Source organism: Myotis daubentonii, chromosome 4, assembly GCF_963259705.1.
Source record: "Myotis daubentonii chromosome 4, mMyoDau2.1, whole genome shotgun sequence".
NCBI lineage: Eukaryota > Metazoa > Chordata > Mammalia > Chiroptera > Vespertilionidae > Myotis > Myotis daubentonii.
Genome location: NC_081843.1, coordinates 41,423,979 through 41,496,067, shown reverse-complemented (window position 1 = coordinate 41,496,067; position 72,089 = coordinate 41,423,979). Strand labels below are relative to the sequence as shown.

Sequence of the window (72,089 nt, the reverse complement as noted above, 5' to 3'; positions counted from 1 at the left end):
TGTTTTCCGATGGTCTTAGGCGACCCCTGTGAAAGGGTTGTTTGACCCCCAAAGGGGTCGCGACCCACAGGTTGAGAACCGCTGAACTATCAATCCCTGTAAGTAATGAATGAATGGCCACACCACAGTCTGCTCATTCCTTACTGTAGCCAACTGTCCAGGAAACTCATGGAACAGATTCCCTCCAGAAATGTCCTAGCTTTCTAATTACAGATGCTTCTCTGAATTTATCAATGTTTATTTTGCCAGCAAGGAAGTGGTGTGAATGAAACCACACTTTATCACAGATTGCTAACTGATAAGCAGAGGAAAGGAAGTGGTCATAGAGGGAAATCCTATCATAATTGCAGACTGCTTTCTCCCTGCATTTTTACTATTGTTTTTAAACTTACTTGTTTAACAGACATACTGTGGTTTTTTATTTGATCTACTTCCATCATTCACTGCAATTTAATTGGACTGCTTTCTCACCTTACACATCCTATTCACCCACTCCACATGCTCCTACCTTCCCTCCTGCAGAAATGAAGGAAGATAGGTAAAGATTTCTTTGAAGTCGTTTCAGCTCCCTTGAGAGACCACACACTATCTTATTATAAAATTTTACATATATATATATATATATATATATATATATATATATATATATATATATATATATATATATATATTTTCACTGTAGTATAACTGCAGACAGAGCCAAGCATGTTATCAGCAATTCTGAGGGCTTTTGGCCTTATTTATGTTCTTTAAAGTCATCTTTGATTTAATTAATAAATGACACTGGCAGGGTAGAAGCCAATAATCCTGATATTTTACATTAATTATATTCTTAAATTGCTAAAGCGCTCACCTAAGAATCATTTGTATGTTGTTGTTTTTTTTTCTTTACACTTTGCAGAGGTATGGAACCATGCTGGCTTGCCTGTCCTCAGACCCCCAGATTCATGTATGCTATAGAGTTTACAAAAGTCTATTTCAATATGAAAAAATGCATCTCCAAAAGACTTATATGCATAACCCATGGACAATAATTCAGTGAAGGCCTGGGGGTGGGTGGGGATGGCGTAGAGGGGATCAATGGTGGGGAGGGGCGACACAGGGGACATCTGTAACACCTTCAATAATAAAGATAAATTTTTAAAAATTAGTCTCAAATCTCAGCATATTTGAGAATGAATCATAATATCCTTACTACAGTGTGTCCTCATTCAGTGGCCCTTACCCAACAAATGAAACTTTCCTCCATCCAACTGCACAAACCCCTAGCCCAGAAATTATGTTTAAGAATACCTTAACCCTCACTCCAAGTCAAATCCATCACAAGGTTCTCTTTACTATACCTCCTAGGTAGCTCTAAGATATATCTTTTTCTTTTTAATTCCACAGCATCCTTTAATGTGATACCATAATTTCTAACATTTGTTCTGGTGCACGCCAATCTGTTTTCTACAAAGTAGCTGGATTATCATTATAACTGCAACTCTGATCAGAGGGCTTAGCACCCACACTCCATGCACACACAATACTTAACATCCAGTCGTGGTTTTTCTTTGCTCTTATAAGCAAGACCCAAATCCTCCACACATTATTCATGGCTCCTACATGGGTCAGCTCTTCCTACATCTCAATCCTCATTCCATTCTTCCATCTCTCTCATGATCCAGCCACACTTCTCTTTTCAAAGACTCGAAGTTCTTCCAACACTCCATTATCACTTCTGCCATAGGACCTTTGCACATGCTGTGACTCTACCTGGAATGTCCCCTCCATTCCAAGCTTTTCCGAATTAACTAGAATCTTACCCATCAGGTCTTAGCTAAGTGTCCCTTTCTCAAGGAAGCCTTCTCCAAGCCCTCATATTACTTTCTTATACTCCTATATTTTTTTTCTTTCAGATCACTGATCTGAGTTTGCATCAATGATATGATTTCTAAGTTACTACTTGTTTCTCCCATGAGACTTAAAACTCCATGAGAGCAGGAGGTAGTGTGTGTGTGTTGGGGGTAGGGGGGGAGATGGAGGATAGTGGGGAATCACCACTTTAAAAGGTTTAGATTTAATTTGGGAAGAGTGCTCAATGTTAGAAAATTTTATTAAATGGATCCAACACCATAAATCTCATTTTGCTGGTCCCAGATTTACCTGGCATTGTAAAGAAGAGATCTAACCTGCCTTCTATAGGTCAGTCCTTCAAATATTGGAAACATTTGCATTATATTACACAATTTTTTTTAACTACACCAAATATGTCCAGAGCTTTTAATAGTTCCTTAAATGACATGGTTTCCAAATGCCAATCTTTTTCAGCTGAACTTCAGTTTTCCAGCCTGCCCCTAAAATCATCATTCAGAACAGTTAATAATTCAGACAGGTTCTGATCTATTTAGACTTAAGGCTACTCCTTTCATAGTTCTAAACTATGAAGTCATCTTGTTCCTTAAGATGACTTAAACTTTGGAGATACTATGTCACAAAACTGGATCATATAGAGTTTATAGATAATAAACCTTGCCTTTTTTATATGACTATAATTTGCTTTTACTTTTTCTAAGTATAACTGTACATCATATATATGTATTTTTATTCTTATTCGTTCATCTAAGAACAAACAGCTACTAGCAACTTTGAGTCATCTATTTACTTCATGAACATGCTTCTAGTTTTCAATCATAGTTTTTATTATTATTTACAAAAGTTAGTCTGAGAGAGCACTTAGGGTCCTATCACCAAGTTGACTTTGGTGAATATTCTGTGAATATTTGTCCAAAAAGAGCCCACTATAGAGGTAGTTACCTTTAATCCAATTCATCTGTTAGAATTGAAAAATGTTATAATGTTGACTTGGGCCTTGGGGTCCAAGAAAATCAAGTTACTTACTCAAGGGAATGCATTTATTATTGGAGCTGGGAACAGGACTTAGGTACCCCAATTCCATAATTTTATTGTTTTTATTTTTTCCTCTTCTTCTAAAAGTATTCACATTCGCATCAATTACCTCTAGTAAATGTCAACACAATTTCCTTCATTAAACATAAATTTTGGGAGTCAAAATATGTTTCAACTTCTCTCTGTCATAGTCTTTGAGTGCTTCTACACAAAACCAATCAGGTGATTCCTGGTGATAAGCTATGGTGTATCCCATCATCACTACAATTATCTGCTCTAATGTCATTAATTTAAGTGGGATTAAAAGTGATCACTGAAGTGCGATTGCATTGACCTCTCAATATTGCCTTTCACAGTTTAATCACATTGCATTGTTCAATTGCATTGAATTGTTACTGCAATTCTTGGCTATGGTGTTTTCCACACCACATGTATTAAAACAAAGTAATAGTTTACTATTGCCAATACCTGAATTGAGAGTTATTACCTTATTTTAGAGGATATTTGGGGAGTGGTTTAGAAAATATTTCTTTTACTTGAACTCTTTCCAGCAGGAGCTTCCATAAATTATCACACCATGAAAATGGTAGAACGGGGCGTGGAAAGAAAACCAAAGTCAGGAAACCTGAATTTCGAATTGGATTCTTCCACTACATGTGGGTGTGTGACACTGAAGCATCCGCTTAACTTTTCTGAGTGTCAGTTGTGCTTCCTTCAAAGCATCATTGAACAAAGGAAGGACTCTATCTATATAAACGTGCTGTGAGAAAAACATGCCATATGAATGTAAGGCATTTATATTATTAAGAAAAATGCTAAGATGTAAACTTTAGAAATATGTAAGAAACTTCTGAGCTTACATAAGAAAATGGTGGTAACTTATACCCACAGCTCTCTACCTACCTATGAAAAATCACTCAGACCAACATCATGCAAACAAAGCTGTTCAGAACTTCCACTTAGAGCCTAAGTAGGGCCTGGAGACTACGCAGACTTCCCGCCATGTGTAAGTAGGAAAATGAACACCTGGGTGCGGTGGAGCAAGCTCCAGAGCTCACCCCAGAGAGGACAGGTGGCAAAACCTGTATGGAAAGGGCGGGGAGGAAAACAGAAGGGATCTGGGGCCTAATGACAAACAACAGATAAAATCTGCCCTCGTCAAGAAAAGAGACTCACTCTAAATGCCACCTTTAGAACAGTTCTGAGACCTGGTGGCTCAGAGCACTGGCTGCTCAAAAATCCATAGGAAGAGACTTGAGAATGTGCCAGAGCAAATACTAAAACCTGGAAAAGGCCCCACTCAGGGGTACAGTGAACTAGTTGGAAGGGAAGGGGCTCCATCTGGGATTGGGGGTGAAAGGAAAGAAAATAGCAAGTCTTCAAAATTAAGTGGTCTACAGCAAAAAAACAAAACCAAAAAAGCCCCCCACAAATCAGGACAAAGGCCATATGATCTTACAAATATATAAAATCTAAAATAAACCCCAAAACTCAAAAAACCCCCACAAACCCACACTCATAGATACAGAGAACAGATGGGTGACTGCTGGGGTGGGTGTGGGGGCAAAATGGGCAAATGGATGAAGGGGCACAAAGCTATAGACTTCCAGTTATAAAATGAATAAGCCCTGGGGACATAATGAATAGCATGTTGACTACAGTTATTAATACTGTATTGTATTCTCAAAGTTGCTAGGAGTAAATCTAAAAAGTTCTCATCACGAGAAAATAATTTTTCTGTAACAAAGATTGATGATAGATACTAACTGGCCTTATTGTGTAAACTTTATTGTGGTGATCATTTCAATGCATTCAAATATTGAATCATTATGTTGTACACCTGAAATAATATGTTATATGTTCATTAAGCCTCAATTATGTTTTAAATCAGAAGACATACCTTTTCCTCTACAACACCAATCACTATTAATTTTAAAAACTGCAGCACAATATTCAAAGAGAAGAGGGCTTTTACAAAATAAGAAGCCCTGTCAGCCAACCATACCGCTCTCCCCTGACTACATAGCCCATTATTGATAAGACAGAAAGTGATAAGTAATTTCAAAATTAGCATAAATCGGTCTACCACAGGAGGAAAGTAAACTTGCATGCTCTCAAAGTTCTATAGCTCTGATCACTCATTGATTATATATAAAGGAATGAAAGGCACCTTCACAAGAGAGAACCAGCTTAATTAAGGGTCCAACAATGAGGCAAAGGACGATTATGAGAAATGAGTGTAGTTTCTCTGATGGCATCTCATATACAGGTTTGATGACTTGTTTGTAAACGGTGTACCGTAAGAGATGAGACCCTTTCTTTTTTTTAAGTTGAAGGATGCTTTTATTGATTTTTAGAGAGAGAGGAAGGGAAAGAGAGAGAGAGAGAGAGAAATATTGGCTGGTTGCTTCCCATATGCACCCCGATCAGGGATTGAACCCTCAACCTAGGTATGTTTCCTGACCAGGAATTGAACCCACAACCTTTATTGGTTTACAGGACAATGCTCCAAACAACTGAGCCAGTGGGCTTAACTATATTGCAGACATTTCACATATGGTAGCTAAACATAAAGGATATTTTTTAAGTCACATTTTACACATTCTTTAGAATGAAATCCTTTCAAACCAACTCTTTATCCTTTTTTTGAGGGCATAACATTGATTTTGAAACAGCATAAGTGAGAATAAACAGAAGAGACAAAATATAGGAGCTTGCACCCTTACAAATCCAGTATAAATGTTTGAAAAGCTATTCTCTACCATTCATGGCTGATTTTTTTTTCTTACAGTCATTTCCTTATAATTCTAGTATTCTATCACCTGATGAGCTACACAGTGCCTTACTATTCCAGATGATACGCAACTGGATTTTGGAGAACTCTTTATTAAAATGCCCTTAAGTCATAAAAACGTACTTTGAAGTAGAACAGTAGGCAGCTGCTTCAGTGAGTTGAAGATCAAAGATGCTGCTATCCCCATGGCCAATGAGAATGAAACCTTGATTTTAGTGCAGAAGTGTTTGGGGAAGAAATGACTTCTTGCTGATAAAAGAAAGCTAGAAATGGAGCAAGGCGACTGTGGACCTATCTCCTTTACTACATACACACACAGTTCATGTATTTCTCCAACAGACCTGCTTTGAATCAATCTTTTAAAATTTAAAACCCTTTCTTCAATTCACCGTTGTTTTTTTTCTCTTCTCCACAGCTGGCCCCTTATCTTCGAAAGAGAACATGCTGACCTGCCCCCCTGCAGACGAGCCCTCTGAGACCAGTGTGTGCCAGTTCTTGTTCTTGCCGCCCTTGTTCTGATACAGCCCACCCCACCTTAGACTATTTTTCTTCCTCATTATTTTCCCATGCATGCTTTGTGGAATCCAGGCAGGGCTTCAGAATAAAAATGTGCACAGCAGCCACCGCAAGGAGCTGTGTGGTATCAACTTTGGAGACAGGCTGTTGACTAGCCATTTGCTTTGTACTTTAGAGGTTACTGGCTAGGGAGTGAAATTGAGCCAGTTCGACATCTCTTGATCATACAGTTCCTGGGGTTTTCCTGAATTCTGAAGCAAAATGGTCAGTTAATCTCACTCAGCACATAGCATTAAGGAAGGCAGGAGGCCAGACTGGCCATAATACAGTCTGGTACCAATGGATCAGCATCTCTATCCCAGTGAGCCTCTGGGCAGGCCTGAGAAAGAAAATCTGCCAAGAGCAGTGGTCGGCAAACTGTGGCTCCTTGAGTGTGGCTCTTCCACAAAATACCACGTGTGGGCGTGCACGTACAGTGCGATTGAAACTTCGTGGCCACACTCAAGGGGCCAAAGAGCTGCATGTGGCTCGTGAGCCGCAGTTTGCCGACCACTGGCTTAGAGCAAAGGCTCAGTGCTGAGGTTTCTAGCAAAGGTCCAGTTTGTGTTTAACAACGTACCCATAACACTAGTTGGTATTCAATTCAAGTATGGTTACCAAGCCATGAAAGATAGTTTAGATCTGAGGATAACCCACTTTGTATCCCCTCTCAGAACGAATGGAGAGTGTAGCCTAAGGAGCCATTTCTTTTGAAATTTTTAAGAATTCCCACAGTTACTCAAAGATCACTTGGAGATGCCTAAACAGCTCAGCAAAGCCCAAAGCCAGTATCATGTACTCCATGCCAAATAGATGGATGGATGTATATGTGTATATCAGAACAGAAGAGTCAGTGAGCCCAGGGCAGGACTGAACACAGGTCCACCCTCAAATCTCCCTATAAAATTTTGCTATCCAGATGAGAGCAGTCTGAGAATTTGAGATTACTTCCTAGAATAGGAATTAAATAGACATGCAAGCACTCCTACTAATCAGATTTCAACATATAGCATGAATCTCTACAATAAGTAGACTTTTCCCTATTTATGTAATTTTTCTCAAATGCTTTAAAATTTTTAAAAAGAAATAGCATAGAGACAATGAGGCCATAAAGATACATCTGGTCATACAAATATTTCCAACCACACATTAACTATGCATAGGGGTATATTTTTATATTATCCTAATATATAAAAACCCAGGGTCCATAACGACTGAAGCCTCGACCAACCAGAAGTCAGTCCTGCAGTGCACGGTGACCCAGCACTGACTGCAGAGGGGGCTGGGATCAGGCTGAGAGAGGCCCGAAGAGAGAGGCAGGGTCTGATCCTCAGCTTCCATGGCAGCTGTTGATCAGCTGTTGCCTCTCTCTTTGTCTCCTGGCTTTGCCAGCAGCCACACCTCTGTTTCTCTCTGGGCCTCTGCGGGGGCTGCTAATCAGCCCCACCTCTCTGATCAGGCCCAGAGATAGTCCTGGAGACACTGATTGGCATAGAAACCAACCAATCAGAACCAAATCTGAGTGAAGTGCAAGGATCCAATGGCTGCTTAGGAGGCAGAGATTTTGACGCTGACTGGCATAGAAACTGACCAATCAGAACCAAATCTGGGTGAACTCCGAAAACAGAACCTAAGGTGGGGGCTGAGGAGGGGTTTTAAGGGTAACAGCTGTTTGATGTAAGGTGTAAGGCTCAATTATTTAATGACCGGTTTGGCAGTATAATGCATATGGCTGGCTATCAGCCCAGATATAGGGATTATGTATTTTTGTCTCCTAAGAGCATCTCCTCCTGCTGAAAAAAGCTTCCCCCCACCCCATTTAAGCAATCCTATCCTATATAATCCATCTATACTAATAAAAGGGTAATATGTTAATTAGACCGGGTCAACCAGCCATCTTCCAGATGTCTGACTTCCTTCCAGACAAAGTCATGGTGGTGGGGGCCAAAGCAGAGAGGGCAGTTGGGGGTGAGATCAGGGCAACAGGGGAGGGCCATTGGGGGCGAGATCAGGTCGGTTGGTGAGGGTAGTTAGGGGCGATCAGGCAGTCAGACAGAGGCAGGTAGGGGTGATCAGGCAGGCAGGCAGGCGAGTGGTTAGGAGCCAGCGGTCCCAGATTGCGAGGGGGATGTCCAACTCCCGGTTTAGGCCCGATCCCCAAGGGGCTCCTGATTGGAGAGGATATAGGCTGGGCTGAGGGAACCCCCCCATGTACAAATTTCGTGAACTGGGCCACTAGTATGTGTATATATAATGTTCCATACTTAAAAGCTCATTTCCTCCTAGAATTCTCTCCCACCTCTACCCCAAGTAAACAAATGAGTTTGAGGACAAAGAACTATAGTTAGACTATTCTATATAGTAAAAGGGTAATATGCAAATTGACCCTAATGGTGGAACGATTGGGAATGACCGGTTGCTATGACATGCACTGACCACCAGGGCAGATGCTCAATGCAGAAGCTGCCCCCTAGTGGTCAGTGCACTCCCACAGGGGGAGCTCTGCTTAGCCACAAGCCAGGCTGATGGCTGTGAGCACAGTGGTGATGGCAGGAGCCTCTCCCGCCTCCTCTGCAGTGCTAAGAATATCTGACTGCAGTTTAGGCCTGCTCCCCATGCTGTCAGTCAGACATCCCCCAAGGGCTCCCAGGCTTCCAGAGGGATGTCTGACTGCCAGCTTAGGCCCAGTCCCCTGGGGAGTGGGCCTAAGCCGGCAGGTGAACATCCCCCAAGGGGTCCAGGACTGCGAGAGGGTGCAGGCTGATCTGAGGGACCCCTCAAGTGCATGAATTTTTGTGCACTGGGCCTCTAGTCTTCTATATATATAAAAGTCTAATATGCAAAGTGTCACTTCAGGAGTTCGACCAACCGGGAGTTCGACCGCTCACTATGATGTGTGCTGACTACCAGGGGGCAGCATGGAACAAAGGAAGACCCCAGCCAGCAGCCAGCAGCTGGGGAAGGGAGGCCCCAGCTGGCAATCAGCAGCCACTAAGGACCCTACCCGTGCATGAATTTCGTGCACTGGGCCTCTAGTTGCTTTGTAAACAGGCTCAAAATGGTACCATCATCACGGCAGGCTTTGTAGTTCTTAGCTCATTCTGAAGTCAATGGTGTGGATCAAATTGGCAATCTTTTGGCAACCCCACTAATTCATGGGTCTAACTTTACTCTCCCATGCCTCACTCCAGCATGACTTCAGCTAATATAACAGCAGCTAGAAAATAAGGTCTATATGAAAGGAATTTTGCAGGGAGAATGCTTTGAATATCTAATTTAAATAAAGGGGGATGTGGACCTTTTGGGAAAATTGCAGACATTTAAGTTTAGAATGCAATTTTTGAGAAAAGGAAATGAAAATACCTGTGTTCACAAAACCATGCTTTCTTCTTTCATTTTTTAAAAAATATATTTTATTGATTTTTCACAGAGAGGAAGGGAGAGGAATAGAGAGCTAGAAACATCGATGAGAGAGAAACATCGATCAGCTGCCTCCTGCACACCCCCTACTGGGGATGTGCCCGCAACCAAGGTACATGCCCTTGAATCGAACCTGGGACCCTTCAGTCCACAGGCTGACGCTCTATCCAATGAGCCAAACCGGTCAGGGCCATTGTGTGTGTGTGTGTGTGTGACTGATAATAATATTACACATCTTGCTTCCAAGAATTTAGCCATAGGAATGAACAAGGTAATTCAGAATGGTGTCAGGATTTCTCCTCCTTCTTCTTTTTAATATATAGACTACTAAAGCAGTTTTAGGTTCACAGAAAAATTGAGTAGAAAGGACATCACTTACCCAGCCTCCCACATGCACAGCCACCCCTACAAAATACATTAATCAGAGTGAAAAATTTGTTTGCTGATTAACCTACATTGACACAAGAATATCATCCAAAGTCCATTGTTTACATTAGGGTTCACTCTTGTGCATTTTATGGGTTTTGACAAATGTATAATGACATGTATCCACTAGTATAATATCATACAGAGTAGTTTCACTGCCCTAAACCCTTATGCTCTACCTCTTCATCTCTCTCTCTCTTGGGTCCTAGAAACCACTGATCTTATTGTTTCCATAGTTTTGCCTCTTCCAGAGTGTCATATAGTTGGAAGCATACAGTTTGAAGCTTTTGCATATTAATTCTTTTTGCTTAGCAATATACATTTGTGTTTTTTCCATGTATTTTCATGGCTTGATAGATCAGTTCTTTAGAGCTGAATAATATTCCATGGTATGGGTGTACCAACAGTTTGTTTAACTACTGACATATATTGAAGGGCATCTCAGTTGCTTCTGAGTTTAGACAATTTTGGATAAAGTGGCTGTAAATACTTGAGTACAGGTTTTTATGTGGATGTAAGTTTTCAACTCATTTGTGTAAATATCACAGAACAAGACTGCTGGATTGTGTGGCATGTTTAGTTATGTAAAGAAACTGTCAAACTGCCTTCCAGAGTAGCTGTACTATTTTGCATTCCTACCAATGTAAATGAGAGTTTCTGTTATTCTACATTCTCTTCAGCATCTGGTGTTGTCAGCATTTTGGATTTTAACCATTTTAATAAATTTCTACTGGTATCTCATTGTTTTATTTCTCAAATTACCAAATAACAAGATTTTGGGCATCTTTTCATACACTTATTGGCATTTGCATATCATTGATGAGGTGTCTGTTCAGATCTTTTGCCCATTTTTAAATGGAGTTGTTCATTTTCTTACTGTTAAGCTTTAAGAGTTCTTTGTATATTTTGGGTATATATCAGGTGTTTTTCACCTAGTCATTGGCTTATATTTTCATTCTCTTAGCTATTGCTTAAAGTTTTATTTTTCTTCATTATTTGAGCATGGGTACTAAAAAAAATGTTTAAATACTAATAACTCCAATTCACTGCAGGGATTCTGTATGAACAACATATGAAGTATGAACTGTCTATTGTTTGGTTGTTGAGTAACACTAAATCACTTTGCTCCCATACTCTATTGGGATAGCGTGCTAAAAAGTTCTTTTTGCAATTTACTAAACTCTTCCTGGAGAAATACAGGGAGTAGATAGCATTTCCCCATTTGAGAGATGGGAGCTTAGACATCCAGTTACTAAATACATCTTCTGACCTTTACTGATAGGTGAACAACCAAACTAATTATCAACTACTTTCCTTCTTCCAGGAAAGTAGTGTGTGTGTGTGGCGGGGGGTGGGGGTGGGGGTGGGGGGTGGGTATTGTATACGAATTTTATAATTCTTTTTTCTATTTCTGGGGGAAATGCCATGAAATTTTGATAGGGATTGCATTGAATCTGAAGATCAATTTGAGCAGTATGGACATTTTAACAATATTAATTCTTTCAATCCAGGATCATGGGATATCTTTCCATTTACTTGTGTCTTCTTTGATTTCTTTCATCAGTGTTTTATAGTTTTCAGGGTACAGGTCTTTCATCTCCTCAGTTAAATATATTTCTTATTATTTTATTACAATCTTTTGTGTCAAGAATTATTATTCCAAGCAAACAAGACAGAAGCACTATTGTGTTTTATGACCTAACCTCAGAAATCATCCATTGTCACTTCCGTCCATTTCACTGGTTATGAATAAGTCACAACCTGATGAGTTTGAGGGAGAAGATAGCTGAAATCCACCTCTTTATAGGAAGTGGTAACACTTTAAAAGAGGGTATGGGGTGGGGTCTCTTTATGTAGCCATCTTTTGAAAATATAATCTGCCATAGACATATTTGGGTCAAGGGCCATGATTTTCCCATAAAAGTGTTATGTGCTAAAACAGAAACCCTCCTCATCATTGAGGGATTGAAAGGTGGAGTTTAGAAATAAGAAAAGAGTCATTATGAGTTGTTTAAGATGAGCTGAGTACTGCCTCACTCCACTTTGTTAAGAGATCCGAGCTCACAGAAGGCATGTCCAAACAGGTGCCTTTAAACAAACTCTCTTAGCTAAGTTCTCTAGAGAGGACTTGGGGTCTATACAGTCAAGTGAAAGAATGACTCATCTCATAAAGCCAGAGAACTAAAGAGCCCTGAGCTTGGACACTAGTATGAGGGGATCTCACCAAGGACTGATCAATGAGCAACTTTGGTCAACCTCAGATTACCTCCGAGAGCAGAGGCAGGACCAGTGGTGAGGAGGTAGGAGTAGATGAAGGAATGATGGTGGTGTGAGAGGGAGGTGGGTAGCAGGATGTCCATAGACTTGACAGCAATGTCATAGCTGGGAACAGCTGGATGGAAGTATCCTGCAAAGACAGTGAGAAACCAAATCCTCCAGCAGCACCACCCAGGAAGGCAGCCAGTAGAGAATTTTGCTTAATTACAAAAGAGCCTTTGATGTCTACAATGAAAGTGAAATCACAAAACCACTATCTGATAGGAGATTATCTCCTAGAATAGAGTCTCTAAGTACACAAATTTTCTTATTCCTGGATGAGGCTCTCTGGAAAACAGACAGATCCTGTATGCTTTGCATTCACACCTTGCCCCAGCTTTGATAGTATCAAAAAGTGAGAAGAATGAAAAATTGCTCTCAATAAATTTGGGCTTAGTTCACAAAGAAAGATCAATTACTGCTGAGGCTGCTCATAACAATGTTAATCAAGAACCCAGTATGCTTATGGAGATCTTGGTGCTACCTCTGTCAATTTCTTCCCCAAATACAGGTCACAGGGTAAGAGTACCAAGGCTAACTAATGACTCAAGTACAGCAAGGCAATATTAATTTATATTTTTTGAAAGGCAGAGAGGTATGTTTTTTTTTTTTAAAGAAACTGAGTCTGAAAGGACTGTGGAAAATAAACACTATTATGACCTACTAGAATAAAATGGGATGATTAAGTTGACTTTCCAGTGTCCCTTTCCTCTTTCACATAGTGGTAATACATTGTTTTTCCATTTTTTAAAAAATTAATCTCCCTGAACAACAATGTACTACTATATAGTAGCTCAGAGAAGTAGGGAACATGTTTCTAGTGTTGTCATTTCCTTTCCATGTTTCTTCCCAATTTCAAGAAGACATTCTATGGTTGGCAACTGATTAGAGTAAAATCTTTGAACCTAAATCTTCCCCAAGCATAAACTAGTAACTGAAACTAAGGGGCAAATTAATTCAGAAAAATAGACTATAGAGACTCAAGCCTTGAAGGAATAAATTCAAATTTTTAATAAATATTTGGAAGAGCATAAGAGAAAAAATGTATCTACTGATATATTTCCTTCCAAGCTTAGCATATTTTGTCATAATATTTTATCATGGATAGTCATGCCACATCTCTTATTCTTGCTCCCTAACCACCTCCATCATTCAAAAGGTTCTGAAAAAACATTGTCAACCTAGGTGCATGTGGTCTGAGGAATGAGCAATATTTTCCCTTCACTTGGGAAAATTATCCTACTCAGCTATGGGAATGCTTTAAGGAGAAAAAAAAAAGAGGACTCCACAAAGTCAGTGGATTCAATCTCAGTGCTCAATGGAAGGGCAGCCGATCAAGCCTAATTACTGTGGTTACCATAAAAGTGACTGCTTCTCCATTGCCTTCCTGCCAATTATCCTGCAGCACTTTTTGATAATCCAATGGCAGACATTGCCTATGAAGTATTGTCTTCAGAACTGCTTTCCCTAGAAGAGTCACATCCCTGGAATAAATTTTTCATCCTGTTTCAACAACCCACAGATTTTGGAGTAGAATTCAGAGTCAAATTAATGGGAAGGCAAGCTGGGTATCCACCTAGGATGCAGATCTAAAAGAGGAAGTAAAACATCACTGGAATAAATTGGCAAAATGTAAATTGGTTTCACTCCTCACTGGTGTCAACCTGTCTATGTTGGGTACTTTTTGTGACTCGCACATGAGCTTACTGTCAGCTGAGTTCAAGAATCAATAATGCATGCTGTTTTGCTTACCAGGAATGAGTGGCTTAATTTAATTTTCTAAATGTTAAACCCCTTAATTTGCCTCCCAAGTTATTGCCTCATATAGAAAATTGCAAAAGAAGGGAGGTGAAGAGATTAGCCAAAGAACATATACATAACCCATAGACACAGACAACAGTGAGGTGATGGGCAGAGGCAAGCGGGGAGAGGTGAGGGCTTGGATAGAAGTGGACAAAGGGGGGTAGGATGGGTATATCTGTAATAGTGTCAAAAATAAAAATAAAGTTAAAGAATAAAAACATACCCTCAGCTCAAAAAAAAAAAGAAAATTGAGAAAACAAGAAATATTTTAGATTTTTTAAGTCCCCCTTTTCTGTACCTTGTGAAGTTAATAATTGTTTTATATATAGTTTGTGGTTGATTAGGAAAAAAAATAAGTTTCTTGTAAGTTTCCATAAAAAAAAGATGTCTAAGTATTTAAAGAAAATGTGGTGTGAGATGCCAATTTATTGTCTTCCCAGAGCAACTGCATGTCTCTAGTCAATCCAAGTGACACAAGATCCATTTGATCATCATTTCAGCATCTTTGTTGCAGGAGGCAATCCATAAATAAAAGGTATTTAGAAGTAATGTTGACCTTCAAAGGCCCACTTACTAGCTATGTTATTATTAAATAATCAACTCCTTTAACGTTAGTGAACCATGCTTTTGACTGTTTTTTTTCTTTTTCTTTCTCAACTCTCCACTATTAACTTCCTCAAGCTTAGGAATCATTTTCTCACTTTTACTAAGGAACATTTTTGTTGTTTAGCTAACCTCCAATTCATCATTAGTTATGAATTCTCTCTATGTCCCTTATAATTCATTAAGAAACATCTGAAAATTCCATATCAAGTAAATTGGGTTTCACTCAGTCTTGAAGATTAAAGGATAAGTCCTTTAAAACTGGGCTAAGGGCTATATATAATTATACAATATTTATTTTATCTTCAAAATAATCTTCTAAAGTAGATACTATATCCACTGAAAATAAGAAAACTAAAACTAAAATATTGTTTGTGTGTGTATGGCATGTGTGTGTTTTACCTAATTTCACAGACAGTAAGTAGCAAAACTAGAATTTGGATCCTGGGTATGCCAGCTCATCTGACATCTAAGTCCATGCTCTAAAACCCTGTACTAATTGTCATTCTTATCTACCGCTCATTGATTAAGCCAGATGTACCATGCTTTGCATTGTGCACTTTGCACTCATTCCAGATGGACTCACGAAAATTCATAGAAGCTAAATAACTCTCTAAGTGGTCTCGCAGCCTGTGAATGATGAAGCTAAAGGTCAAATTCAGACCTGTTTTCTCCAGGTGTACACTGGCCACAACTTGTCTCTATCTTTAGAAAGAATGTGTGTGTGTGTGGGTGGGGAGTGGGGGGTTGGAATGACTGAGAAACTGACAATTCCTTCAGTGCCCAGCATCCCAAATGACTGTGCATAAATAGAGGGTTTCAACACTACTGAATTTTCAATATTTGGGAGCTTGTGTTTTATGTGTAACTGTGAAAACCCTTGTCAGTATCTTGGTTACTACATCTTTAATTTTTCATAGAACTTCTGAATGCCATCTGATCAAAACTTCTCACATATAAAAATTACCTTTACTTCTCTGAGGCTCTAATATGGGCTAGGATAGCCCTCTACAATTTTATCCCTATTTTTTTTTTATTAGGTAAGTGAACAGTTTATAAACACTTATCCGAAGTCATGTTTCATTTTATTTTGGCAAAAGCAGAGAGATAAAAGTCTATATTAACCTAAATACTTAGGTTGTTCCCATTGCAGTATTTAAAAAACAATTCCTCTATCATATCAGTTTAGGCAGCTGCTGAGGTTGCCCACTAATTGGGGCTTTTGAGATAGGTAGCTTAAGACATGGCTCCCAGTGACACACATCCCTCTCCCGTATACACACCTCTTGGTATTCATGCCCTCATACAGTATCCTCCCCTTGAGTGTAATCTGGGTCTAGTGACTTTTCTCTGATGAGTAAAATATAGCTAAAATGATGGGTGCAATTTCCATGATTACATTCTAAAACAATATGGACTTTCATCTTGCTAAAACTCTCTTTTTTGCTGATATTCTCTTGCCCTCTCACTTTCTCACTCTGATGAAACAGGCTGCCAAATTGTGAGATGCTCAATGAAGATGCTCATATGGCAAGAAACCAAGGGAAATCTCTGGCTAACAGCTTGTGAGGGACTGAGTTTTAGTCCAGTAACTCACAATGAAATGCATCATGCCAATAACTGTGAGAGTGAGCTAGAAGCATATCCTTTTGAATCAAGCCTCGAAATGACTAGAGCCTTGTTAGAGAACCCAGCTAAGCATAACCAAATTCCTGACCCAGAGACTCTACTAGATAACAAATGTGTATTGTTCTAGTCTTCTAAATTGGGGCAATTTGCTACATAGCAATGATAACACATACAGCTCCCAGCCTTCCTCAAGAGTATCCTGAATGAGACCTGCTATACTCAACTTGAGCTACCCAGGGAACCTGAATTTGCATCTTCAATGGACAATATCTCCTCCATATTTTGAGTTCATATTTATGAACTCGGCGCTCATTTGCTTTCATTGTTTGCTCCTTAGAGAGAAGGCAAAACTCATTTTCTTCAGAAATATAATCTCCCTATTATTGGGATGTCACTGTGCAGTTGTCTACATGCCTTGCCCTCACAGGGCTTAATTTAGGCCCCAAATAATGGTTGAAAAATGGAATTTCTCCACTGAATTTCAACCCTCACATTTTTATTATCAATCTTATTTAATTTTTATAATAACAACAAAAAATTATTATTTGTCCAGCCAAGAGCATGTTGGAAGAGCAACGACACCCAGGAGGAGTGCAGAGTATGAAAAAATTATTCAAATGTTCATTCATTTATTAATTTGTTGATGTTGATACCAAATTTTTGGACTGGAACCTGGATTCTTGGTCTGCCGGAATCAAAGAATGAATCCATGGACAGAAAGTGGCATAGCAAAGGTGGGAATTTATTGAAGAACAAGTACAGACTCCCACATGGGGACAGGGAAAGAGTCCCACAGAACTGACTCCCATGTAGGGAAGGGGAAGAGTCCCACTGAGTTCTTTTTCCCTGTGGCTTATAAAGGCTGCAGATCCTGGTACCTTGATAGCTCTTCTGATTGGTCACTATTCCCTTAGACTGGTTACTATAGTAACTCCTGTGCTCAAAGAGACCATGTGAGGTTTTCCCCTCTCCTTCCTTATTGTTTTCCTATTCCCTTTGGGCTTTCTTCTTCTCCATCTGAATGAAGGGCTTCCTTCTCTTTATTTTGTAAATATAGACCTTTCTTAGCTACTTCCAGTTCCCTTGTCTTATGGAAATGTACTTTATCCCAGTCTGCAGCCCCGTGCTTTTCCATGGACCCCAATTCTAAAAAATCCCTAAGCCTGCCTATGTTCCCCCCAAATTTCTGCTTCAATGTGTTTACTGGGAGAGGAAAAAAAGAGAAGGGAAAAGTGATGGTGGTATATGGAGCAGAGGAAATAGGCTGAACAGAAGTACAGAGATATGAAATGGTAAGGCTTGAAGGCAAATGGGAACCATTATACAACTTTAAGTATGGAATTACAGGATAAAAATTACATTTTAATAATGTTATTCTGGCAAGAAGATATAGAATAAATTTGCAAGTTGGAAATAAAGTGAATGGATAACATCAAGGTAGAACAGTCAGTTAAAAGCTAGCTCAGTAATGAAATGGATAGAAGAAAATAGGAGTTGAGGCAAGTCAAAACTAAAGTAGTAGCTATGGAAATGGACATAAAGATAAAAATTCAAGGGACATTTCATATAGAATAAACAGGGCTTGGAGATTTCTTAGTTGTGGGGGAAAAGGAGAAATCTAAGGTGACTGTCAGATGTCTGGTTGGTAAAACTTGGGTGGTAGAATCTGAGTAGGTTAAGGATTAGAGGAACTTTGGGACAACCACATGAAGACACCCAGAGGCCAGTCATTTGTCTAGAATAGTCACTTAGAAGAACAATGGGGGTTGGAGACAAAGTTTAGAAAGTGCTAGGTAGTACTTGAGTTTACATCTCTGAGCCTCTGTTTTATCCTTTATAATTTGAAAAATAATGCTGCATTTATGGAATTGTTCAAAGGAACAAATGAAATAATGTTTGTAAGTGTTTAAGCTGAGTGCCTAGAGCATAGTAAATGCTAAATAATTAGAGTTAAGTTATTGTCATGCAAAAGAAGGCTAAAATTCAAGAGGACGCGAAGACTCCCCAAACTCATTTTAATTCCAAAACGAGAAAAGGCACTATAAAGGGAGAAAAGTATACGCCAGTATCCCTGATGAACAGAGATGCTAAAATCCTCAATAGAATATTAACAAACTGGATCCAACAGTACATTAAACAGATCATCGTGATCAAGGGGGATTTATTCTGGGGAAGCAAAGTTGGCACAATATTCCAAATGATTAATGTGATACATCACCAAAAACAATGAAAGATAAAATCCTATGATCCTATCACTAAATGCAGAAAAAGTATTTAACAAAATCTAGCACCTATTTATGATAAAAACTCTCAGCAAAGTGGAAACAGAAGGAACATACCTCAACATATAAAGGCCATATATGACAAACCCACAGCTAACATCATATTCAATGGAGAAAAACTGAAAGTATTTCCTTAAGATCAGAAGCAAGAAAAGGATGTCCACTTTCTCCACTCTTATTCAACATAGTACTGGAAGTCCTGGCCATAGCAATCAGACAAGAAAAAGAAATAAAAGGTATTCAAATTTGAAAGGAAGAAGTAAAACTGTCATTATTTGCAAATCACATGTTATTGTATATACAGAACCTTAAATATTCCACCAAAAAGCTACTAGAATTCATAAATAAATTCAGTAAAGTATGAGGATACAAAATAAATGTTCATAAATGGGTTGCATTTTTATACATCAACTAGAGGCCCGATGCATGAAATTCATGCCAGAGTAGGCCTTCCTTCCCCCAATTGCGGACACCGGTTTCCCTCTGACACCCAAGACCCAGGCTTCTCTCCGGCCACCAGAACCTGGGACCTGGGCTTCCCTTGCAAAGGGAGGCCCCACCCTCCCGCCGCAGCTCACCAGTTGGTGGATTGTTCCTACCTCTTTGGGGTGATCGTGGAGCCCCCTGATTAATAGCGCTGCTGGCCAGTGGCCTGGGCCTCCCTCTGCAGGGTGATCATGGGGCAATGGCCAGGCCCCCAACCAATCGCATCACACCCACCTTGGCTGGCCTAGAACCAGTGGGTGTCATAGTGTGGTCCTGGATGGTTGTCCAGATGGTCATCCAGATGATCGCTGTGCTGTTTGGCCATTTAGTTAATTTGCATATTACACTTTTATTATATAGGATAATTAACTATCAGAAAGGGAAACTAAGAAAACAATTCTATTTATAATTGTATTTTAAAAAGAACCTAGAAATAAATGTAACCAAGGAGGTAAAAGAACTGTACTTGTAAAATTATAAGATACTAAAAGAATTAAATTGAAGAAAATATAAATAAATGGAAGCATATACCATGTTCATGGATAGGAAGAATTGACATCATTAACATTTCCATAGTTACCCAATGCAATTTATAGATTCATTGCAATTCCTATCAAAATACCAATGGAATATTTCACAGTACTAGAAGAAATAATCCAAAAATTTACAGGGACCACAAAATACCCCAGAAATCTTGATAAAGAAGAACAAAGTTAGAGGCATCATGCTACCTGATATCAAACAATAACACAAGGCTATAGTAATTAAAACAGCATGATACTGGCATAAAAACAGACATATAGATCAAATGAACAGAATAGAGAGCCCATAAATAAACCCATGCCTAATGGTCAATTAATATATGGCAAAGGAGGCAAGATCATATAGTGGGGTAGAGACAATCTACTTAGTGAGTGGTGTTGAGAAAATTAGATACATGCAAAAAAAAAAAAAAGAAAGAAAAAAGAAAGAAACTAAACCACCTTCTTACACTTATACAAGAATAACCTAAAAATGGATTAAAGATTTAAATGTAAGACTCAAAACTATAAAAGTCCTAGATGAAAACATAGGCAGTGAACCCTCTGACATTTCTCTTAGCAATATTTTTTTTCTGACATAGATCCTCAGGCAAGAGAAACAAAGAAAACATAAACAAATGGGACTACATCAAATTAAATAGGTTTTGCACAGTAAAGAAAACCATCAACAAAATAAAAAGAAAACCTACTGAATGGGGGAAGATATTTGCCACTGATACATCCAATATGGGATTAATATCCAAAATTTATAAAGAATTCATACAACTCAACACCAAAAAAGCAAACAATCCAATTAAAAATTGGTCAGCTTGGCTGGTGAGGCTCAGTTAATTGAGTATTATCTCATGCACTAAGAGGTCACTGGTTCAATTCCCAGTTGGGGTACATGCCTGGGTTGTGGGCTCATCCCCAAAGGAGACGTTCAGGAGGCAGTGGATCAATGCTTCTCTCTCATTTATGTTTCTATCTCTCCCTCTCTCTTCTGCTCTCTCTCTCTCTCTCTCTCTCTCTCTCTCTAACACAAAACAAAACAAAAACCAATCAATAAAAAAACAATTTTTAAAAAATTTTATAAAAAATTGGGCAAAGTACCTGTATAGATACTTCTCCATAGAGGATATATAGATGGCCAATAGACATATGAAAAGAGGCTCAATGTCACTAAACATCAGAGAGATGCAAATTAAAGCCACAATGAGATATCAGCTCACACTTGCCAGAATAGCTATCATCGATAAATCAACAAACAACATGTGTTGGCAAAGGTGTAAAATTAAGGGAATTTTCACCACACTATTGGTGGAAATATAGATTGGTGTAGCAATCATAGCACAATATGGAGGTTCCTCAAAAATTAAGAATGGAATTTCCTTATACTCAGTGATTCCACTTCTGGGTATATATCCAATGAAACAAACAAACAGACAAAAAAAAAAACTAATTTGAAAGAATATATGCACCCCTATGTTCATTGCAGTGTTATTTACAATAACCAAGATGTGGAGGCAACCCAAGTGCCCATTAATAGACGAGTAGATGAAAAGATATATAGCCTATATCCTATCTAATAATAGACAAACATGGTAATTGACCATATCTCTGCTATGCTTCTCATTGGCTAATCAGCAGGATATGCAAATTAACTGCCAACAAAGATGGCGGCTGGCAGCCATGCAGCTGAAGCGAACATGAGGCTTGCTTGCTCCAGTGATGGAGGAAAACAAGGTTCCCCGCCTGCCTCGGCCCAGCTCTAAGCTACACTCTAAGCAACAATGTTTCAATTATAGAAGCCCAGATACCTGCTTTCAGCCAGTCGCGGCCTCAGAGCTGGAGCCGGGCCTCAGAGCTGGAGCGGGCTCTCAGCTCCAGTGACAGCTATAGAAGGTAAATAAATCCCAGAATAAAGAAAAAAAGGAGATGTGGGAGCTTCAGTCGCCCGCCAGCCTGAAAACGGCCCTCAGCTCCTCACCCAGACTGGCCAGGCACCCCAGTGGGGACTCCCACCCTGAAGGGGGTGTGACCAGCTGCAAACAGCCATCAGCCCCTCATTCAGGCTGGCCAGGCACCCAAGTGGGACCCCCACCCTGATCCGGATCACCCTTCAGGGCAAACCAGCCGGCCCCCACCCGTGCACCAGGTCTCTATCCTATATAGTAAAAGGGTAATATGCAAACTGACCCTAACAGCAGAAAGACTGGGAATGACTGGTCACTATGACACACACTGACCACCAGGGGGCAGATGCTCAATGCAGGAGCTGCCCTCCGGTGGTCAGTGGGCTCCCACATGGGGAAGCTCTGCTCAGCCACAGCCAGGCTGATGGCTGCCAGTACAGCGGTGGTGGTGGGAGCCTCTCCTGCCTCCTCAGCAGCGCTAAGGATGTCCGACTGCAGCTTTGGTCTGCTCCCTGCTGGCAAGTGGACATCCCCTGAGGGCTGCCAGGCTGCTAGAGGGATGTCTGATTTCCATCTTTGGCCCAATCCCCTGAGGGGTCCCAGACTGCGAGAGGGCACAGGCCAGGCTGAGGGACCCTCCCCCCCCTTGCTAAGTGCACAAATTTTTGTGCACTGGGCCTCTAGTATAAATATAATGGAATATTGGCCTCAAGAAAGAATGAAATCTTACCATTTGCTACAGCATTGATAGACCTAGAAGATATTATGCTACATAAAAAATGTCAGACAGATAAATACAAGTATCATTTGATTTCACTTATATGTGGAATCTAAAGAGCAAAATAAATGAACAAACAACAGAAACAGAGATCAATCTGATGTTTTCTGTTTGATCAGAGGGGTGGGGTTTTGGGGGCTGGGTGTAAAAGGTAAAGGGATTAAAAAGTACAAATTGGTAGTTACAAAATAATCATGAGAACGTAAATTTCAGCACAGGGAATATAGTCAATAATCTTATCTAATAAAGAGGGGATATGCTAATTGACCCTCACATTCTCGCAAAGATGGCGGCACCCACAGCCAATAAGGAGGGACTATGCTAATTGACTGCCATGCCCTCAAAGATGGCAGTGCCCACAGCCACAAGATGGCAGCACCCAGTCCCCTCAGCCCTACCAGGGCGGCAGGCACGCGGCAAGGCTGCACCCGCCCCCAGGCAGGCTCGGCCGCTCCACGTGCCTGCCTTCGGAGTCCCCCAGTCCCTTCAGCACCCCCAGCTGCCCAGGGCCAGCCCGAGGCACAGGCAAGCCTCAGGTGGTGACTGCCCAGCCACCCAGGGCTGCCTAAGGCACAGGTAAGCAGGGCCAGCTGAGGCTTGCACTGCCAGCAGTGGCAGCAGCAGAGGTGTGATGGGCCGTTGCCTTCCCCTGATCACTGGGTTGCCTCCAGCCCCTGAGGGCTCCCAGACCGTGAGAGGGGGCAGGCTGGGCTAAGGGACACCCCCCACCCCCCCACCCCCCCCACTCCCCCACCCCCCCCACCCCCCAGTGCATGAATTTTCATGCACTGGGTCTCTAGTGTTTTAATAAGTATGTATGGTGACAGGTGGATATTTGAAATATCAGGGGGCCACTTTATAAAGTGTATGATTTTCTAACCACTATGCTATACACCTGAAACTAACACAAAATAATATTGAATGTAAACTGTAATTGAAAAATAATTAAAAAAAAAGAAGTCTAGATTGGTCATCAATATATCATTCTAAACAGATATTGAGACAGACAAGCCCTAAATACAGCAGGATAATATTGCAATGGGGTGAATCTAGGTAACGTTGCTAAAAGCAGTTTCTGTGAAGAAATAATTCTGGTTGGGATTGTTGAGGGTTGTTTTGAATGTGCCAAAAGCAAGAGATGGATGAGGCTGAATATCAAACAAGAAATAAAAGGATAAATGATAGTGTTTGGTCCCTGTAATAGGCAGAATAATCCCCACCCCCCTAAATGTCCATATCCTAATTCCTTCAACCTGTAAATAATTTACCTCACATGGCAAAAGGGCTTTTGCAGATATGAGTAAGTTAAGAAACTTAAAGTGGGGAAATTACCTTGGATTATCCAGGTGAGTGAAATGTCATCACAAAGTTCCATATAAGGAGGCTTATAAGGAGGGTCAGAGTCAGTGAAGGAGATGTGATGGCAGAAGCAAAGGTGAGAGTGATGTAGCCACAGGCCAAGGAATGTGAGCAACCTCCAGAAGTTGGAAAATATAAGAAACAGATTTTCCCTTAGAGTGCCTAGGAGGAGACACTTTGATTTTGGTCCCATTGACCTCATTTCAGACCTCCAACTTCCAGAACTGTAAGTAAAAGTTGTATTGTTTTAAGCCACTAAGTTGTGGTAATGCGTTACTGCATCCATAGAAAAGAGTGTGGTGGGGATTAGATCCAGAGCCTATGTTAAGGGATCAGACTTGGATGGGCACATTAGCAACTCATTTAGGGTAAACACTTGCCCACATCATCTCCAACTGGCTGATCAGTACAGCTATGATTAGATCTAGAACCATATCAGACACATAATAGATGCTCAATTAATATACACTGAATGAATACTTCACTTTAAGTTTTTTATTACACTTTGATCTCATTTCTATTTTTCCAGCTTCCTCAGATGCTCATATAAATGCTCTAAATTTTAAAAGCTGTCTTATTGTCTCTAAAATATTTTTCATCTCATGTGCTTTGCTGAGTGTCAAACAAAAGTTAAATGTAGCCCAGCTGGTGTGGCTCACTGGCTCATGTGACTCATGTACCAAGAGGTCACTGGTGTGACTCCCGGTCAGGGAAATATGACTGTAGGGGGCATGCAGGAGGCAGACAATTGATGTTTCTCTCTCGTTGATGTTTCTATCTCTCTCTCCCTCTCACTTCCTCTCTCTCTCTAAAAATCATTAAAAACATATTTTAAAAAGTTCAAGTGTAAACTAAAAAATGTGTAAACTAAAGTTGATAAACTTCCTTTAATCTCTAAGGACGAACTAATGCAAACTGACCTATTCTCATTTCTATCTCCTTTGAATGAAAGTTATTGTGAACAATTCACTCTCCATTGAGATGAATTTGAAATTAGAACCTTTCTATGCGGGTTTAAGCAGCCCTGGGATCTGTCATTGCACTTTTACAAATTTCTTTAGAGGGAGTGAACAATAAAGATTAAAAGCAATAACCCTGCAAAGTACATATTGTAGCCAGACTTGAAAGGACACAACAAGCTCCTGCTCAAAGAGAAAAGTCCCTGCAGCTGAGCCTTCCGTGCATTCATTTCTTGCTCCCACTGACATTCTTTGAAGAAAGCAACCAAGTCATTTATTTCGACATTCAAAGGAGCCACTGTTAACCATGCGGTCCACTGTGATAAAGTCAAAATGTGTGTGCGATTTCTTCCGGGAGCGGAAGAAGGGCCTAGATGTATTGTCATTCTTCAGCCTAAACTATTACCCCCTTGAGATATTTAATTTGAACTTAGTCACATGACTTGCTTCCTTTCTACTACCTTCCAGAGCCCCCTTCTCATCAACCTGTCTGAGATTGCCTGGATCTCTGAAGAATCGTGTTTTCAGATCATCTTTTCTTCCCCCAAGCATTTTATCCTATATTTTAGAAGATTACATTTTAAATACAATTCACATCTTCCGTCTCTTTCCCACCTCTCTTGACATTTTCTTCCTTACTCTTTGTTTATGCCTGCCTATAGTCGATAAGAATAAGAATTCAACATTATTAATCTTGACTAGAAATTTAAGCAAATTATTTTGAGGAGAGTGTAGGGAGTTTTCTGGGGAGGGGGCATAAAGAGTAGATTTATTAAACTAATTTTAAAAGATAGAAAATTATTTTCAATATTATAATCAGATGATCATAAACTGAGTTTCATGATTTCTTAACTGGTCCATTTTCTTCACCACTTAAGATTGCACTGTAGATTTCCATAGCAACTCTCCTTAATTGTTATTATGCCAATGTCTTAATTATCACAACCACAAAAGAAGACTGGTAGTTTTCTCAGTAGGGAAAGAAAATAACTATGGTCTATGGAGGATCCAAGGGAGACAAATCATTCATACCCTTCCCACCTAACTACATCCTGAAGCATTCTCTACCAGTGTCACAAAAACTATTACTTATGAGTTTGTTGATTTTGGAAGCAGAATGAAATGAACTCTTCGAGTTCACTAGGCACCCTGCAAAAACACAAACTCTCCCATGAGCCTAGGTAACTATGGTTTTGGCTTTTGTTAGGTTGTTTGCAAATGGATAGAAGGGATATATAGTGCATTTTAGAGGCTCTTCAGTAATTATGATTATGTGGCTCAAGTATATAGACAAAAACTCTATTCATAAAAGTTGTTATCTTCATGGGGAAAATGAGATATTTTTGAGGGGCTAGCAATCTGAATCTAGTCACTGCCCCTTTAATTATCTGGTCCTGCAAGAACTGTTTACCCAAAATACTACTCCCATTTTAGAGAGGCCATAAACCATCCCCAGACTGAGTTATCAGTGCTGGCGCCAGGCCAGGCCTTGAGATGTGGTCCCACTGCGCCCATCCCAGCACATGGTGCTTTTTGCAAAGCCCGCAAAAGGTCCAGAAGTATGATCCATATTTGGGGGACAAAGAAACCGAAGGGGTATAAAGGGAAAGCTTCCTCCATATTGGGGGGCTCAGGATTTGGAGAGAAACAGACTCCCTTGAGTCACTGTACCAGTACATGTGAAATGTCTGGAAATAAATGTTTTTTTCTGTGCCTCCGGTACTCCTGCGTATTTTTCGGTTGCCTGATCAATTCTGTAACAATCTAATATGAATGATATTTTAAATAAGCTTTGTATACTCTATATTTGAAGATGATGGTCTGCATAGCAAAAGAATCCATAACATGATACAGACTAGAGTTTTCTGATGGCATGTTTTTCAAATGCTTCAGTTGATAAAGTTGGGCCAGAAAGAAGCAGCCATTTTTGTGTAATAGTCTTTCCTGTGCTTTCATTATTAACGCCGCAACAGAGAAATGTGATTGGTTATCCGTGAGGTTTTCAACTCATATGCCTCCAAAGCATCACTCTATCTGTATGATCTAGGGTGGATGATTCTCCATTGTTCAACAAATACAAACCTGTTTGAGCCCCTACTGTGAGGCAGCCACCATGCTAGCCCCAGTGGAGTTAGCAGTGGACAAAACAACCATGCTCCTACAGTCACAGAACTTACATTCTAGTGGTGGAAAATAGTCAACTGGAATAATTATGTCATAAGACAGCTGCTAATAGGTGTTGTAGAGAAAAATGAAGCAAGATAAAGAGGGCAGATGCTGATATGAGTGAGGGTTATTTTCTGTGGGGTGGCCAAAAGAAGGCCTCGCCGAGGAGGTGACATTTGACATTTGAGAAGTCTTAAAAGAAACAGCTTTTCAGTATTGCTAAATGCTCTCAGATCCCCACACTACTTTCAGTAAATCTGAAGATGAAACAAACATCTGCCAGATGAAAGAAGAAAAGGTAAAGACAGGAAATGCGAGTGATAAATCCACACCGATCCAATTCAGGGACTAATTTATGTTTCCAAAGCATGTTCAGAAAAGAAGTTAAAAAGAAATCCCCCACACTGGGACCCTTTGATGAATCACCAGTAGCTAATTGTTGCTGAGCATCCCACAGGCATGACATATCATTTGAAATCTGGGTGGATTTCAGAAGAGAAATGTTATTGCATTTAAACAATACCATTAGCCAATCTGATTTCACTTACTGGTATGCACTTTGTTCCAGCTATCTAGTCTAAAGATGAATTGCCCGATGGTTCTATTGTCAAAATGACAGTGAAAAGAGAAGCATGTGGGTTGTAATAATAATGTGGTACATGTGTAGGAGGTCAGAGAAGCAACAGATTAACATTCCAGCGAAAGATTTCCCCTGGGACATCTCTTGAAAGTATCAAAGGCCAAAGATCAGGACACTGATAATGTGTCTGGCATTGGTGCTGAAATTGTTGTATGTATTTAGCTCTGCTGAGGACAGAGCTGTGTTCTTTTCAATTAGTTGATGAAATCTCTTCCTGAACAAAGAAGCCAACCACAAAACTGGTTCAATGCAGCTGAATGAATGGAAATGAGGTAGTGAGAAAATAGGAGTGCTCACTTCTGATTAATAAAATAAATTTGAACAGGTTTTCCGTAAGAAGACGACTAGATAATTACACCCTCCCCCCCCCCACACACACACACACTGGTATATTTAAGCCGTCCATGTAGAGCATGACATTTCTTCATTGAATTTCAAACCAAATTCTCAAGCTTGCAACTTTCCTGCAAGGTGACCTTGAGGACTACTGGAGGGGTACTAGTGGAGGGGGGAGTCCTGTGGTCCGTTCTAACTGCTGCCAGTGGGGAGCGATGGGTGAGGGGAGAGCACACAGGCAAAGACACCTGGTTTTGAAACCAGATTCCATAATTTACTGCTGTGCAAAAATAAGCTTCATTTCCCGTATTTTTAGAATGGGGAACATATGCACAGCCCAAACATTTGTAAGCAGGTTTAACAAGATGATGTTTATGAAGCATTTGGTAAACTCGCAGTGTATGGAAGCTACTGCTAAATGACACTGCTTTTCTGTTGCACTTTGGACATTCCTGCTGCCTAATCTTCTTCTGCCCCATTGATTCACATTAAGTGGGAAGGGAAAGTTTTGTTTATATTTCTAAATGTAAGTAGCCCTTATCTGTAAGTACATTTGTCCACTTTGTTTAAAACTCTATTTATGTGTTTACTATCAAAAATAAAGATCTGAAAAAAATAGGAAAGTATTTATTGGGAAATTTCAGGAAATAAGTAAAATACAAGTGATTTTAATAATTTAGGAGGCAGTGTGCACAATGGTTAGGGTGTAGTTGCTGGATCCAGTGCCCAGGTTTGCATTGCAGCTCTGCTACTACAGGCTGGGTAACCTCAAGCAAGTTACTTAACGTCTCTGAGCCTTGCCTTCTTATTTGTAAAATGGGCAAATAATAGTGCCCACATCATTGATGGAGGATTAACTAAATTTAGGAAAAGCTCCAAACAATGCATGTTGCTTGATTGCTTAAACCCTCATAAATGTAATCCCAACCACAAAAGTGTTTTAAGAAAACTTAATGTTTTTCAGATGAAAACTTCAATTGTGATTCCTAATTCTGTGAGTGTTTGTGTTATTACCTCTTTGCTATATATCCTATTTCTTTAGATATGCGTAAGTGCCGTACATAGCAATAAGCAGGCTTACTCTGAGCTGACTTAACTTTAAACCATTTTGAGAACACAAGTCTTACTCTTCCCAGTAAGATCCCTGGAGACTACCAGAGCAGCTCCCTGAAACAGACAAGAGTCTCTGTCTCCCACTCTGGGAGCCCCAATTCCAGCTCCATTTTCAATTCCCTCCTTCAACATAAGCCGGGAGGACTCGGAGCAGACCGGCCTGGCAATCAGGTTAGGACTCAAGGACTCCAAAGAAAAGTTTCATGGAGATATAATATCTCAGTGTGGGATGTATAAATCTTATTTTAAAAAAATCTGGCCTCTTTTTATGACTTGGATAGCCAATGTTTGGGTAAGATGTTTGAAACCAATGAAGTATAAAACCTTGGGCAGAGCTCCTAATCTTTTTAAGGTTCCCAGACAATGATGTCAAGTCCTCTCCTGCTCTTGACAATGATCACTTGGTAGCCTTTGAATCAACAATAAAATGGAAATGGAAGGAGAGAGTCTGACCTGGGCCTGAAGAGGAGGCTGCAGAGGGCTTACAATTACCTGAGGAAGATGCAGGCTGACTGACGGGCACTCCAGCAAGGGATTAATAGATTCAACAACTGCTTGATGAATGTCTCTGAAGAAGAGAGGGCTGAAGGACGCTGGCAGAAAGAAATGGGAGCAAACATCAATGGCTTGTGAGAAAGAGCCAACTGGCCTTTTCTGTTTCCTAAGAGACCGAATGCCCTGTGTTGTGGAATACTGTTTCTTATAAAAAGCTTCTGGAAATGCACGTTCTTACCAAAATTCAAAGCAGGGCCACAAATCATTTATAGGAGACAAAAAACAATAAGTAGTGTCAGCACAGAGGAATATATTTTACTTTGTTCTGCCATGAGGAATTATGGTGGGTTGTGATGAGTGGAATATAAAGTAACGTAAGTTGCCTGTTGACAACAGAGTTTGAAATTATAAAATGTAAAACCAATATATTTCTTGCACACTATGAAACAGCTGGGTATTTTTATGGCTTCTGGCGGGATACCATGCCATCTCTCAAAACCCTATAATTCTGTAAGCACGTTAAGTGCATTCCTGTTATTTATTTTGTTTGTTTACTTGGCTTGGAGGATTTCACAGGCAGTATTGCATCGAGTCAAACATAAAGAAAGTGATCGGCACTGAACTGTGCTGTCTTCAGGGATGTCCAGTCCTGGCTCTATGGATGGGTGGCTGGGACATTATGTTCAACGTGACAGGGTACCTGGGCAGAATGCCATCTTTTTTCCTGTAGGAAGGGGAAAAAAATGACTCAATCCAAAATGCTACAGGAATGTTTCTCTCCACAGTCTACCCAGAATCTGAGCATAAAAGTTAAGTCTGTTATGAGGTTAACAGCCACGGCATTCGACTAAGATCATTTTAAATGACAGATGGTGATAAGAAAGCCAACCCTTCTTACTTACTAGACATTAGAGGTGTTGAAACTATTGACCCGCATTAACGAAGGGCCCTGTCAAAAGGCAGGAAGCAAAACTTTGTGCACAGACTCCCACCCTAAACAAGGATTAACTTTATCACCTTCATTTTGGTTGCTTAGTCTAAATCCATGTAGGTCAATCAATCAGTACAAAATACTTTGATTGCTTGCCTGTTTGGGCGGTGACATTTACTGCGGGTTTTACGTTTTAATCAAATATTACATTTCCAGTGATTATTGATAGGCTGAATGCCTGTGATGTAGAATTGACTGGAAATTTGTTGAGGCTTTGGCAGCGCAAGTGTGGTTAGTGATTGGAAGTGCAAAGGCGGCTGCAGATGGGCAGACTGGGAGGGGCCTGGGGCGAATGTCCGATAATGCTGTGCTGGGGGATGGAGAGGCCTCCTTAGCCTCACCCAGATTCCTGCTGCGGGAGAAGAGCAGAGACTCAGGGCAAACGTACCCTCCCTGTTTCAGGCAGAGGCCTTTTCTTCCCCTTGCAGGCGGAGGAATTTTGTGAGGGTAAGCACTGCCCTTCACACAGCAGTTTGTCAGCTGTCAGCAGCTCTTGACATTACAAAATCCCAAAGCAGAGGTAGCCGGGATGCGGATGGACTACAGAAGTACCCAGTTGTTTGAGTTGAAAAGAGAGGAGACATTAGATGTTGCTTTTCAAACAAAAACCCAGTTTTTATGCCTAACACCACAAAGATAACTTGGTTTTCTGTTCTTAGGATTAAAAAAACACCAAAAAAAAAAAAAAATCCCACCACCCTTTGTTCCTTTGAAGTAAGAGCAAGCTATGTGAAATGAATTTTAACCAGGTTTTGCCGATATCTATCAGCACACAGCATTTCATAGCGCAGATAGTAAGAGTCTGGAGGAAATGACAGGCAGGAGAAAGGGAAATCTGGAGGCAGATGCCAGAGTTCGCTGTTTCCAGGTCAGACAAGGGTATAGGAGGCCTTTTGGGATGGCAGTGTGATTGGAGTGGAGGAGGGGGAGCGCCTATTTTCAGCAGTGTAATTAAAAAATACATTCAACCAAGAATGCAGGGCGTTAATTTTACTTGTTAAAATGTCCACCCATAAGGAAAATATATGCTGTGGATGCAGAGAAGCTGTAATCATAAATGAATGGTGTATAGCTCATTGTTTAAGGCAGTATTAAATATCATCCTATCTAATAAAAGAGAAACATGGTAATTGGCGTACGACCACTACCCTTCCCATTGGCTAATCAGGGAGATATGCAAATTAACTGCCAGCCAAGATGGTGGCTGGCAGCCAGGCAGCTTGAAACTAATATGAGACTTGCTTGCTTCAGTGATGGAGGACTGCAACGTTCCCCGCCTGCCTTGCCGGCCTCTGAGCTGGCAGTTTGAAACATTGTTACAAAAATAGAAGCTAAACAAAACCCCAGAAACCAGCTTTCAGCTAGCCGGGATCTCAGACCTGGAGTTGATACAGAGTTTCGATTGTAGAACCTAAACAAACCAGATACCTGCTTTCAGGAGTGGAGGCCTAAAAGCTGGAGCCTCAGAACTAAAGCTGGCTCAGAATAAAAAAAAAGAAAAGAAAAAAAGGAGCAGTTGGGAGCTTCAGTCCCAGCCTGAAAACAGCCCTCAGCCCCTCACCCAGACTGGCCAGGCACCCCAGTGGGGACCCCCACCCTGAAGCCTGTGTGACCAGCTGCAAACAGACATCATCCCCTCATCCAGGCTGGCCAGGCACCCCAGTGGGGACCCCCACCCTGATCCGGGACACCCTTCAGGGCAAACCAGCCAGCCCCCACCCATGCACCAGGCCTCTATTCTATATAGTAAAAGGGTAATATGCCTCCCAGCACCGGGATCAGCGGAGCTGCGAGGTCTCCCGGCACCGGAATCAGCATGACAGGGGGCAGCGCCCAAACTCCCTGATCACCCTGCAGCTCTGTGTGTGACAAGGAGCAGGGCCACAACCTCCCTATCAGCCCTGCTCTGTTCCTGACAGGGGAAGGCGCCCCAACCCTCTGATTGGCCCTGCTCTGTGCCTGATAGGGGGGAGCTCCCCAACCTCCTGATCGCCCTGCGGCTCTGTGTGTGACAGGGTGCGGTGCCCCAACCCCCCCACCCCACGGGCCCTGCTCTGTGTGTGACGGGGTAGAGCCATAACCTCCCCATCGGCCCTGCCCTGAGTGTGAGAGTGGCGGCACCTCAACCCCCTGATCGGCCCTGCTCTGTGGGTGATAGAGGGCAGCGCCCCAACCCCCACACCCCACGGGCCCTGCTCTGTGTGTGATGGGGTAGAGCCATAACCTCCCCATCGGCCTGCCCTGAGTGTGACAGTGGCGGCGCCCCAACCCCCTGATCCGCCCTGATCTGTGTGTGACAGGGGGCAGAGACCCAACCCCCTGATTGGCCCTGCTCTGTGCATGACAGGGGGTGATGCCGCAACCTCCCCATCGACCCTGCCTTGAGTGTGACAGGGGGCGGTGCCCCAACCCCCAATCAGCCCTACCCTGAGCGTGACTGAGGGTGGCATTGCAACCTCCCAATCTGCCCTGCTCTTTGCATGACAGGGGGCGGCCCCCCAATTCCCCAATCGGCCCTGCTCTGAGCCCAACCAAGGGCTGCACCTAGGGATTGGGCCTTCCCTCTGCCATCTGGGAGCAGGCCTAAGCCAGCAGGTCGTTATCTCCCGAGGGGTCCCAGACTGGGAGAGGGCACAGGCCGGGCTGAGGGACCACCCCCCCCACCGAGTGCACAAATTTTTGTGCACCAGGCCTCTAGTCTATATATATAAAAGGCTAAGTGACTGCCCAACTGGCCGGTAGCTATGATGCGCACTGACCACCAGGCGGCAGATGCTCCATGTAGGAGCTGCTGAGCAACAGCAATTTTGCAGAGTGCCTTCTTGCACTCGGGGACCCTTTGGGGAATGTCAGACTTCTGATTTCAGCCTGATCCCTGCAAGCCAGGCCAAGGGACCCACCTGCTGGAGGGACCTCACTCACTCCGTAGACCCCCTTCGAGCCCTGGCACCACCCAGGTGCAGCCGGCTGGGGAGGGACCACAGGAGGTTGGCTCCAGGGTGTGTCCAGCCTGTCTTGCCCAGTCCTGCCTCACCGGCCACCTTCTAATTAATTTCCTTTCAATGTGCATGAATCCATGCACCAGGCCTCTAGTTTATTAATAAAGTTTATGAAGACCTGCTCCTCTAGAAAAGACAAAGAAGTTATGATTCCTTTTCACTTAGGTAAAGAGGAAGTCGAGATTGTACCAATAGAAAAGATAACATGTCTTCCCAAAGACAGGATGTTAGAAGTGTTAACATTAAAAAAAAAAAAAAAAATTCCAACCCGTAAAGAATTTTTGTTGAGGGAATGAGTAGGGGTGGAGGGTGGGGAGGCAATGGTGGTATAAGGACACATATGTAATACCTTAATCAATAAAGAAAAAAAAGAATTTCTGTTAGTTTATTTGAGCCAAACTGTCAAAAATTGCTGGGAAACAGAATCCCAATGTATTGAGATAGTGCTCTGAAAAAATGGCAGTTTTTCACTTAGTTTTATAAATTTCTATCAAAGGAGGAGACATAAGTGAGTTACATGAAATCCATTGGTGATAGATTAGGGAGATGGGAGAAAGCAAAGTGGGGAAATTTCTGGGATTGGATAAAAAGTAAAATGCTGGACACATGCTTCTTCTACATAGGTGGGTACAGGATAGTTAACCATTAACATGATAACAATAGAAATGAGGGAATTTGTGGTTTCCAGCCCTAGTGCCATTAGTTGTGTCCTGAGGGTTCCAGAAAAAGAGAAGTTACAAGTTACCCTGACATTTCACAGATACGTCATCTTAGATTCAAAAAGACAATAGGCTCAGAAAGATCATGGATTTTGATTTTTGTCAGGGAAGATACTGGCCTAGAACATGACTACCCACTATGAACTGCTTTTTAATTAAAGGTTTTGATTTCAGACCATCCTTTGTGGTCACTTTAGGTCTCTTGAGCTTGCAAGGCTGCCACGCAGGCCTTCTCTGAGTTATTCAGAGTAGCAGCTGGCCCCTTTTCGGCTACATAAGACAGTGTGCATGACATCTGCAGGTAGAAGGATTGACAATGTTTGAACAGTAATGAGTACAGGAACCAGGAGAGCTTGGTGAAAGGTTTAGGTTCGGGTATCCTTCTTAAGATACTGTTTTGGCCCCACTGGTGTGGCTCAGTTGAGGCTCGTCCCATGCAACAGGAGGTCATCAGTGTGATTCCCAGTCAGGGCCTGCGTTTGCGGGTTCAGCAGATAGTTGTTTCTCTCTCATCAATGTTTCTATCGCCCTCTCCCTCCCCCAGACCTCTAACATTTATAAAAATAAACCCATATTTTTTAAACAAGATACTATTTTTGCATTGCTCTATAACACTAGAGGATTTGAAAAGAACATGCCTTAACCACAGGTGTTGGAAATATAGAAATAAAAGCATGAGATCCAGTTATTAATACTGGTAGCTGTTCTTGGATCCTGAAAAGACAAGTAAAAAAGCCAGGAGCAAGTTCAACAAACATCTCTACCGAGAGGCTTTTCCTGGTAAATTCTCCACTAGGTGAAACAAGAGTTATAAAGCATTGCATTGAACCTTATAACTGGCACAGCACCCATTTCTGTATTTGCCTGCAGTTTATTGTTTCTTTTTTATTATTCTGTATCCCCCCCTCCCCCCGCCACCCCCTTAGAGTTAGTTGTGCAGATTTAAAAACAAGTACATTTGGTTCAAGGTAAAAAAGGTGATGTGGGTAAGAAAGGGCATGAGGGTAAATCAGAAAATCAAAGGACAAACATGACGAACCTCCCGGGCCTCTCCTCATCTAGAGGGGAAGGCTTTCCTGAGACCCTTTCTAGGCCCGGCCTTCTACAATGTAAATGTGCTCCTCATTATCCCAAGGGCAAAAATCATCAGCGCTGCAAGAACAACGGAGGGTGGCCTTTTATTAGCTCACGCAGAGAGTGATAATAATTTTAATTGCATTTTGTTGTATTTCCTATTAATCTCGGAATAGAACTGCTATGTGTTAAGGCAACTGTACAGGATGCAGCACCTTAGAAAATGATTGTTATACAAGGAAAACTCAATGTATTCTAAAATTTGGCATTCATCTCCTGCTAGGTAAAATTTGCATGCTAAACTGAGGTGTACTAATTCTGGGTCCAGATTTTGCCCTCAGACCCTGGGCAAAGCTTCCATTTTCCATTACTTCAAAGTTAAGGGAGGATTTGAGTTAAATGATAAAGTAGATGACTTCACAGTCCCCTTTTCGCAATGTTCTGAGAGAAAGTGGTGTGTGATGGAAAATGCTGATCTTTTCAGTCAGTGAGGCCTGGACTTGAGTCACAGCCCTACCAGCCATTGCTGTGTGACAACAGATATGTTGGCTCTCTCTCTTAGCGTTCAGGATGACTCTCAGCATAAGGATGCATATAAAGTATGTGGGGCATGCATGTAACTGGAATTTAGAGAATGTCTGTGATTATTATAGAGCCTGCTTTGATTTCCTTTTGACTCTGGGCTTGTGGATCCAAAGTAATTTTCATGGTTTATATACAATATCTGCCTGGAAAGAATCATCTTAATGTTCATCTTAAGGCAAAAGCCCTCTGATTTGTATGTTGGCATCTGAGTTTAAGTTGAAACCCCTATTAAATCCTTCCAGGTCTTCGGAGTCCTTGGAGACCACCCCTGCAATCTTGTGCACAGCAAAGGGCAAAGCCTGAAATACTGTCGTTCTTACAGAGTGAACCTAAGGGGCATAGCTCCACCTTAGCAGAGAATCCGTTTAAGCCAAGACAGACTCCTGAATAAACCAAGAAAATGAAACAGCTCCATAGAAAGTGTTCCTAACCTTCCTTCCTAGAGGTAAGTCAGATGGGCACACACCCTCCCATCTGTCTGTAACATCCATTTCATCTGAATTATGCAACAGATATACCCTAGAGCCAAAGCCTCTCCCACATAAATTCTGCACTATTAGCTAGAAAAAGAAAATGAGCTTCTAGAGGAAAACAATAATATGGCAAAAAATTGCATTTTTTAATAGCTGAGTGTATTTTCATGCAGGCATTGGATTGGTAGTTTATTTTGAGGGAGAAAACAAAAAAACAACAACAACCAATATATAAAATGGTTTGATTTCAGTTCCATGTGTTTAAAATGTATCCTGGGGTGGGGGGTGAGTGTCAAAATGTCAGTGTAGGTAAATGTAGCACTCACACCCTCCCACAGCCACATCAATATTACAACCAAACCACAGAACAACCATCATTCTGAACTGCCTGATGTCTGGCTGAACAGAAGGCCTACAATTAAAGAATTAAAGAAGAAGCTACACTGAGACTGGTCGGAGGAGTGGAGGCAGGAACCGGCTGATCCGGATACCCACATGTGGCATTTTTTTTAATCGGGAGGGATATCTTTGGCTGTGGTGGTCCTTTGTGAGGAGCAAGGGGTCCCAGCTCCACACCAGACTTTTCAGCCCAAGGTTCTGGTGCCAGGAAGAGAAGTCCCTGTAACTTCAGGCTGTAAAAACCAGCAGGAATTGTGGCTGAGAGACACAGAAGCTGCTGGAGTCCCAAGCAGTTCCTCTTAAAGGGCCTTGGACTCACAGCATCTGAGCTCCAGTGCTGGTACAGTAGCTTGAAAGGATCCAGGGAAATATGGAGAGGAACTAAATTGTCTGGCATCAGAGTAAGAACTATGGAGCATTTTTCTCCCAGACAGAAAAGGTTGGCCGAGGTCATTGTTCCTTTGCCGAGGCCTACACCACCAGAGTGACAATAGGCAGTTACCATATGAGAGTCCCTCAACCTGGCCCACACTGTTCACCCCACCCTGTTGATTCCTGAGACCCCACCCTTCCCAAGTTGTTTGCAGTGGCTTTTCCTTATGAATGGCCTGTCCTAGCTCAGCCTTCTGACTTGCCTAAAATCTCTCAAACAAGCAGTAGCTGGCCACAGCATGCCCCATACCTTTTTATACAGGGCCCCAGGCCCAGCTCTATTAGCAACCTGACTTGGTTCACAGTGTGGTCTCTCCTGGGCAATCCCAATCCCAACACAGGTAGCAACCATCTTCAGGTTGCTCTGTAGCTTGTGCCGGGTGGCCCCAGGCAGGGCACAGGCAATGGGTGTCTTTGCACCTCCTGGGAGGCCCCAGAGTAGTGCACCTTGTGGTCAGATTCAGACCACGCCAGATTACAACCCTACCACATCCATGAGCAACACATGAAAGGGGCAGAGTCAGTGAGCACCAAAGCCCCACTGAAGCAAGTCCTGCCCCATAGGAGTGTCTCCTGAGCAGCAGCTCCTCTTCCACTGTAGATGCAGCTGGTCTGAACAGCCAGTTGGCCTGGAGGTCAATCCCTCCCAGTAATGCCAATAGCAATCAAGGCTCAACTACAACAGCATAGTGCACACAGCCCACACAGGGGCACACCTAGAGTGCCCAGCTCAAGTGTCTGGGGAGGCTGAGCCACTGGGCCCTAAAGGACACCTACTACACAAGGCCACTCTACCAATTCCAGGAGACATAGCAGCTCTCCCTAATGCATAGAAATAAACACAGGGAAGCAGACAAAATGTGTGCCGGGGTCCAACCCCAGCGGGTCCAGGGGTCCCCAAAGGCGTAGACGGAGTCGGCGAAGAAGGAATGACACGGAGACAGCGTTCAGTTGATCAGCAGCCTAGCCAGGATCTCCAGCCAAGTTCTGGTCTGGATCTCCAGAGAGGTTCTGCTTCAGATCTCCAGCCAGGTTCAGTCACCAGGTTCTAGTCAGGTTCTCTTGCCATGTTCTATAGTCAGGTTCAGTCCAGGATCTATTGCCATGTTCTCTCCAGCGAAGTTCTTCTGTCTCCAGGCTCCATGTAGGTTCTGTCTTCTGAATTCTGTCTCTCTCTGTCTTGTTACATCTGTATTTATACCAGTTGATTCAATCCTATCAATCTCTATTACAAAGGTTAGGGCGTTTCTTATCTCCATTCCAGGGAGTAAAGATTATGCAGCTTAAGCATGATTGTTCGTAGTTAAAGTGATTAATTACCCGCCTGGCACTTAGTTAAGGGGTTTTATTCCCTCCCTAACTTCAGGGGAAAATCCCTACCTGGGGAAACAACCTTTCTCGGAGAGGTGACCTTGGTTAAAACACAGCGCCAAGAAGGTGAGCAAACATATTAAGAACCGTATGCTATATATGCCAGGTCCCTTGAAACAGCAAGCATGGACTGGCTCCCGGCAAATGTGGAGACAAAGAAACATGTCACAAATGAAAGAATAGAAGAAATCTTCAGAAAAAGAAATGAATGGAATGGAAGCAAGAAAACTATTAGATACAGAGTTCAAAACAATAGTTATAAGGTTGCTCAAGGATCTTAATGACAGCTCCAAGGGACTTAGTGAGACTTTCAAGGATCTTAATGAGAATTTCAAGAATCTTAGTGAGAATATCAAAGACATGAAAAAGGACCAGTCATAAATTAAGCATACACTAACTGAAATGAGGGAATTAATAGCAGAGGATGCTGAGAACCAAATCAGTGATTTGGAATATGAGGAAGCAAAAGCACCCAATTAGAACAGCAGAAAGAAAAAAGAATTAGCCGGTCAGCATGGCTCAGTGGTTGAGCATCACCCTATGAAACCAGGAGGTCACGGTTTGATTCCAGTCAGAGAACATGCCCAGGTTGTGGGCTCGATCCCTAGTGGGGGGTGTGCAGGAGGCAGCTGATCAATGATTCTCTCTCATCATTGGTATTTCTATCTCTCTTTCTCCTTCTCCCTTCCTCTCTGAAATGAATAAAAGTATTTTTTAAAAGAATTTAAAATATGAAGATAGTGTAAGGAGCCTCTGGGACAACTTCAAGCATACCAACATTCACATCATGGGGCTGCTGGGAGGAGAAGAGAGGGAACAAGAAATTGAAACCTTATTTGAAAAAATAATGACAGAAAACTTCCCGTACCTGGTGAAAGAAATAGACATACAAGCCCAGAAAGCTCAGAGATTCCAAACACAATGAACCCAAAGAGCCCCACATCAAGACACATCATAATTAAAATGCCAGAGGTTAAAGACAGAGAATCAAAAGCAGCAAGAGAAAAGCAGTTAGTTACCTACAAGGGAGCGCCCATACAACTGTCAGCTGACTTCTCAATAGAAACTTTGCAGGCCAGAAGGGAATGGCAAGAAATATTCAAAGTGATGAAAAGCAAGGACCTACAACCAAGATTACACTACCCATCAAAGCCAGAATTTAAAATTGAAGGTCATATAAAGAGCTTCACAAACAAACGAACAAAAAAGCTAAAGGAGTTCATCACCACCAAATTAGTGTTAGATGAAATGTTATAGGGTCTTCTTTAAGAAGAGGAAAAAATAAATAAATAATAGGAACAATAAAATGGCAATAAATACATATTTATCAACAATTATTTTGAATCTAAAAATCAAAATAAACGAACAAGGAATCTAATGAACAAAATAAACTTATGAATAAAATAGAACCAGAGGCCTGGAAACATTGAACAGTCTGATGAATCTCAGAGGGAAGGGAGAAGTGGGGGTGGGATGGGATTAACCAAATAATTGATATGCATACCTGCATTACCCTTGGATACAGACAATAGGGTGCTGAAGGCCTGGGATAGGGTGGGATCTGGGTGGAGGGGAGGGGTAATGGGGGGAATAAAGAGGAGCATCTGTAATATTCTCAACAATAAGCACTAAAAAATAAAATAAAATAAAATGTATGCTAACTTATGTATTAATGATTTAGAAAATCAGACATGGAAGACAACAGTAAAATCCTTTAGTCTATCATCATTTTGAGAGGAGAAAACTGCTTTAAATATAGTTGCCTTCACTTCACCTCCTTAAAGTTTCCCTTGTCCCTTGATTTACTTCAGACTTAATATTTTATATATAACTTGAGACTGAGTCAACATTCCACAAGTATTAAATGACTTATGAGTTCATGTCAACATTCAACTAATGCCATTTCCAAGTCGCTGCATGTTGACCACACATTTCAGGTGGCTAGAAACCTTAAAGAAATATCAAAGGATGAAATTTGAAGGATTCTAGATGTAAATTGGGCTTCTTATATATGGAATATGCTTGACTATCAAGTGCTTAATTCTCTACCACTTTGAAAGTAATTTTATTAACCAATGTCACCCCAATAAATTCAATTTTAAAAATAGTATAATTAATTTAAATATGTGAATAAATTAGCTCTTCATGAATGAGTATCTTACTAGTCATTTTATAGCCTTACAGAATGTACTATATTGGTTTACTGTAGTCAATGTCCAGGGCTACAGATGAAGGCATATCATATATATTAAACATACTCAGTTTACCTTAATTTAAATGTTAGATGTGGCATGTGATTGCTAAAGAAAATAGAAGTTCCTAACGATATAAGATTGATTTATACTAGTGAAGATGCATTCTTTTATTTGGAACAAATGATTAATCTTTCTTTACCAAAGTTGCTACTGTGCTTTCTCAACTAGGCATTTTAATTTTCATGTTGATAACCAAGTCAGAAAGAATCTATTATAAATGATCAAAGCATATGCTTGATAGGCTAGGTTCTTAAAATGACAAGTAGGACAGTTGTGTGATAAAGAAAAGTTGATGCATGCTTTAATCTGCACATTTTGGTGCACTGCACACAGCATTGCTTTCATTGAAATGGATTTTGTTCGCGACACTTTCACTAAGTGTTTCCTCTTTAAACACTTTGTCAGGTAGAGAGATGCTCTAGGCCGGATTAGTTACTAATGGTGTAGTAACTGTTTTATTACTTAACATGTAAAGAAGAAATTTTTTTTTCTAATATCTGACCTTAAACTTTAGTTTAAATATTGAAAGAGAAATGAAAACAGGAAAAAAAAATAACATTTTCCTTTTGACTCTATTAATATTCAGGAATTAATTATAATAAATGAAGTTAAAAACAACAACTCTTTAACATTAGTATTCGGAGTTGTCCAGAATTGGAAAGGCCTGGTCTGGTGGCATCAAAGCATAAAACACCAGATGATTTTAGACAACTAGGCAAACCATCCACCTTAAGAGTCTGAAACAGGTAGGATGACACATTTCTTCATATTTCTAAAATGAATCAATGTTCACGAAAAGGTTAACCTTTTATGATCTCCTTGTCCTTCCTAGTGGAACACCAGGACTTCCAGGGCTTATGTGGTTCAGAAAAATGGTAGCGAGGCCTCTGATTGGCAGTTCATGTTGGCTGCTGTTGAGTTGCTCACTTAGACTTAGGTGATTCTCATAGAGGCAGTGAGTCTGTTGGCATCATGACAGGCTCGGCTCAAGGACTTTGTCCCATTGTCCAAGGACATGGCATTTTGCGGGTCCGGGAGACCTGAATAAGGTGGTGAATTCCCACCAGTCACACAGCAGCAAATCCGCACAACTCCTGGGACCAGTCATTTGTCCCTCCTATTCAAGCCACAGGAACACAATTCACTATCTCTTTGTAGTCAGATCACTCTTTCTTCTGACAATGTAATGTCAAGCCTTTTTATCCTCAGAAAATCCTAGTACCTTTCTGTAAAAAGCCTGCCTGCAGTTATTTTCAAAATATCTAGCAACATGACTTTTTCTAGTCTTGAAACACAAAAGCTTTAATTCATTCGTGGTACAAGGTTGCAGAGAACCCACCAGCCACAGCCCTGTCTCCATCTCTGGGTCAGAACATCATTTTGTAATTCTTTGAAAACATGAAGCAAAAGAGAAAAGGCAGTAAGTGAGTTCTTTGTCATTAACTCCATTCCATGTCCATCTCAAGGCATTTAACAGAATAAAAACTCTAGGGAGAGGAAAACCTAGTGGAAATCAAGGGATACCAAAACAGAGGGAAAAGGTTAAGAATTCAAATGTGAGTTCAGAGCATGTATCAGAGAGCCCCACTACAACTGGAAGAGAGATACCAAGAGATTAGCTCGGGCTCAAACACTACTTTTCTCCTTAGATCCCTTCTCCAATCAAAGTGGAGCTGGCTACCCCTCCCCCCCCCCACACACACACCACACTCTCTACCTCCCCCTTCGCCCCCCTTTCAGGTTTCTTTGCTGGGACAACAACAAAAACAACAACAGCTACATTTAATTGAGAACTGGCTATGAACCTAGGCACTATATAAAGCTAGGTGCTTTACATGCACTACATCCTTTAATCTTTACAAAAGCTCTATGAGGTAGGTCTATTATTTTTACATTATTATGGAGCTTTTGGATTGAAGTAAAAAAACAAACAACAACAAAAAACTGCTATTCAAACTGACTGTGTAATAAAAGAAGTATAGAGGTAGACCAGGCTTCAGGTCTATCAGGTTCCTCAGGAGCATCATCAAGGAAGTTCAGTCTCTCCATCCTCCTTTGACATATTGGCTTCATCAGAAAGCCCATCACCCTCATGGTCACGAGATACCTCCCACCAGTGACGAAGCATAATTCCTTCCCCACATGCAACAGAACTAGCCACTCTTCTGTATCTTATTGACCCTAAGTAGTTCGGGCCTGTGCATCCATGAAGCAATCACTGGCAAAGAGCCTGCGTGACAACAAATATCTTAGATGAATCATTGAAAGTGGAATGATGTTTGCCATCCAACCACAATGATCACCATGTGCCCCATTTTACACATGAGGGGACCGTAGAGCAAAACAGTTCAGTGATTTGCCCAAGATCACATAGTTATAAGAGGGAGATGCAGGTCTGGTAACAAAGTACATGTTAGTAACCTTTGTTCTATAGCGCTTGGACGCATTCTGAGGGTGGGAGAAGGTTTCCCAGAAGCCAAATTTAGGTGCTTATTCATGAGACAAATAAGAGAGGTCTACCCCAAATCACCTTGTTCTTTCAAATATGAGGAGCTAAATGGATAAGATTAAGATGTAAAGGGACTTTAGGATACTGTAATTGTGTCACTTGGAACAATTTTGAATTTTTGTGTGTACTTATTGCAATCAAATGTGAGACATGGAAGGTAGAGTGAAAATTACAACCTAGGGAAAGTATAACAGTTGGTTACTCAGCTTTCTTTGAAGCAAAGATTGCTTGTTAACAACCCACTTGTTTCTTTTCTGTGACTGTGTTTACTACTCAACTCATTCTTGTCATGTGAATTGCACTGCTTTAAAAATAAATGAACAAAATATTTTAGCAAAATGTTTTCTTTCTTTTCCTTCCCTACTTCAAAAGACTCAAAGTACCCAAATGCAATTCATCATTCAAATTCAAATCATTTTTAACAGGTCATATAAATGACTGATTCTATTAACTACTGAATCAATAAAGTAGAATCTCCTTCAGTACACTGGGAATTACATGATGGATCTTTCCTTTTCATCAATAACTCTGAATAGCTCTGTGTTAATAAATCCTTCATATTTCTCATCACAGTAAGTAGGAAGACTAGAGGAACCTCCCAGATCCATGATGTGATTTACTGTCTGTGTGAACATAGGGATAAAGATTCAAAGAAGCTTACCCCTAAATGATGAGAATGGGACTCATTAGAAGAAATATAATTATTCTGAATAAACAAAAATCAGTCTTCCATTTTTTTCTTATCTTTTCTCATTCCTTCTTTATATGATTCATAAAAACCCTATGTTCTTAATGATTTTCAATTTTTCCTAATTTCCTTCTTTAAAACCCTAAAGGAATTGCATTTTTCTTCTCTTTCCTTGTTTTATTCATCCATCCAACTTCTTTGTATGCTATGAACAGATTATGAATTAAGGTTCACAGATTTTTTTCCTATATATAAATGCCATGTCAACAAAATAATTTTAAATAACTTCTAGTGAATTTATTATTCTGTAATATTTTAAAACAATTATCCTATTTGATAAAGTATGTATTTGAAGCTTCAGATAGAATGATAGGATTTTAATGTTGGGATGGTTTCTTTTATGTGTGTGTGCATCATCTGAACAGTTAAAACTCCTGACAAATTAGTATCTTCCAGTGACTTTAACTTGGCTTGTTTATTGGTGACAAGAATCACTGAGGTTGATGGAAAAGAAGGAAAGCTAAAAAATCTGGTTGAGCACACAGTTAAATTTATTTGCTAATGAAACTAAAGACAAAAAGATTGTCTTACTAACATTTGGAAATGTCAATCTCTTTTTTATTTTGACCATTCTCATGACTATGAATGATATCCCACTGTGGTTTAATTTACTTTCCTTGATGACTGGTGATGTTAAGCACCCTTTTCATGAGCTTTGTGACCATTCACATATTCTTTTGTGAAATCAGTAAATTCTCACTTATTTTTGGATCATTTGTCTTTTTATAATTGATTACTAAAAGCTTGTTAGGTATCCTATTTTTTATATTCAGATTATTTTGCTGAAATTATTTTTTTTCCAGTTTATGGCTTGAATATTTATTTTTAGTGGTGTCTTTTGATAAATGGATATTTTTCATTGTATCTATCGATTGCATCTTTATGATTAATACTTTTTACATCCTGACTAAAACAGTTTTGCTTATCCCAAGGTAATAAGATATTCTTTAATATTTTCTTTAAGGGGCTTTTTGGTTCTGAGCTTCACACTTACCACTATGACCACCTTAAAATAATGTTTATGTGAGGAATGAGGAATGGATTGCAGTTCATTTCTAATTGTCCAGCGACATCTGCTTTAAAAGACTTTGCTATGCCTTTTAGTTGATTGAAACCTTCAATTTGCCACATGTGTGTCTATTTCTGGAATTCAAGGTCTCTTCCACTAATCTTTTGTCTAACATTATTTCAAAGTATACAATTTAGATTGTCGTAGCTTTATAGGTTGTAAATTTTATGTTTTTCAAATTATTTTTAGGTTGTTTTGGCTATTCTAGTTTCTTTGCATTTTGTATACATTTTAGAACTAGTTTATTTCTCCCCCCAAAATCAGCTGAAATATTGATAAATATTGCTTTGAAATTGTATATTAATTTATGAGAAATGAACATATCAATTCTACCCATCTAATTACATTTTGTGTCTTTCCATTTTAAGTAAATATTCTTTAATGTCATTCACTAACAGTGTCTTATAATTTCAATAAAGAATTTTTTCATATTTTGTTAGATTTATTTCTGTATTTTGATGTTATTAATGCAATTGTTATTTCAATCTCATTCTTCAATTGATTACTGCTATAATATAGGAATATGAATGATTATTGTGTACTGATTTTTATCCTGAAAATTTATGTCTTGACAGATTGATTTGTTTACCAATGTAGAACGTCCTTTTTCTCTCATAATTCTTATTGTCTTGATATTACATATATAGCCATTAGCTTTTCAGTTTTTTAAAAAATCCTCACCCAAGGACATGTTCATTAACTTTAGAGAGAGAGGAAGAGTGAAAGAGAGAGAGAGAGAAAGAGAGAAAAACATCAATCAGTTGCCCCAACAGAGGATCAAACCCATAATCTGGCTATGTGCCCTAACCAGGAATTGAACCCAAAATCTTTTGTTGTACGGATTACGCTCCAATGAAGTGAACCACCTGGCCAGGGCATCATTAGCTTTTTATATTTAGTATTTATATGGCATATATTTTTATATTGTTTTACTTCTACCCTATCTGTGTCTCCTGTAGACAGCTCATAATTGAGCAATTGGGTATTGCTTTTTAATGTAGTCTACTAATTTCTGCCATTTAAGAGAAGCACTTAATCCATTTTTATTTATGTAGTAATTATTATTGTTTTAATTTCCCAAATTTGTATTTATCTTATGTTTATTCCATTGTTCTTTGTGTCCTTCTGGCCTTTTGTGGGAAGAAATAATATTGTTGAAAATTTTATTTTATTTATTGTATTAATTTTTAAGCTACAGATTTTATGTGTCATTTTAGAGCTGAATATAATATGCATCTTTAAATTATCACTTTTTTTCAAGTAATAGTATACTAATTCATAAATAATATAAAACTGTGTAGTAATATTCCATGTACACCTCCATCCTTTGTGTTCTTTTTGTTTATTTTACTTCCGTATATGTTAACAACTTTATGATGCATCATTTTTGCTTTAAACACTTATTTTTTTTTTAAGAAATAAATACATATAATTAGGATATAAAAATAATTAAATGTAAAGCTCTTGAGTTCCATTTGGTATCAATCTTTTAGCCTAACAGATTTTTATCTTCATTTCATATTGTGAAGTCACCTGGAGATATTATTCAGCTTTTTTCCTATCTAAGAATATCATTATGTTGCCTTCCTTTTTGAAGAATATTTTTGCTGGATATAAAATTATAGGTTGACAGATCTATTTTGTTCTTTCAGCACTTTCAAGATATCTTTCTTTTATCTTCTGGCTTCCATAATTTCTACTGAGAACTAATCCATCCTCTCTATTGATGTTCACTTTTACACATTTTTTTCCTCTGGTTATTTTATCTTGGGTTTTCAGCAATTGACTACAATGTGGTTTTCTCTGTATTTATCCTGCTTGAATTTCCTAAGTGGCTTGGATCATTCATCAGTTTGATGAAACTAGTAGTTTATCAAATACTCTGCCCCATTCTCCCTTTCCTCTCCTTGGATTATTTCATATTTTTCCAAGTGTTTTCAATGTTCTTTGCTTTACAAAAACACTTTTGTTTCTAATATTTTCTATTGACTATTTCAAGTTTACTTAAAGCTTCCCCTGCAATATAAAATCTGCTTTTAAGTCCATACAATAAAATCTTTCTGATGTTATATTTTCATTCTAGCACTTCTACTTAGTTTAATATTTAAAAATAGTTTTTGTATTTCTGCTAACATTTCCCATTTTTTTGCAAATGTTGTACACCACTTCTACTATATCTTTTATTATGTTTTTATATTTTTTATAGATTTCAGAGAGGAAGGGAGAGGGAGAGAGAGAGAGACAGAAACATCAATGATGAGAGAGAATCATTAATTGGTTGCCTCCTGCACGCCCACACTGAGAATTGAGTTCCAATCTGGGCATAAGCCCTGACTGGGAATCAAACCTTGCTATGACACTCAACCACGGAGCCATGCAGGCTAAACATTTTTATCATTTTTAGTCCATGTATTTTAAAGCCACAATCTGATGATTACAACATGTAGACCCTCTATGGATCTGTTTCTATTGACTATTTTCTCTCGTGACCATTTTCTTGTCTTGTAATCTGTAAGTATATGCCAGACATTTTAATAAGAGAAGAGTAGAATCTAAAGCAAATAATATTTACCTCCAAGAAAGGTACAGATTCCTTTTCTGTCAGTCTACTACAGGTGAGTGAAATGACTGGGTTAGCTGGGTCTGGACTTTGCTGCTGCTTTAGTTTGACTCAGTACACCACTGGCTTGAAATATTTTGAATGGGGGATTAAAACTTTCTTATCAACAGGAACTGAGCACTGACAACATTCCAGAAATCTGTCTATGCTTCACAGCCAATCCACCAGCTTTCAGAGTTGTTGAGATTGTCACCATATTTCACTGCTCAGTTATAAGATGTTGGGGTTTCTCTCTCGAGTCTCTTTGCTCTCTAGTCTTAACACCAAATACTTTCTGTACCTTAGGAGATAGTTACAACCTATCTCCAACTCTTCTATTCTTTAGATAGGTAATGGCTATACACTCACGATGAGCCTTAGTGCCATAAGGTGGTGCCTCTTAGCTCTCCTACCCACTCTCAGGATTCAATAATAAAAGCCTGGAGTTCCCGGGCAGAGAGAGTGTTCTCTGAGCTCTCCTTATGGGCCCATGATCTTTTGTATATTAAAGTCTAGATTTCACAAAGAGGTTCATACTAGCTGCTTAATTAATATTTATCCTAGTAGTATGCATCTCAAGATCTTTATTTCAAAATAGCATAACATTACTATTTTAGAAGAAATCTGTTTTCAAAAATCATGTAATCCATAAAAAGACAGTCTGATAGCACACAGTCCAGTTGAAACTAGTTTTATTAAGTGGAGTAGAATGCATTACATATCTTTATGTTAAATACTCTAACTTTATAGCTTAGATAGCTTCTTGGTCTGGTGGAACTCTGTCACAATGTGATTCTGGGTTGTATTCTTTGCTTCTTCATCGCTTACTAATGAACCTTGGGAGTATCATGTGACTTTGTTGCTTCAATTTTCTGTCTGTTCATTGTCCATTCCAGGGAGAAAAGTGAGAATTAATAAGTCTCTAAAGTACTTTGAAAACTTTTCAACAGTACTCTATAACTCTAAGCAGTCATTACTATAGACATTTTCTATTTCTAAAATTATTTTTATAATAAAACAATTCATAATAGTCTTTTCAGTTGAATAGTATTCATGACCATACCGGTGAGGGCTAACTAATGATTCATGGATCTATCTTCTTAATTTCTAAATAAAACACTAATAAAATGCAAAGGCTCACTTCGATTTTGAAATGTAAGGATACCTACACCCGGGGGCCTGCATACAGCTTTTAAAATCTTGGAAAGAAAATGCAGTTGATAGAATTCTTGCTGGATGTAATAGTCCACTTGAATTAATAGCAGTCCATGGGATTGAACTTGCAATTGTGCCCCATTCTGACTGAAGGGAAAGAAGAAATATCTCTGTCATCATGGAAAATGTAGTGTGGCAGGTGGTCATAATACATGATAAGGGCTCTGTTCCCTTTGATGACACAATTATTAGAGTGCTTGTTTCCCAACACAATAGGACCATTGAGTAGGCTCCTTGCCATAAGCCTTTGTAAGTATTCCAAGGAGAAAAATTAAGCTCCAAATGGACATATCCATTAATGAATCACCTTTAGAAAAAGCTACTTTAGAAGTAGGACATTTAAAACGATGGCAGCAGTGAAATTAAACTTGCAAAGAATATTTATGGATCCTTCCACCAAGGCCAAGAGTCTACAGTGGCTACCTGAACACACTAAGCTATATATAGAGAATAGTAACTTTCCCTAAAAATCAGGGCCGGTGCTGTGTGGCCATTCACCACATTGTTCATCTTCACCCTAGGGGCATTTCACTAATCTTTGTCAGCAGTGAGGCTTCTTTTGAATTCTGCTGTGTAGTGGCTTAATGATAAATAAGCATATTTTTAAAAGTCACGTGAATCTTCTATTTTCAAAGCGGCATTTTATAGTTGCAGGAACCTTAACATTTTGTTAAATCATTAAAAACTATTCATATTCTCCAATAAAAAATGCACTAGATCAGAGGTCTCCAAACTGTTAGGATATACTTCCATTAGTCAAAGGATGTTGAGCAAAATTCCCAATACCTACATATTTATAAATTATATGCATGTACTATCATTAACTAGTAACTAGCCAAATATACATTTAGGGTTATAGCCATCCTTAATGATGATATGCCTTCACCTGTATTTGATAAAATCCTCTTAATAACTTCAATTTTATTGTCTAACTACTTGTCAGATATTTTTACCCTTGGCTTACTTGTTTTTTCATGAACACTGGCTTCTGTTGAGCTTATGCGAAAAATAATGGTGACAGCTCTGCCGATGTCTAGTTGTTTGCTTGTGCTTGCATTATGAGCTAGACCTTGACTCTGTGGGTTTTCTGCCAGGATCTTGTGAAGTCACTTGTACTTTTCAATGAAGAATGGTCTGGTATTGAAGTGGATAGCATCATGCACAGACTTCCTAACCCAGGCACACATGCACTACGATATGCTGAATATTTGCATAACATATGTGATATAGGACACTGTGAATACAAACTGAATAAGAGGTCCTAGTTCATTTTCCATGCTATATATTAGGAAAAAAAAGTCTTGTTTTTAGATAAAAAGAAGGAAATCCTAGTACTTTCTGTATTTCTTCTTCCTTACCCAGTGGGTTGTGTACCTCCCCACCACCACCTTTGGAGCCCACTAGCTTAAGTGACTCATATTTGGAAATAGAAAAATAGAACATGATTAATGGAAAAGGGAAGTACTATTATTAATCTGCAAATACATCATGCTCTGAGTAAAAATCAAATGGAAAATCAAGAAAGGATGATAGCACAGTCAAGAATCAAATGATATTAATTTGTGGTGATCTTTAAAGAGATAATTTTTTTCCACAAAAGAAGGAACCAGAGTAACAGGATAGGGAGCGGTGATCCCAGGAGTACCTCAGCAGCATGCAGGATAGTGACGTGGGCTGGCAGGGCAAGTACATAAAGATGAAGAGGGAGAAACAAGTCTGCTAAGAGAAGACATTTTGGTAAAAATCAGAGTTCGAAACTCAGTGGAAATTAAACTGGGGAAGGAGAGATATATTCTAATTATAGGGAGGGGGGGCTAAGAATATGCTTTCGTTGTCATGATAGAGTTATAATAAGAGAGAAGTGATTACGCTCCTCAGATACTGCCTGTAGCATTTATATCACAGGTAAGATCAAGTCACCATCTGTTGGCGCATTTAGTTACAGTGACTCAGTGACACCACTTTCTCACTTCTTATCCCTGTCTCTGTCTCAAGAAACAGGTCCCTCTCCCCCTCTAAAGCTCAGAGCTCCTTTTGTATCACCCTGCTCCTCTCCTCCCAGTACCATCAAGACCTTAATTCTCAATTAAGCCTCTAGGCATCTTCAGTGCCTCCTCACAGCTTTCACCCCATGCCTTCAAACAAGAATGCTCTCTGCTCTCATAGAAAATGACCCAACTGCCCTCTCTAGCTACTGCTATAATTTTTCCCCTTTTACTGTCAAACTTTTCAAATAAGGAGCCTATATCTGCTGCCTCCATTTTCTCTGCCATACCCTCAAATCAGGCTTCTGTTCTTATTACTTTGCAAAAAAAGAATTTCCCATGGTTCTTATCCAGTCATTACTGTGCCCTACTTATGTTTCATAGCTGTCTCCTATCACCTCTCTCCCTCCTTTTTTTTTTTTTGCTGCTATACCTCTAGTCTGGCCTTTTCTGTTTCCTACTTCTAATCCTGATTCCCTGCCTCCTGTCCAGGATCTTCACTAACCCATTATGACACTTCTCTGTTTGTAGTAGCAATGTTCTCTATTTTAAGACACCGAACATTTAATTTCTCATCCTGACTTTTAAGTTTCTCTTATTTTCCCATCCCCACTTATCAAATCATTATTTATTACAACAGAAAGGGCTAAATAAATATTTGTTGAGTGACTGAATAAATGAATGAACATGGATTCTATGCTGTCCTGGGCAAGAGGTATCCTCCTTGTTCTATCAAGACCACAGTTCCCTTCTATCTTTATTATGTTGATACACTATAGACAACTGGGTTTGGGGTATCTGCAAACAAGAACAATGCTCATGAACATACACACTAGAGGAGAGTTTCAAGAAATAGGTTGTAATACTTAAAGTTAAAAGTTATAAAACCTAGGCATTTGGGGATGATCTTAACTTTCTTCTGTTTCCACCTATGATAAATTTCAGCCTTTGTTCTTGGGTTGCCTGAAGCCTGGGATGTGTTGAAGCCTTTCAATTAACTAGGGAATATATTTAAGCTTTTCTCTAAGAGTGTCATTCACTACCTTCTCTTTCCAAGTGCTTGCCAATCGATAGCAGCAGAGATGAACTCAAAGTCATGAATAAGGTGATTATGTGGCTTTTGTGCTTGCCTGCCTATGCGGCTTCCCCCCAGGGAAAACTTGACATGCCTGAGGTTCCTGCTTTCTTTGCCACATCATATCCCTGAGTTTTGATTTGACTGATTTACTAGAGAATAAAATCATATAGACCTCCCTACTTTCTCCTAACAGCTTATTCTTGATGTAAGTCTAGTAGAAAGTGAAATCTGTTGACAAGCCTTCCTTTCTGGTTAGAAGCTGTAGTCAGCCAGTTTGAGAGCTACTAGTAGTGATTCTTTTTATGAAAAACCAAACACTCTTTAACAACAAAGGATAAAATGCACGATATACCCTAGTAAAAATAATTATATAATTATATGATTCTCCAATTTTACAATCCTTTTCTGTTCCAGGAAGCCTTCTATAATTATTATAACTTTGCTGATGTCCTTTCCCTCTGGACTTTTATGGAAATTAAAATTTTGCACTGAATTATATGTGTATCATTTTTTGTTTGTTGTTTTCAGCCACCTGTGCCTCTTTGAGGGTGAGGACCAAATATTTTAGTTTAGGTCAACACCATATTGCACATTGTAAAATATTTAGTAGTTAATTAGCACTCATGTGTCTACTGAGCAATTAAAGATGGCCAGGGGGTGGGAAGGAGTGTGGAAGTAATTACCAAAGTACTGACTGAATGTATTAGTCAGGGATTTAAAAAATGCAAGTAACACAGATCTAAACCAAACTTCTTTTATTCCTTCTGTCCTTCCACAAATACTTATAGAACACCTACTATGTGGAGTATATCAGTGCACAAAATAGAGTAAGATTCCTTTGAGGAGTTTGCATTGAAGTACAGTGAAATAAGTATCACACAATAGCCCTGGCCAGTTTGACCCAGTTGAAGTATCACCCATGAACTGAAGGGTCTGGAGTTTGATTCTGGTTAAGGGCAGCAGTCTAGATCCCTAGCCCTGGTTGGGGCTTGTGAGGGAGGTAACCAGTCCATGTGTTCCTCTCACATCGATGTTTCTCTCTCTGTCTCTCCCCCTCCCTTCCACTCTCGCTGGAGATCAGTGGAAAGGTATCCTCCGGTGACAATTTAAAAAATGACACAGCAGACTCGGTGGCGGTCACTGAGCAGATCCGACTTCCCTCGCTCGCGCACCTCGCTCAGCTTCCTCTGCACCCATGTCTGACAAACCCCGTATGGCTGAGATTGAGAGATCCGGTAAATTGAAATTGAAGAAGACAGAAACGCAAGAGAAAAATCCACTGCCTTCAAAAGAAACGACTGAACAGGAGCAGCAAGCAGGCGAATCGTAATGAGGCACGCGCCGCCAATATGCACTGTACATTCCACAAGCATTGCCTTCTTATTTTACTTTTAGCTGTTTAACTTTGTAAGATGCCAAGAGGTTGGATCAGTTTAAGTGACTGTGCTGCCCCTTTGCACATCAGAACTACTGACAACGAAGGCCGCACCTGCCGCTCCCATCTGCCTGGCTGGCTGGGGGCATGTTGGTGAAGGAACGAGCTGGGTGGGACGAGGGTGAAATCTAGAGTAAAAACCAAGCTGGTCCAAGGTGTCCTGCGGGCTGTAAAATGCAGTTTAATCAGTGTGTCATTTTTTGTTGTTGTTCAAATGATTTTAATGTTTGGAATGCACATTTTTTAAAAATGCAAATAAAAAGTTTTAAGACCTGAATAAAATTACACAATAGACAAAATAATTAGAAAATACAATGAAAGGTTGGGGGGGGGGATAAAAAAGAACAGGGGAGAGTTAGTGGGAGAAGCTTATATGCCCATATATGTATAGCACAAACATATTCTGGGAAACAATGCCTTAAATGCTAGTTTATTACAATTGGATCAGTTTGCCAAAAGTAAAGCATCATTGTCATTCACAATTATGGGAATAAAAGTTAGGGATGTATCTTCCCAACAGTGATTTTCTAAGAAGCACAAGTTCACTTTACGATCTCAAAGATGGTGCTGTTATTAAATTTAAGCCAATGTACAGTTGTGACCATTTTTAAATACCTTTAGTCCCACAGAACTGCACCAACGCACAGACACCTGTATACAAGTCTCATTGCCAAAAATTCCAGTTATATCTCTACAGCACAGGAGTTTTGGAATCAAATACGTTTTTAAATAATTAAAAGTTATAGAAAATGTTCCTAAATAGCATACAACAGAACAACAACCCGTACTGTCCTGGATGACAAAATAAAAAACAAGAAACTACTGTTGCTCATTCATAAAACTCACACAAGGGATCACAGGCTGGATGTGGGGATTTGCAAAGGCTGTAAGCCTTGAACCAATCTAACATTTAAGAAGAGCACCCTGAAAAAGCTGCTCATACACATGCTCAATCTAAGGGCCATGAAATTCCTCTACATTTTAGTTCCCCCTCTGGAAATAAGAATAAAAATTTCCCTGAAAGATAGTAGTAAAAACCAAAATTACATTAAAGTACTAGGTAGAAAGTATTTATCTAAAGTGCAGTGCAACTCTAATGTCAGATTTGTTTTATTAATTATAATAAAAATATGAATTCCAAATATGAATTCCAACATTCAGAAGAAATACTATTCAACTGAACTCCTCTACCAAGAAATCCTTATAAATGGGCCATCAATAATTCTATTAAGTGTACATGACACTGCGGAACTTGATACACATATGTACATCTCAGTCATTCCTTTCAGCGATGTGAGAGCTGTTTTTTTTTTTTTTATTGATGTTTTACAGAGAGGAAGGGAGAGAGATAGAGAGTTAGAAACATCGATGAGAGAGAAACATCGATCAGCTGCCTCCTGCACATCTCCTATTGGGGATGTGCCCGCAACCCAGGTACATGCCCTTGACCGGAATCGAACCTGGGACCTTTCAGTCCGCAGGCCGATGCTCTATCCACTGAGCCAAACCGGTTTCGGCGATGTGAGAGCTGTTTTATGACCAACTTATTGGCCCTCAACCACCTGATTTTGCAGAGCATATATTTTTTAGAGGACGAGGTACAAGAATTTCAAAATATATAACTTTCCTGAGCTAACTTGGGTGCTGACAGGAAAACCTTAGACTATAATTATTCCAACAATAGCATCGGGTTACAAACTCCCTCACCACGTGGGGTCAAAAGCTTCCCCTAGAAAGGCAAAGACTTGTCAGTGAACACTAGGCAGCACAGCTCATAAAAATTTCATTAGCTTGCCCTTCTCTTCCTGCGGTAAGACAGATGTAAAATCAGGAAGTTTCCCGGTAGATCCTACTCATAGCATTTAGAAAATGAACTTGGAAACACACACACACACACACACACACACACACACACACACACACTCCACACACACACAGACACATGCGACATTGAGTTTGCTGAGTTGTAGGTAGAGCATGTCACACGCCTCTGATCAAAGGTGCCACACATTCAACAGCAGCCCCTTTTCATGCAAAGCACCAACATACACATGTGCTAGGAACTGCCAGAGCTGACAGAGTTATGGGAAATGCCAGTGGAATGTCGAGAATGTAGAGAACAGGCCTATAATTATTCACAAGCCTTCAGGAAATAAACATTCGCTTTCAAAAAATTGTTTTCAGCTGCTTTAAAGCCAAGTGACAGGCAAATTACAGTGCAGGGAGGGAAAAGTTTCCATTTTCTAATTTGATGCCTTTTGTTGCACCTACTACATTACCCGCGTCCAGGCTGCCACATCCCGTCGTGCTTCCAGCCTCAGGCTGAGAGCCGCGCCCAGCGGGAAGGGCTGTTTGTCCAGCCCCACAGCGTGCTAAGTGTGCTGTGAGAACAGCGCCCGGGGACCTGGGGCGATGCTTCTGCTTCACATTCCTAGAATTTCCACAAGTGCTTTTGGCTGCACAAGCTGCGGCTGCTCCTTCCACATCTTCTTTGTGCCAAGCTGGGCTAGGTTTATGGAAACTCTGCCGGCCTTGCCTAGAAGCAGCCCCAAACTCACATTTTCCCATGGCTTGGCGCGGGGTGGGGGTTGGGGGGGGGTGGGGGGGTGGGAGGAGGAGGATGGGGAGATAGAAGAAACGGTGGGAATGAGAACAGCAAGTCTTGGGTGCTCACAGGCTGACAGGTAGCTGTCAGGAAAATAAATAAGGGGCCGGTATCTGCCGGTATAAGAGGGAAGAAAGGAAATTAAGTTTTTATTAAAAGAGATAACAGCAATGCTATCAGCCAGGCAGTTTCCTACTGCCTGCTGAGTCCTGTGAGGAGGATTCCCAGTTCTGTACATGACAGACTGTCAGAGTGGCCCATAGATGCACAGCAAGACGCCCACAGAAGCTTCGTTCTACTGGAGCTCGTACCTTCATAAAACATTGAAGATGCCCTAACCGATTAGATATGAAAAAATTAAAAATCCTACATACGTGGCTTAATTTGGGGCCTTGAGCTAGATTTTTGTGCATTAAAATGTAGACTGAGATCAAGTAGAAATGTGTATTCAAAGAGAAACATATTTAGTAACAACTATTTTACAAACAAAAGAACGAAGCCAAAAGTTCTGGCTGAGATTAATGTTTCTTATAAGAAATTCAAAGCAATAGTCCCTGACTCCTTCTCATTAAAATCTTATGTTACCATTTATTATGACTTTGAGCAACTTAAAAAAAAACAAATAAAAAAAAATTAAACGCAAACTTCAAGTGTTAAAAGAAAAAAAGAATTGATCCCCTTAGATTAATCCACTTGCCTGTATATGCTATGGCTGCTCCTTCAGCTACACAATAAACAGCTCATTTTTTCTCCGCAAATGATACCTACGCCTTGAAAACCTTTTAACTTTTTTAAAATTGTGTTTGGCTCAAATAATTTAGGATAGAACAAAACGGGAGGTAAAGGAGAGGACTTGATCCAAATGAGTTAGACATCTGTTTTAGTGTAAATTAAAGTTGTTCATAGGTACCTGTTACCTTCAAGACACTGAATTTGGGTACAACCAAGAGCTCTCAAATAATGTCTCTTCACACTTCTCAGTTTTAGTATGAAGAGCTCTGGGTTGCATTGAAAATGGATTTTTTTTTCCCCCAAATAGGTTCTCAAATTCAGATATTATGAGCAGTGTTTGGCTGATTACATGATTTGCAGTGGTGAATCCTTCGGTACTGGTGAAGTGTGAAGATTGACAGACTTCAGTGCAGTCAGGTTACAAGCACAGACACTCCAATTTTCAATTTAATGGGTTATTTGGGTGTGCAAAGGGCTGAAGCTTGAGTGAGGAATAAGAAAATAATTGCCAGAGGCATGAAAGCTGTGTAGAATTTCTTTGGATTTTAAATAAAGTTGTTTTTGCAGGACCATAAAACTATGCTACATAAATCTGTCAAAAATAATTTCTGATTTCTGAATTTATTTTAAAAATTCTAAGAAAGAAATACAACTCAAATCACATTTACATTGCATTAAAAATCTTTGTGGGAACAAAGCATGATAAAAACAAACTAAATAAATTAAAACAGGTATATTCTTTATTGAAATAAAGTACTTAAATATATATATATATTTGGGATATATATATGTACATATATATATCCCAAATACATATAGTTCATTTAATATATTCAACAAGAAACCTATGGCCATAAATTATTAAAATCTCTAAATAAAGAAATGAATTAAGGAAACATAAAACATTTAAATAAGTCTCTGGTTAAGAAGGCTCTGTAAGTTCACACTTAAATACATGGCCTCTTTTCCAGAAACAGAGTAAGGGCAGGCAAAAATCAGTTAGAAATAACTTAGCTCGAAAAACAATATAAACATCTCCCATACTAGACGTGGAACAGAAATGCATTGAGTTGTAGAGCTAAAACTCAGTGCTTTCTGGGTTCTGCAATAGGTTGCCATTAAAATGCTTCTGCAAAGGTTAACAGGGTCTGAAAACCAGGACTTGAACCTAGAAATTTCTTCAATACCATCATGAAAAGAGGCCAAAGTAAACTATTGACAACCACAAAAATCAACAATAAAAACACTGATGTATTCTAAATAAAATTAATTTTAGGAAACATTTTGACAGTCTTTAAATGAGGATACTTATAATGCTCAGTTTATCTTTTTAACATAGTGGACTAATGAAAAACTGTGGCTATGCGAAAAGCTTAATAGAAACCTTGGGAATACAAAAAATGAACTTAAAACGTTCGATAACTATATAAATGCTGAAATAGTCACAAGGATAGAACTAGTGAATTTTAAGAATTGATTCATGTACTCAGAGTGTATCACGGAGAGATAAATAAGATGAAAAGCAGATAAGAGGCTCTAACGTAAGTCCAAATTGATTTCTAAATTAAAGGAAGAGAGGAAATTACACATGGACAATATTTGAAGATAAGTAGCTGACACATTCAAATAATGAAGAAATTAATGAATCTTCATACCACCTATGCATTCTGAATGCCAAAAAAAGATATAAAAAGGAATTCCACATCTAGATGGGTACTGCAAAATTCAGAATAGTAAAGAAAAAGAGAAAATTTTTAAACTGCCAAAGAGAAAAGTCTGTTAATCTATTAAGAATAATTCTTAAACTGGGAAAATTTTCATGTGGCAATAACCAAGGACAGAAAAGAACTTAACAATAATAATATCTTCAAAGTGCTGAGAGAAAATAATGGGTAACCTAAAATTTTATATCCAGATAAGCTATCTCTTAGGAGTAACAACAACAATACAATAGAAAACAGACACACAAAAGCAGCAGAGTTTCATTAAAAGACTAAAACATGTATTTTAGAAAGAAGAAAATTCTTGGATGAATAAATGTCAAGCAGAAAATGATAAAAAATATGTCAGTAAATGTAATTAATTATTGACAGTTAGAAGAACTATTTAAACATGTGAAACTAAATTCTACTCAATAACAAAAGGTAAATTAGGAAAATGTGTACTTATTTGTGCATTATCCATAGAAAGTATGATTGTCCTTGTAAAATTCGTAAGTACTTATATTTATGGATGCTATGTTTTAAGCACTCCATGTTTATATCACCTCAGCACCTTTGCACTTACTCTTCTCCTTGTTTGGAAATGTATCCCCTTAAATCTTCTTGTGGCTTTTGTCTCTCACTGTCATTGAAGTCTCGGCTTAACTATTGCTTTTTCAGAAGTTAGAAATCAGAGAGGAGGTGACAACTCTCTTTGAAATAGCCCCTCTTCTACTTGTTACCACATGATAGTATATATTGGCTGTTTGGTAATTTCTCTTCTTTGATTTAAGCCTCATAACAGACATTCAGCTAATTCCTATCAAGTGAATGAATGGATGAATAAATGAAGGAAGAAAACTAAAATAATGGTAGTTTGACTTTTACCACCAAATGTGTTCTGAAGTATTTATTACTTAGTAACGTAGGCTAACATATTGGAACAGCCTTTGAAAATGTTATTTTAAGTACTGTGATATCACCAAATATCTGGAAGAGCAAAGGGCCATATTTACACAGCAAAGTCAAGCTGCATCTCATGCATTTTCTTATTTAGTTTTCATAAGAGTATAACCAGCGAAGAACTTGGAACTTAGGAAGATAATACTAGTATAGTAGTTCAAAGCCATTGAGCTAGTGAGTCATGAAATCAACATAGTACAAAGGCCTGTTTCTAAATTCAGTGCTTTTTCTAACACACTGATCTTTCTACTCAAATACCTCCAAAGTACCTATTTTGTGGTAAGTTTAACTATTGTCTGTGCTTAATTCAATGTTATCACCACCTCCTTGCAAGTAATCTGCATCACAGAGGAGATATTGGGAACTACATTTCCCAGGATTCCTTTCCCTCCATGTTTCCAAGTTAGAATTTTCCAGTGAATCATATGAAAATGAGGGGTAGGAGGGGAGAATGGGCTTCATTCTCCTGGGACACTAGGAGCCACACCTGTGGTTAGAAGGAAGATTCATAGCCACTCTCCAGGGAGCTCTTCATAACATCAAGCCAAGAATATCTTCTAATGTAAACTTCAGTTCTTTTAATGTAAACTTTCCATTGATATGCTAAAACCCATTATACATGGGGTGCACAGAGAGGGCTCCGTTTTTGTGACCAAAAACTGAGCACATGCATTTTTCCATATGATATTTTATTTTGTCAAAACCTCTCTTAGCCTTTTAACAAATGAGAAAACTGAGGCATAAAGAATAAGTTGCTCTAGATCACAACAAATGACCAGCAATCAATCCCTCAAGCCTATGCTAATTCTCATTGAGTTGGAGGAATGTTTAGGAAGAAATGTTGAGGTTGTTTGGCTCAGTGAGAAACAAGGTCATAATCTCCTAGCAATAAACTTGACAATGCCCAGGTACAGAAGCATCAAGTAGTGGTAAAGGTATATCACTAGTCATGTTAAAATGTCCAAAGAATAATAAAATGACAACTCTGGTTTGGCCCTCAGTGACCCAGATTGGTATTCTAGAAAGTCACTCTTTCATTGGGCAATTGTTTAGCTCTCTGCACAAATCAGAATTAAAGATATAGTTGCATGTGTTATATGTTATAAATTAGCTCTATCATTGTTTTATTTTCAAAATTTTAAAGGTCCCCAATCATTTTTTTACTGCCCATTCAATTACTATAAACCCTTAGTGGGTAAATAATCTGTCTTCTAAAAAGTTTTTATATGAAAACATTCTTTTCTGTGCTTACTCAGACAAAACACAGGCTTTTTTTTTTTTTTACTAAAAACCCTTGGTCACTCAGGCAAGTATAGCATTCATCCCATGGTGCTGCATAACCTCACAGAGAAGCAGCTCTCTATGTAAGATCAATAGTAACTGTAATGTACTCAGACAACATTTGGTACTTCTTTTAGGAAAGTCTAAAATATAGTCCAAAGAATAGTGTTACTATTACCTAGCACCTTTCTTCTTGTTTTATGAGCAATATGCAGTTTAATTTTATGTTACTTTCTATTCTGTGCTGTGTAGTTCTTTCAGAATGCCAATATGAAGGAAATGGCAAATCAGAAGGGTCTAGTAACTGCACATTTTAAACATAAGGCAGGCATTAGTACATCTACCATGTGTCCGATCTTTGTTCTTGGTTCATCAGGCCACAATTTATGTCAAGTCATTTATCTTTTTTTTATTTCAAGACTACAGTGGATACACTGTGTAGTTCAGCAGTTAGAGAAAATGATTATTGTCTCCTTAGTTTCTGATAAATGGTTGGCAATATAAAAAATAAAATAGCCTGGCTGGTGTGGCTCAGTGGTTGAGCATTGACCTATGAATCAGGAAGTCACATTTCTATTCCTGGTCAGGGCCCATGCTCAGGTTGCAGGCTCGATCCCCAGTGTGGGGTGTGTAGGAGGCAGCTGATCAATGATTCTCTCTCAACATTAATGTTTCTCTCTTTCTCTCTCTCTCTCTCTCTTCCTCTCTGAACTCAAAAAAAATATATTTTTTTAAAAAATGAAACAGAACAACCATAGATGTGATTCAGAAGCAGAACTGTGGTCATTTACCTATTTCTGGGAAAGAAGGCAACAATTTGATGAGGATATTTATTTATTTTACCACTCAGGGATTCTTATTTACAAGTCAATTTATATTCTTTTTTTTAAAAAATATATTTTATTGACTTTTTACAGAGAGGAAGGGAGAGGGATAGAAAGTTAGAAACATCGATGAGAGAGAAACATCGATCAGCTGCCTCCTGCACACTCCCCACTGGGGATGTGCCTGCAACCAAGGTACATGCTCTTGACTGGAATCGAACCCGGGACCCTTGAGTCCACAGGCTGATGCTCTATCCACTGAGCCAAACCGGTTAGAGCCAATTTATATTTTTAATGTATTATCTGATTATGTAGTAGATTAGTACTGTATTTTAAACAGATTATGTCTTAGAGGTTTTTAAAATTACCTTTCCTCTGTCTAATTTGAGGTTAATGTGTGCTTTGGTTCAGCTAGGGTCTGAGCTCTAATATCGGCTGTTCCCATTGTACAAACAGAATGTTTGGACCACATTTGTCAGGTGATTATGTCCATTCAGGTGGCCACCGAATTGCCTGCAATCTGCACAATTAAGCAAGTTGCCTACTTAGTTGTTAAGGGAACTGAAAACATCAGCTCAGCTATTTTTTCCAATCAGGTGTTTTTCATGTTAGCCACTTTATTATGTTGGTTACTTAATTTCTCTCTTTTGCATTCACTTTTCCACTTCTCAGTAGAAAAATACATCAATGTATCAGTGTTATCATAGTTTTGGGTTTGCATAAAAACCTGGCAATGCCTTTTAACTTGACCTTGATAAGCAGATTACTAAAATTTTCACAGTGAGAGATGTAGCTGCTCTCCAAAAAAATTGGTTTAGTTCAGTCACATGAGACATAATAAAAACAGAATCATTTTTCTATTTACAAACCAAAATTATGTCCATGTATTTCCATTACCATTATCTACCTCTTAGTTAGCGTACTCTTAATCAAATACTAATAATTAGTTTAATGTTCCTGAGGCCTTTGGCTCTGTCTTCAGAGTTAAAATTAAGGAGAAAGCTGAGCAATTACCAAATGGGTTTCATCTACAAAGACAAACACCTAGAAAAATATGGTTAATGCAAAACCTTGTCCTCAATTTTTAAAAATATATTTTTTATTGATTTCAGAGAGGAATAGAGAGGAAGAGGGAGATAGAAACATCAATGATGAGAGAGAATCATTGATTGACTGCCTCCTGCGTGCCCCCCCCCCCCCCCCCAGAATTCAAGCCACAACCCAGGCATGTGCCCTCACCAGAAATTGAACCGTGATCTCCTGGTTCATAAGTTGATGTTCAACCAGGGAGTCACACTGGCAGGGCAATTAAACATTTTTTTCTTCAATTTTTTTAACCTCTTTTTAAAAATAGTAATTAATTCAATAAATATTTAACGGGTACTTAATTTGTGAAAGGCCTTTAGATACTCAAAGGATAAAAACACTCTCGAGAATTTCTAAAATGGGGACTCGCAGAGAATTCAATCCCATAGCCCCTCTCCAACCACTATCCAGTCATCAAATCTCAATTTGATGCTCCAAAATATCAGAAGATAAACAAATTTTAATTTTGAAAGAGTGATACCTCTATGAAAATACATGAAGCAAACTATATACATTATGAAACACACTCATGATGTCTTCAGTTAAGCGTAAAAAAATGTGTACATTTTCAAAATAGAAAAATAGATCCAAAGTTTATAACTACAACCTCAAGGAAGATGTAACTAAGTTATAAGTACTGTACCCATCCCAAGCTATTCTCCCTGTATATCCTAAAAAAACAGCCTTGATAAAGATACGGACAGGGTGTCATGGGTGCATACAGAAGGATCAACTGAACAGCAACCAGGCCATCTGGACTCATTGCTTCAGCAAAATGTCCTCTGTAACAGCATCTAGGTTCCTCTTTTTCCTGGTAAGGAGACCAGAACTCTAAAAGGAGACAATGGCAAGAGCTAAACTTGAGGCTTTCACTTACTAAATGTTTGCTCACTGTATATTCATTCATTGGATATATGTTCAATAATTATTTATTGATTGTCTATTGTGCTAGGCATAGGGCATTTACCAAGAATCCCTTATGTGCCAGGCATCACATCAGCATCAGTGATGTTTCCATGTCCTTAACAAAATAAAAATCCTAGGAAAAATCTCAAACCATTCATTTCCCTCACCCACTGATGATTCAAAGTCTTATAACTTCTGCTTGAGGTGAGTTTCCCAAAACTTCTGTGGGGTAAAACCTTCCCGTTGGGAAAATAATAAATTACATAAATTAAACTAGTGCTTTCTGGTTTACAAACAATTGTTAAAGAAATAAGAACACCGAGCTCAGGGCAAAGCCTAGATAACACCTAAAATAGAGCTATTTCTGGCAAAGTTTATTTAGAAGAAATCACAGAGAAGACAGTTGTGTTGTTGTTGTGTGTGTTTTTTTTATCACCTTTCTCTTTTTACATGTTGAAAATGTAAAAGAGCAAAGACTTAACTTGGAAAGAAAAGAAAAACTGTGAGTTATTTTACTTAAATAAAAATGCAATTTTATCTGAAAGGACCCTTTTTTCTTTCAGTGTGAGGCAACAGGTATTTAATTTAGGAGGCTGTTAACCCCTAAAATAACATATATAGACCATGTTTAAACCACCCTGGAAGTTGTAGTGAGCAGTGAAATAGATTCCCAAGACCTATAACAAGAGCTCAGCTAAGTGGCCTATCTAAAATGTACACCAGGTAGCAAAGAAGAGGGGCCAGGCTTAATTAAAAGCAAAGGTACACTTTTCTTTTCCTACTTTTCTGTATTTGTCTCTTCACTCAACTATAGTTTCTAAATAATTTTCTGATTATTTTCATTGAAATTTATTTTATTTTTCAGACAGAATTTGTCATGAGTTTAAAAGCAAAAAAATAAAAAAATGAGAGAGAGAGAGCTGAGTTCCATTCAAAAATCAAACTAATCCCTGCTTATCAAACATTTAATAAAAATGTTTGCCTGTTAATTCTATAAAATACTATTAAAATTTAAAAAATTTAATGCTTTGGGGCAACTATTTTCACATTTCACGTAAAAGAAAATAGGTTTAAGATTCAAGAATTAGCAGGTACTTGGGACAATACATAAGAAAGAACCATTCCTTATAATTCGAGGTCAATTACTATTGTGTGTTTTTAAAATTTAATTCATTTGAAGACATCTAAGTGGCATGCGTTTTATGTTATACAGAGCAATGAGCTATGATATAATCCTTGGATCATCTATTTATATTGGATGTTTGCTATTTATCACTAGTAATGATGTCTTTATCAATGGAGAAAAACAATATCTAGAAATGGTCACTAAATTGACACAGCCACTGGATGTCTGCTTTTCATAATTTTGATGCCCTACATTACTATCAATCTCTAAATTACATTTTAGCCAGTACTGTTGTCTGTTGTGAACAAGAAAAATATGGTGCCAGGACAGGGAGCATTAACTGTCCCAGCCATGGACATTGTGATAGCCAAAAAGGTACTTGCTGAATTAGTTTATTCCACAGCTAACCATACTTCAGAAAATTGGAATGCAACAAAAATGGGGGAAGAAAGAATTTGTCAATTCCTCGAACAGCCCGTAGTTAGAAAGAAGATTCAGGATCTATTGGTTAGGTGCTTTAGTTCCTCTATAATTTTTTAAAAATGTAGGCCATGGACTTTGGACAGCAGCTATAGCCCAGTGATTTTTTTTTAATTGCCAAGAAGAACCAACCACACTTGGCAGGAAGCCCTGACACCTAAATGTTAATTCTTATGCAGTACCAACTGTGTCTTCTAAGAACTGTGATCACTCTAATGGGGCCCTTATGGGAAAAAAAAATAATTATTGACTTGATATCTGATAAACAAAAACCAAAACCAAAATAAAGAAGCAACATTAGTTAATTTTAAAAAATTAAATTTATAGAATTTTTCTTCTTGTTCTTAATATCCTTTCTCTACAAAATCCTGATTTGGGAAACAAAATATACTTTCCAAACAACTACACAGACAGAACACTTTAATGCAGTGGTTCTCAACCTGTGGGTCGCGACCCCTTTGGGGGTCGAATAACCCTTTCACAGGGGTCGCCTAAATACATCCTGCATATCAGATATTTACATTACGATTCATAACAGTAGCAAAATTACAGTTATGAAGTAGTAACGAAAATAATTTTATGTTTGGGGGTCACCACGACATGAGGAACTGTATTAAAGGGTCGCAGCATTAGGAAGGTAGAGAACCACTGCTCTAATGGTTTAAGTTCAAGTAATAATTTTGAAATTGAAGGACAAGGTTTAACTTGAAAGCTGAAGAGGTAATTTAGTTTGGCTTTGCAAGATTTTATAAAGATTATTTAAGGGATATCAAATAAGACACATATTATTTTGTCTCCACAACAAGGGGGACTAGGAAAAAGAATGCAATGGCAACATTGAAGGTTTTCACTAAATAAATATTTAGTAATATTTGAATGAAAATTTCATATTATATTTTTATGGTTTAAGTCTATCATTTTGCTAATCCCAAGTACTAGTACATGACAAGAATCCATTGTAGACAGGATGGATGTTGAAATACTTCTTTCCCTAGGAAAGTCTGCTTTCTGGTTTTACTGAGATTATTAGCTGATCAGAAAAGTGCTCATCTTTTTCTGAGAGGAGCTAAAGGTGGCTTTGGGTCCTGGTCTGCCTGACACCATCTTCTCCAAAGCAAAAAATGTCCTACATGAAAGACCTGACGAACAGGTGATCCTATCCATGTTAGGCAGCATTGCTGTTATAAGAATGAAACTACTGAAAGAATAAAAGATGACCCCAAATAACCATGTTTTTAAAAAGTTATTTCTTGGCTATCCTATATAATAAAGAGCTAATATGCTAATGGTCATGAAGCCCTCATGCCATAATGACCGTTCAGCAGGAGGCTGCATGTGTGGTGGGTGGAGCCGCCATGTTGCTCCGGAGATGGGGCAGAAGCAGGGAGGCGCCCAGAGGAGATGGAACCAGCCCAAGGTGACTCTTGGGACCAAGGGTGGGGCTTGAAGCTAGAGAAGGCCAGAGGGGCCGGGGGCAGGGCCAGGCACACTCGAGCTCTGGGTGGAAAGGTTAGGGTGTCAAGGCAGGGTGGCAGGCGGGTGGGCAGGTGGGGAGCTCGCTGGTGGATGGGGCCATGAGATTTCATGTGCCGAGTCACTAGTTGTAAATAACTGCAATGAACACAGAGTGAATATATTATTTTGAATGAGTATTTTGAGTTTCTTCAGATAGACTAGTATTCCCAGAAGTGGAATTGGTTGAATTTTTAGACAATAATACTGAACTATCAGAGAGAGAAAGTAAGAAAATAATCCCGTTTAAAACTGCATCAAAAATATAAGGTGCCAAGGAGGAAATTTATTAGACACTGAAGAAAGAAACTGAAGAAGATACAAATAGGTGGACACATACACTGTGTTCATGGATGGGAAGAATTAATATAATTAGAATATTCATATTATCCAAAGTAATTTATATATTCAATACAATTCACATCAAAATACCAATGGCATATTTCACAGAATTAGAACAAATAACCCAAAAATTTATATGGAACCACAGAGACCCCAAATATCCTCATCCTTGAGTAAGAACAAAGTTGGAGGTATCGTGATACTTGATATCAAACTATAGTACATGGCCATAATGAGCAAAACAGTATGGTACTGAAATAAAAAACAGAAATATACATCAATGGAACAGAATAGAAAGCTTGGAAATAAACCCACAATATGGTCAATTAATGTTTGACAAAGGAGGCAAGAACATGAAATGGGATAAAGATAGTTTATTCAATATATTGTGTTAGGAAAATTAGACAGATATGTGCAAAAAATGAAACTAGACTACCTTTTTACACCAACACAAGAATAAATTCAAAATAGATTTGATACTTAAATGTTAGATTCAACACCATAAAAATCCTAGAAACAAACACAGGCAGTAAAATCTGGGACATTTCCCATAACAATATATGTTCTGATATTTTTCCCTGGTCAAGGAAAACAAGCAAACAAAAAAAATAAACAAATGGGACTACATAGAACTAAAGTTTTGCACAACAAAAGAAACCATCAATAAAATGTAAAGACAACCCACTGAATGAGAGAAGATATTTGCCAGTGATATAGCTTAGGGTTTAATATCCAAAATTTATAAAGAACTTCTACAACTTAACAACAAAAAAACAATCCAATTAAAAAATAGGGAAAGAACCTGAATAGACACTTCTCCAAAGAGGACATACAGACGGCCAACAGACATATGAAAAGATGCTCATCATCACTAATTGTCAGAGAAATGCAAATGAAAACCACAATGAGATATCATCTCACACCTGTCAGAATGGCTACCATCAACGAATCAATGAAGAATAAATGTTGGTGAGGATGTGGAGAAAAGGCAACCCTCGTGCACTGTTGGTGGGAATGCAGCCACCGTGGAAAACAATATGGAATTTCCTCAAATTCCATGCTGCCTTATGACCCAGCAATTCCACTTCTGTGAATCTACCCAAAGAAATTTACAACACTAATCGAAAAGAATATATGCACCCCTATGTTCATTGCAGTATTCTTTACAATAGCCAACATTTGGAAACAGCTCAAGTGCCTATCAGTAGATGAGTGGTTTAAAAAACTGTGGAACATTTACACAATGGAATACTATGTGGCTATAAAAATAGAAGGAAATCTTACCCTTTGCCATAGCACAGATGGGCCTGGAGAGTATTATGCTAAGTGAAATAAGCCAGAGAAAGACAAGTGCCATATGATTTCACTTACATGTGAACTCTAATGAACAAACAAATAGAAACAGACTCATAGATACAGAGAACAGATTAACAGCTGTTGGGGGTGGGAGTGGGGAGCTCTGTGAAAAAGGTGAAGGGATTAAGCAAAAAACAAACAATAAATCTCAGACACAGATAACAGTATGGTAAGTGCCAGGGGGAAAGGGGGTTGGGGGAGGTAGAAGAAGGCAAAGGGGGGGATAAATAACAATGGAAGGAGACTTGACTTTGGGTTATAAACACACAATACAATATACAGATGATGTATTATAGAATTGCACACTTAAACCTATATAATTTTATTAACTAATGTCACCCCAATAAATTCATTAATTATTTTTATAAGAGAGTTTAGATCCTGTAAGGAGCTTGGTACGAATGTTGAAAAGTTATGGCTTAAGAACAAGCAATTGAAAAGAGAATCAAAGGTTGGGAAAAGAGAAAATAGGAAATTTGTATATAAAGAGGTCTTATGAGAAAAAGAATCATAACATTAAAATTGAAGACTTGGATCATAATGGTTAAAGCAGCAGTACTCAACCTATGGGTCATGACCCCTTTGGGGGTCAAACAACCCTTTCACAGGGGTTGCCTAAGACCATCGGAAAACACATATATAGTTACATATTGCTTTTGTGATTAATCACTATGCTTTAATTATGTTCAATTTGTAACAATGAAATTGGGGGTCACCACAACATGAGGAGCTGTATTAAAGGGTCACGGCATTAGGAAGGTTGAGAACCACTGGGTTAAAGGCTGCATATTGAGATAGAGACATGCAACACATTTCACAATACTGGTCAATTTCAACCTGTACTATGAAGGACTGAATGGAAATGACTCTCCCTGAGACAAGGGTGGAGAAGTTGAGCCACATGAATGCCTGACCTTCAAAAGCATTAAGGCCAAAGGCTTTTAGAACCAGTTGGCAGCATGTACAGGGATGGAAGTATCAGGGTATTATTCTTATAAACATGGTATAGGATCTTACATAAGGGAGCAAAAAGGAAGTCTTGATTGGAAACCTTACAAAAATGGCTATATATTCTTTATGATTGTAGAGACATTTTTATATATAAACACATGGACTATGGTAGCTTTGATGGGGAGGATTAAGCAGTAAGATGGGGGGAAAAGAAGAAAAAAATGAGGAAGAAAAAGGAAAATGTTGTGTTTTTTAAATTGTTTGGAAAGAAACTGGAGTCTATGATGGAATTTGGTTCTCGTGACTGAAATGTTTTTTTGGTGTTGGAAAAAGAATTGCTGTCATATCTGTCTTTAGAAATTATTTTTTTTTCCTGATGAAAATCTTGTAACAAAAAATAATTTCTTTAAGAATGATTTAATTCTTAAAATTCTTTTAAAAAAATTAATCACAAATAAAGGTTTCCAGATCTGATGATGAACCAGCTCCAGTTCATAGAAGACCCATGTAGCAGCAATCAACCAGGCATTCCACTAACAAGAAGTACTTGGATTTTACTATAAACTACAAAAAGAAAACTTCTAAAAACAATTAAAAATATTAACCTATTTTGATAATAAAAATAAGGGATTTTTACAATTATATGAATTTAATTTTGAATTCTCAAATTTGTAAGAGATTAAAATAATATATTGACTTCTAATGATAAGAGAAATATGTTAGCTATAGACAAGTTGGAATACATTGAAACTCACATTGCATTTTTATCATGCTTTAACCTAATGTTATATTTTGAGCAATTTCCCATATCTAAAATAAATTTTCAAAAGCATAATTTTGCTATTGCAGAGTGTATTGGACATACTCTAAAGGTAGTCAGTACTAGTATTATCACCACCACCAGGTGTTAACACTCTGTATCTTTGAGTTTGTGTGGGACCTGTGACTTGCTCCTAGTCAATAAACTATGACAAAGTTGACAGGGTGTACGATGTTGTTATGCTATAGAAGAGAGCAGCACCCATGTCCCAGGAGTCGCTCTCCCCTGCCGGTCTTAAGGAAGTACACGGCCATGTTGAGAGCACCATGTGGTAAGAGACCACAGGTGGCCGCTAGTTGCTGAGGATGGAATGCTACGTGACAGCCAGCAAGAAACTAAGGCTCTCACCATCCCTGTGTTTGGAAGCAGATTCTTGCCCAGTGAAGCCCCCGATGACACTGTGACCCTGTTGAGGGCAGCCTTGTAATATCCTTAGCAAAAGACCCAGGATTTTCAAACTGATGAAAATATAACAATCAGCACAATGGTCTAAATAAGGCCATGGGATTGCCTAGGGATTATCAACTTGGATAATGCCTAGGCACGCCAGATGAAAGTTTGCTGAATAAATTGGGGATATCTGAGTACAAAATTATTTATGCTCAGTAAGCTGCCTGACAGCTTGTCACCCAAAGCAAATAAATATATTTTTAAAAGCATTCCACATGAGATTCAGTTTAACAGGGAACAAGGTTTGGTTTTGTTTTCCTATAGGCTCATAGACTTAATTGACCCAATTAATCATCGTATTTCCTTTCTAGGTTTATACTGTTTCTTTAAATGTCTTGAAAACTTATAAAACTTATTTGGGAACCCCATCCTATAAAATTAATTTCTAATTCAATATAACAGGTATATAAAACATGGCTCTGAATGCCATACATTTATGAATATTTATAATACAATCACTAATAGTAATGTTTTCAGAATTTTCTGGTCATATAATTATAGGTATTAACTTATTGGAAAAGTCTGACTTCCTTAAAAGACCCTGATTTACTTGTGAGACTTCCAGCCAAACCTCTTCAACTATTCAAGGGAAAGCTTATTCGCCGCCCACAGGGGACAGATGGGCAATTAATGACTGGGGTGGCCGAGGTGAGGGGAAGTGAGAGTCCCTGAAGAATCCTGGTTTTATCTCATGCCGGCAGTTAGTGGGCTGAGTATCAGCAGATCCTGGATTTTTCAAGACAAAGCTGTGAGATTCAGATTTTCAGTGAGTTCTTCTTGCTTTTAAATATATTTCAAGTCAAATAAAGCAAGTCTACAGCTTGATTTAATTAACAGGTTTGTGACTTTCAGTCTTGGTTTTTACTCCTTAAATATGACAACAATTGTTCACCTATTTAACCACTTAGGGGGAAAGTAAGTGGAACTGGGAATAAATAGGAACAAACTTACAGAAAGGGATTGTTAGTCAGTCATAAAACCAATAAGTCAACATATGTACTTTCCCTACGAGATCAGACATCACCAGAGGCTTTTGCCCTAAAATTCACAAGCGATTGAAATTTGAGAACATGTGTTTCTGAAGACTTTTTTGAACACATTTTTTGGTGGAATAAATGCTATAATAAATATGCACAAAATTAATTATTCAAAAAGAAATGAAAGCAACAAGTAATATCAAAAAAGGTCTGTTAGTGGCATATCTGGTTGTCATGAATGTAGGCAAACAATTAGCAGACTCTCAGTTCTGCTTTCCAAATACACTGTGTTTGATCACTGAACTGGATAGTGCTCTATTTGGCCAAGCTTGCTCTGCATCTTGAATTTCAAAAGCATTGAAGTAACCTTATGAGCCAGCTTTCTTGAAAGAGTTTCCCCTTGGTAGACATAAAAAATGCAAAGTATTCTATGAAAATATGCTCTCAGAACTACATGATACCATATCCAGCCAAACTAAAGCTCTTCTGACACATGCAGGTCAGGTTGCACTGTTCTTTTCATTTTAGCAGAGACCTTGGTTTTTATAACTTGCAA

General features: G+C 39.1%; 1 protein-coding gene across 1 annotated transcript; it reads left to right on the top strand.

The window, feature by feature from the left end:
• The first annotated feature begins 53,144 nt into the window (after positions 1-53,144).
• LOC132232385 (thymosin beta-4-like) lies at positions 53,145-53,371 on the top strand. The gene has a single exon (XM_059691845.1). The coding sequence runs from the start codon at positions 53,183-53,185 to the stop codon at positions 53,315-53,317; it is 135 nt and encodes a 44-aa protein (XP_059547828.1). The 5' UTR covers positions 53,145-53,182; the 3' UTR covers positions 53,318-53,371.
• The last annotated feature ends 18,718 nt before the right edge of the window (positions 53,372-72,089 follow it).

What these genes read in the sequence shown, in the direction of transcription:
- LOC132232385 (XM_059691845.1), top strand. Translation starts at nt 53,183, where the DNA reads ATGTCTGACAAACCCCGTATGGCTGAGATTGAGAGATCCGGTAAATTG.